This window comes from Cyanistes caeruleus, chromosome 16 (assembly GCF_971803275.1).
Source record: "Cyanistes caeruleus chromosome 16, bCyaCae1.hap1.1, whole genome shotgun sequence".
NCBI classification, from domain to species: Eukaryota; Metazoa; Chordata; class Aves; order Passeriformes; family Paridae; genus Cyanistes; species Cyanistes caeruleus.
This window is the reverse complement of record NC_141716.1, coordinates 15,880,904-15,948,380: the sequence shown is the minus strand read 5'-3', so window position 1 is coordinate 15,948,380 and position 67,477 is coordinate 15,880,904. Positions and strand designations below refer to the sequence as shown.

General features: G+C 54.1%; 4 protein-coding genes across 7 annotated transcripts; 3 read left to right on the top strand and 1 right to left on the bottom strand.

Annotated features, from left to right (window-relative positions):
* Nucleotides 1-1,851: 1,851 nt before the first annotated feature.
* On the top strand, nt 1,852-7,720 carry SRSF6 (serine and arginine rich splicing factor 6). The gene is made up of 7 exons (XM_086853624.1): nt 1,852-2,242; nt 2,425-3,374; nt 3,591-3,739; nt 5,017-5,144; nt 5,294-5,502; nt 6,026-6,115; nt 6,233-7,720. The coding sequence occupies exons 2-7, from the start codon at nt 3,268-3,270 to the stop codon at nt 6,594-6,596; spliced, it is 1,047 nt and encodes a 348-aa protein (XP_086709750.1). The 5' UTR covers nt 1,852-2,242; nt 2,425-3,267; the 3' UTR covers nt 6,597-7,720.
* Nucleotides 7,721-14,528: 6,808 nt separating this feature from the next.
* On the top strand, nt 14,529-41,324 carry L3MBTL1 (L3MBTL histone methyl-lysine binding protein 1). Of its 2 annotated transcripts, none has more exons than XM_086853621.1 (23): nt 14,529-14,647; nt 20,180-20,369; nt 20,596-20,758; nt 22,837-23,060; nt 23,756-23,900; nt 24,020-24,158; nt 24,790-24,913; nt 25,501-25,588; nt 27,618-27,709; nt 28,301-28,405; nt 29,176-29,311; nt 29,787-29,887; nt 30,903-31,054; nt 31,140-31,216; nt 31,582-31,667; nt 32,216-32,326; nt 32,590-32,704; nt 32,960-33,059; nt 33,939-34,136; nt 34,397-34,443; nt 35,153-35,310; nt 35,937-35,999; nt 36,937-41,324. In XM_086853621.1, exons 3-23 carry the CDS (start codon nt 20,623-20,625, stop codon nt 37,069-37,071), a joined length of 2,532 nt encoding a protein of 843 aa, XP_086709747.1. In that variant the 5' UTR covers nt 14,529-14,647; nt 20,180-20,369; nt 20,596-20,622; the 3' UTR covers nt 37,072-41,324. The 2 variants fall into 2 exon arrangements, with proteins under 2 accessions (XP_086709747.1, XP_086709748.1); XM_086853622.1 differs by having other exon boundaries at nt 14,531-14,647; nt 29,796-29,887.
* A 1,008-nt stretch (nt 41,325-42,332) lies between these two features.
* LOC111938341 (putative killer cell immunoglobulin-like receptor-like protein KIR3DX1) lies at nt 42,333-44,777 on the bottom strand. Of its 2 annotated transcripts, XM_086853623.1 has the most exons (5): nt 44,480-44,777; nt 44,354-44,389; nt 43,895-44,158; nt 43,383-43,664; nt 42,333-42,804 (listed from the first exon to the last, which is right to left on the bottom strand). In XM_086853623.1, exons 1-5 carry the CDS (start codon nt 44,508-44,510, stop codon nt 42,677-42,679), a joined length of 741 nt encoding a protein of 246 aa, XP_086709749.1. In that variant the 5' UTR covers nt 44,511-44,777; the 3' UTR covers nt 42,333-42,676. The 2 variants fall into 2 exon arrangements, with proteins under 2 accessions (XP_086709749.1, XP_023795769.1); XM_023940001.2 differs by having other exon boundaries at nt 44,354-44,597.
* Nucleotides 44,778-49,880: 5,103 nt separating this feature from the next.
* On the top strand, nt 49,881-65,575 carry LOC111938390 (sacsin-like). Of its 2 annotated transcripts, XM_086853520.1 has the most exons (7): nt 49,881-49,952; nt 51,971-52,058; nt 52,245-52,347; nt 52,604-52,750; nt 53,127-54,459; nt 54,691-54,779; nt 55,241-65,575. In XM_086853520.1, the coding sequence occupies exons 1-7, from the start codon at nt 49,930-49,932 to the stop codon at nt 65,332-65,334; spliced, it is 11,877 nt and encodes a 3,958-aa protein (XP_086709646.1). In that variant the 5' UTR covers nt 49,881-49,929; the 3' UTR covers nt 65,335-65,575. The 2 variants fall into 2 exon arrangements, with proteins under 2 accessions (XP_086709646.1, XP_086709647.1); XM_086853521.1 differs by lacking the exons at nt 49,881-49,952; nt 52,245-52,347 and having other exon boundaries at nt 51,986-52,058.
* The last annotated feature ends 1,902 nt before the right edge of the window (nt 65,576-67,477 follow it).

Below are 67,477 nucleotides of genomic sequence, written 5' to 3'. Positions count from 1 at the left end.
CTGTGTTGTAGAGGGGAGCTTTGGGACTAGGCCCTACAACGTGCAGTTATCCCAAAGGAGACACAAATTACTTAAATAATGGGGGTTTTACATTTTAAGTCTTTTGTAGAATTAATCCTTTAATTCTGTGTGTGCCCCACTCAGTGCAATGGTGTTGCTGCCCAGAGGAGAGGCTCAGAGACACTGTGACACTTTATTACTAAACAGTTTTCCCACTTACCAGTTTCTGAGAAAGCTCTGGTGCTTCAGAGCTTGTTCTCCAATAGAAGAGCTAAAGGTGGAAAACCCTGAGTGTGAGCTACACCCCAACATTTCCAGGAGAGCTTTTATTTCAGTAGGCTCAGGGACAAGATACAACATCTCTCGTACTGTTCCTCTCTGTGTAGGGCTATTCAGGACTCTAAAAAACTTTTTGGATTTTCTACACAGAGATGTGTAATGGCTAAATTTATCTACAAGTCAAAATACCTATATATCATAAGGAAAAAAACAATACAGCAACTTATAAATTAGTTGCTGTAGCTGCACACAGAAAACACTCCATCAATTTGTGAAATCATCCGAGCCCTTTCCCCTGTAACAAGTCACTCACTGCCTGTTGCACTATGTGGATCAAGCTTTTATTAAATGACAAAAAACTATGACTTGATTCTCCCAGTTCTGTAACTCAAACTCAGTAGTTGCTTTATTACAGATTCACTCTGGGCAACACCCTGGAAAGGGAAGGCAGTGGTGGTGCCTTGGGCTGTCACAGACAGGGATTTCCCAGCATGGAAGCAGGAGGTAAACATAAGCTGCTTTTAAAGCAACTGGGAAAAATCCTGCAGTAGGACTAAATGTGGCCTTTCTACTATTTAGATTATATTAATAATGACAATATAATATTGGCTTTTGCAAATGTATGTATTAAATTTGCTAATTTATGTATTACCTTTTACTTGTTGGTATTGATCATAAGTATTTGGATATGGTACAATTTGTAACTCTTTTTGGCTGCTTGTTAGTGTAACTAACACTAATACACTATAATACAGCGATGACTGTATTATATTGTAGGCCTTAGCAAACCACAAAATGTTAAAATGCTCCTATGCAACTAAAAGAATGGTGTAAAGCAATCATGCTTGTTTCCCCCACATCTGCTGACTGACCTCTCTAAGTGATAACAGTGACATAAACTAGAGCGCTGGAGAAGAATTTTAGAAGAACTCTTTATCAGGGTGTGGAACAACAGGGTGGAAACAGGAGAAGAAATAAAATATATGGACTTAACCCACAGGATGTCATACAGAAAAGTCGGAGTGTAAAATTAAACAAAAGAGTTCTTGAGACATCAAAAATCTCACAAGAATGCATGAAACACATGAATATGTATGTACCTCAGTAATGTAACAGTATATATATAACACTTACTTAATCTACCAGTGTGTTCTTTGGCCAATAGCCAGAAACACCCCAGCGCTGGACATTGTCCCTTTTAATTCCCTTATTAAACTTTTAAAAATTCTAGAGACTGAACTTTGTTTTCCACAAAGTTTGTTTTTATGTAGTATGCAACATAAAATTTTATCTGCATTAGAATAGAAATGCTTTATAAGTATTTAATGTAATATAATAATTAGATATATAGAAGTTTGTCTCAAATATACAAATCATAGTGTATACTATGAATAACTCAAATGTAAAGCCCAGCAGACTGTAAAACAGTGCATTTATCCACATATGAGAGGATTTTTATCAGCGGATAATGAGAATTTTTCTAATTCAGAACATGGAAGTCGGGGCGCAGTCTTGGTGACTCCAGGCTGGTGTTTGGTGATTCTCCTGCACAGCCGTGCCTGAAGGGACCCCACACACAGAGCCCCAGGGGCAGCCCGGGCTCTCAGGAGGCCGTGACAGGGCTCTGAGGGACCGACCCCGGGGGCTCTGAGGGACCGATCCCGGAGGCTCTGGGGGACCGATCCCGGGGGCTCTGAGGGACCGATCCTGGGGGCTCTGAGGGACCGACCCCGGGGCTCTGCGGGACCGATCCCGGGGGCTCTGAGGGACCGATCCCGGGGACTCTGAGGGACGGATCCCGGGGGCTCTGCGGGACCGATCCCGGGGGCTCTGAGGGACCGACCCTGGGGGCTCTGGGGGACCGATCCCGGGGGCTCTGAGGGACCGATCCCGGGGCTCTGAGGGACCGACCCCGGGGCTCTGAGGGACCGATCCCGGGGGCTCTGGGGGACCGATCCCGGGGGCTCTGAGGGACCGATCCCGGGGGCTCTGAGGGACCGATCCCGGGGGCTCTGAGGGACCGATCCCGGGGGCTCTGAGGGACCGAGCCCGGGGGCTCTGAGGGACCGATCCGGGGACTCTGAGGGACCGACCCCGGGGCTCTGGGGGACCGATCCCGGGGGCTCTGAGGGACCGATCCCGGAGGCTCTGAGGGACCGATCCCGGGGGCTCTGAGGGACCGATCCCGGGGGCTCTGAGGGACCGATCCCGGGGGCTCTGAGGGACCGATCCCGGGGGCTCTGAGGGACCGATCCCGGGGGCTCTGAGGGACCGATCCCGGGGGCTCTGAGGGACCGAGCCCGGGGGCTCTGAGGGACCGATCCGGGGACTCTGAGGGACCGACCCCGGGGCTCTGGGGGACCGATCCCGGGGGCTCTGAGGGACCGATCCCGGAGGCTCTGAGGGACCGATCCCGGGGGCTCTGAGGGACCGATCCCGGGGGCTCTGAGGGACCGATCCCGGGGGCTCTGAGGGACCGAGCCCGGGGGCTCTGAGGGACCGATCCGGGGACTCTGAGGGACCGACCCCGGGGCTCTGCGGGACCGATCCCAGGGTTCTGAGGGACCGAACCCAGGGGCCCTGAAGGACCAACCCCGGGAACTTTGCAGGCTTGAGCGCGGGAGACGCCACGCACTGGCGGCGCATGCGCACAACCGCGCGCAGCTCCCGCCGGACCCCGCCCGCGCCCCCGCGCGCGCGCGCAGCGTTCAACCGCCACCCCCCGAGCGCGCGCGGCTGCGCCGTGACGTTCGCGCGAGCCCCGCCTCCCGCTATAAAAGCGGCGGCGGGTGGCGGGCGCCATTGTGGTGCGCCAGGCCCGGCTGTGCGGAGCGGGCCCGCAGCGCCTCCGCCACTCACGCCGCCAGCGCTTTCGCTCCTTCTCTCTGTCTCTCACTTTCTCTTTCTGTCTCTCTTCCTTCCCCTTCCTCTTCCTCCTCTTCTCCTTTCCTCTCCCTCCCCTCCTTCCCCACTCTCCCCGCCGCGGACATGCCGCGCGTCTACATCGGTCGCCTGAGCTACCACGTCCGGGAGAAGGACATTCAGCGCTTCTTCAGCGGCTACGGCCGCCTGCTCGAGGTCGATCTCAAAAACGGGTGAGCGCCATTCGTCCGTCCGCCCCTCCCGAGAGCCCCGGGCCGGGCCGGGCCCGTCCATGTCGCGGCCGCTGCCGCGTGGCGCCGGCGCAAGATGGCGGCCGGGGGGGGAGCGGAGCGGGGGGGCCGCGGCATCGTCCCGGGGCTGCGACATGGACCGGGGCCGTGACATTGTGCCCCCGCCGCCGCCTTACCGGGCCTTTCTCCTCTGCCCAGCTACGGCTTCGTGGAGTTCGAGGACTCCCGCGACGCCGACGATGCCGTGTACGAGCTGAACGGGAAGGACCTGTGCGGGGAGCGGGTTATCGTGGAGCACGCCCGCGGTCCCCGCCGCGACAGGGATGGCTACAGCTACAGCAGCCGCAGTGAGTCCGGGCCCGTCCCTCCCCGCGGGGCTCGGGGCGGCGGCGGGCAGGGCCGGGGGCGGGCAGGGCTCGGCTGGCACCGAGCCCCGGGGCTGGGCCGGGGGTGGTCGTTAGCGGGGGGTACCCGGTGCACCGCTGGAGCTGAAGCGTTTTCCCCAGCACCAGCGGCGCCCTCGGGTATCCCGGAGCAGTTCTGGCTACCAAATCGTGGCCTTCTAGAAAGGGTATGCTCTGCTTACTAACGGCTCCAGTATTCTTGGGAGCGTTTAGATGTGACAGCAATGTTGCATCAATAATGTTAGTGTATAAATATCGTCGTGTAACTGGGGGAGAATCGCTCAGCTGTGAACTTTGATGTGATTGATTCAGTTGGATATATGGGAGGGGCGGGGGGAGGTTTTCGAGCAGGAATCTGTTGTGCTGAAGGGGGGGCATTGTAAATATTTCTGTGCTCAGCTCGCTCGTGTAGCTTCTTGAGCTGAGCTGTGTAGCGCTTGAACGGCCTAGTACTGTAATTAAAAGTACTAAGGTTGATTTTTCCGTGGTGTTTGGAAACGTGGTGTTGGGGGGGGTGGGTTTCTGTCTTTTTAAAAAAATCAAATGTATGTTGTTTTAAAATTGTTGCATGTTCAATTCAAACTTTTTAACAAGTCCTTGATGTTTCAATTTAAAAGTGACCAGTGGGGCTGAGGCTGTGTCCACTGAGGCTAAGATGACTGCCTTTCCTGGCCATGGCTTTTCCATACATTGTGTGACCCTTGCCCTATGACCCTTTGGCTGACCTTACCGGAAGCCATGACGACAGCAGCCTTTTGCCATTAGACGCAGGGTGATGGTGAGGATTCCAAGGGTTAGACAAAACTGGTTAAACTGAACTAGGTGACTGTTACCTTGCGTGTTTTGTGGCCAAACCACCACCAAAAACCTCATACTGTGATGTAAGTACTTAGTGTAACTAGTAAACGTTTTTGTAAAATGTAGAAATGCATGTAATCAGTTAAGTTTTATATTTTACAATGTTCTGTAAAATAAAACTTAGCAAGGTGAATCTAATAAGGAGCAGTCACTCTCTAACAGATCGTAGGAGCACAGACTTGTAGGATGTTAGTCTGTTTGATTTGCCATTAATATAGATTATGGCAAAATTGCAAATTTTATTGGAGGCTTAGCGAAATAAAGTCCTACTCCAGTAAATATGACTGTTAAACTAACTTTCAGAACATTGAGCTTCCTTCATGCTAGGAGACAACCTAACTTTGTTTCTTTGTACAATCAAGGTGGGGGTGGTGGCGGATATAGCAGTCGGAGACAATCGGGACGAGATAAATATGGACCGCCCGTTCGTACAGAGTTCAGGCTGATTGTTGAGAACCTTTCCAGTCGCTGTAGTTGGCAGGATTTAAAAGTAGGTATTGATGTTCTGTGTGGAGTTTGTTGTGAGTATCAGGAAGCAATAGCTTCCTTTAATAGCAATGTTGATTTTGTTGAAGTAGAATAATTAAAATGTGTGCATTGAGTGCTGCTTGTTCTGTAACTGCCCTCTGCTCCCCGCAGGATTTCATGAGGCAGGCTGGGGAGGTGACCTATGCAGATGCCCACAAAGAGCGTACAAATGAAGGAGTGATTGAGTTCCGGTCGTACTCAGACATGAAACGTGCCCTGGACAAGCTGGATGGCACCGAGATAAACGGCAGGAAGATCCGGCTGGTGGAGGATAAGCCACGCTCCAGCCACAGGCGATCCTACTCTGGCAGCAGGTCCAGGTAAGTCGGGGGGCATGCTGGTCACTGCAGCAAAAATGGTTACAGTCAGCATGGGGATGAGTACCCTACCTGCAGCAGTTACCTTGAGCTGATGGTTTAGGAACAGGAGGAGGCCTCAGTGTAGAAGGAAGTATTTTACATTATGCAGCAAAGCCAGCTTTGAGCAGTTCATTACATGTGAAACCTCAGATGTGATTCACTGACAGTATGTTGAACCCACCCTGCTGGGACCACCCTTACTCTTGAGAAGTTCTGTAAAATCTGTTAGATTGTGCTACTAGATAGCACAATGCATTAGATGGATTCAGGAAGATTCTTCCCTGTGAGGATGGATTTCCCAGAGCAGCTGTGGCTGCCTCATCCCTGAAAGTGTCCAAGGCCAGGCTGGATGGGGCTCGGAGCAACCTGGGGTAGTGGAAGGTGTCCCTGGAACAGGGTGACCTTTAAGATCCCTTCCATCCTATACACGATGGATGGCACAACTAGGCAAAGAGAAAGGGAACGACATTTTAAATATCTGCAGGTCACGATCCAGGAGACGATCTAGAAGCAGAAGTCGGAGGAGTCGGAGCAGCCGCAGCAGATCCCGTAGTGTCTCCAAAAGCCGTTCTCGGTAAGTGCCCCAGAGTTAATGCTGCCAGTGCAGGAAGCTCCTCAGTGACAGGTGTTTACAGCTTGCTGGAAGTACACTGCAGACCATGCAGAATAAATTTGTCTCTCTCTTTGAAAGATCTAAATCCAGGTCACGAAGCAAAGACCGTTCCCGTTCCCGATCCAAAAGCAGGAAGTCCAGATCAAAGAGCAAATCCAAACCCAAGTCTGACAGGGGTTCACGCTCACACAGCAGATCCAAGGAGAAGTCGGAGAAGTCCCGGTCCAGATCCAGGTCCAGGTCTCGGTCTCCCAAAGAAAATGGTAAAGGGGATGCTAAGTCTAAGTCCAGGTCCAGGAGCAGGTCTCGCTCCAACTCTCCTCAGCAGCAGCCGTCTGCCAAGGCTCGCTCCGAGTCACCGCCCAAAAGAGCCGCCTCCAGGTCCCGCTCCAGGTCTCGCTCAAAGTCCCGCTCGCGATCAAGATCCAGTTCAAGAGATTAGGACTAGAACTCTCACCTTGCACACTATTATGGAACATTTTCCTACCTGTCAGGCCATTAGTGTTATGTTAGTACTTCAGAAGTTGGTTTTTTCTCTTGCAGGAGTGAATGGCCTAAGAACTAAGTCATAAGGCCTAAAGGTTTAATTTGTATCCCAAATTTGATAATACCAGGTGGAATGGTGGTACAAAGCAGGAAGAGTCCCCCTTTTGTAGAAATTGAGCTGAAAGTTTGATTTTATAGCATTTCAGCAGGAGTAACTTAACTACTCTTAAATGCAAAGTGGTTTTTATATTAAAAATAAACAATATAAACAGGCTTAAATATGGGCTTTTTGAAAGTATCCTTTTTTTCTTATTTTTTTCATGGCATTAGAGCTATGGGTGTCATTAGTTTAATAGGTTTCAGCCCCCAGCCAAAGGCAGGATTGCCTTGCTGGGCAGGTCACACCGTTTATCTTAATTCTCGAAGCAGGTGGCAAACTGTACAAACCAGTAAACAGTACTGGGAAGATTTTAGACCAGCAATAAACTCAAGTTGGAGGACTTAGGTTGTACCTTGACTTGCCAAAAGAACATTCCCCCCATACTGAGATTGTATTAAAGGTAACAGAAGAACTCTGGAACCTGTATTGCTGAAAACCCTTTCGTTCCAGACTTGAAAGAATAAAAGTTTTCTGACGTTTCTTGCTTGAATCTCAAGTGTCACTGTTGTCAGACACGAAGGTGTCTCTTGGCTGTGGTCCAAGTCTTTAGTATGCTGTTTGGTTTGTCAGCCTCTGAATCCCCACTGGATATGAAACCCAGGTAAAGTAATCTGTCTTCCCTCCCCTTTGACTCACTTATGTTAACGTTTTGCTTCAGACTAGGAAAACTATAATCCTCGTGTGTAGGTCTGAACTTTATTGGAAATGTAATCTCTTGGAGCTAGAGTTCTAGTTTTAACAAAGGCTTTGCTAAACCACAGTTGCCAATTCACTTAAATTGTGGAATAGGACTCATCCCAAAAATTTCCCTTTATAGTTAAATTGATTTTTGTAACATGCAGTAGCAACCATTAGAACTGCCTTGTACTCTTTATACAATGTGTAGTATGACTTGTATAAAATTAAATTGGTGACTCAAACTTTTGTGTTCATTGCAATGAAATGGGATTCTTGCTCTGCATTTTGCTGGGGAAATCACAGCTTACCCTGCTTTTATGGAGAGAATGTCCTTGGTTTAGTGAGACACTTGGTAGCTCTTGACACACTCTTGGTGGTGTGCTTGAGACCAGCACTAGCTCTTTGTGTCCCAGTGTGTCACCTTGTCCTTTCTGCAGGTGTGGCTGGGTGTGACAGCTGCATCTCTGGTCCCAAGTTACACACCTGCCCCGAGGAATTGGGTCAGCATGGGCACATGGGAAATGTGACTTGATGCCAACTTGTCTTTCCTAGAATTTCTTTGCGCTGTAAACAGCTGTTAAAGTCAGTTTCTCACCATTTCCTGACCATCTCTGAAAAGCTGCACTTTGCCTGTTGCAGGTGACTATCCATGCTGGTGGCAGAGGGGGTCCAAGCTCACGTTCCTGGAACTTGAATTGGAGTGGTTCTGTGCCTGGTGTTGCCATAAGATCAGGTTATCAGCCTGCGTGCTGCAGTGTTATCTGCCCCTGACCCTGGTGGTAATTTGTGATAAGGAGTTTTTGGCTTAAATTGGAGCTGTTTGCTGAGGGTTGTGTATTTCGGCATGAGTAGAAAAATGGTGTCACAGTGTTGATTAGTGCAGGATCTCAGATGGGAGAGGAGTGTACTGGGGGCTTCCTACAGAATTCAGACTGGGCAAGAACAGTTAAGTTCAGGTTTACAGCCTAAAATACACTTGAGGACATAGAGTTAAGCTGCTTTGGTTATACTTCTGATCATGGAGTAGGTCAGACTTCAGAGGGAATTGCTTCTCTTTGTGAAACAGAATGCTGGTAAAATACACATCACACTCCTCAAAAGAAGGATTGAGCTTGGAGCTCAGCAGGTTGAAAAGTACCTGTGCATATTCCCAATATCTGTCTGATAAGATGTCCACCATTATTTTTTTGGAGATAACAATCCCTTTCTAAAACTGACCCCAGTACCAGCCTGGGGATGTCCTGGCCACTCCAAGGCTGTGGGTGCCCCAGCCTTGGTCAGCAATGCAGAGGGAAGGCTCTTAACCAGCTACACTCAGCTTGCTGAGCCAAGATTGCTGTGACAGTGGTTATGTTTTGAGTACTCCTTATTCATGAATTACAGGGAGGGGCCAGATGGCATTTAGCCAGTATACCTGAAACTCCTTTAAATATCAAGATTTCTTTGTGTGTTACTGGAGCCACATTGCCTGTCTCCTTTGGCTGCTGCCCTTCACTGTGCAGATGAAGCAGGGATTCCTTGTCACAACTCATCCTTCTGGATGGGTTTCCTCTGGAAAGCCAGGAAGATTTTGGCAGTGCCAGATCCTGAGCCAGGCAATGAAGTGCACAACTTGTGATAATGCTGTAATGAACCAGCAAAAACCCTAACACCCTCAGTGTTCAGCTCTGTCAGCAGCACTTTTTCTGGGAGTGGAACATTGAGGCTGGTGTGTGTTGGTCATCATAAATGTGATGAGATCTCTTCTGGGAGTGCTGGAAAGGGTTGGGATAAATCTCCATACAAGAGTAAAAGGCTACAGGACCTGCATGCTGGCTGCATGTGCTTTGCTTTGCATGCAGTAGCAGCAATAGTTTGATGGGAAAACCACTTGGCATTGTCATAACTCATTTTTAACCTGACCCTGGAAACAACCTTTTAGGAATGTCCTTCATAATTGGGCTACCTGACTTTTTTGTTGTTGTTTTTTTGTTGGGTTTTGAAGATTTTTTTTTTTTGCATTTGGTATAATCAATATAAATCTGTCTTTAAAAAGACAGAAGAGAAACCTGCCTTCTCATCAAATGTGGGGTGCAGGATTGATAAAAATCTAAGTGTCGTAAATTGTGAAAGACAAATCAAAAGTACTGGTAAAAGTGAAACTTGGAATCTGGGACCGTATTTGCAGTCTGGTCCTGGCCTTTTCGTATATTCAAAAAGCATCCCTCCATGTGTTTTGTTTTTTTTACATTGATTCAAGTTTTGTCCTTAAATCATAGAATGACAGACTGGTTTGGGCTGGAGGGTCCTTGAAAACCATCCACTCCCATCCACTGCCCTGGGCAGGGTCACCTGCAACCAGCCCAGCTTCCTCCAAACCTCCTCCAGCCTGGCCTTGGAGACTTCCAGGGATGGGGCAGCCACAAGCTCTGTTTGATTCACTTTCTATTTGATTGTATATGTCAGGAAGAGTTGTGTTGCTGTAAGGAAGGAAGGGCACAACTTCTGTGATGTGCACTAAAATAAGTCTCACCTTGCAATATCAGTGTTTGGAGCAGAGCTGAGAGGCCCAAGTAAGCAATCCTCCTTTTTCCTACTATAACATTTCTACCTCTAAATTCTGTGATTTCAGATTGTTTAAAACTGGGAGATGTCTCTGTCTCAATCCTGATTGTAACCACCTTTAGATGAGCAATGGGGAGCGGCATTTAAAACAATTCTTGGATTTCTTCTTCACACATGGAATATCTTGAACTATTTCCAATTCCAAGTGTAGTTTAGGTTGGCACTGTAACATCCACAGAGCAATTTTATACATCAAAGAGTGAAAACTGTGAAAGCAGGAACTTGGCTGAGGAACCTGGAAATCCCAAGAAATAGTTGAGGTGCTGGGAATGTCTTTGAGAGGTGATGCAAACCCTGGATCATTTGAAAGATGCATCATTTGGATGTGGCTGGTGATAAAGTCCTGCAACACTCTCAGCAGCTCTTTGCTTTGTCCTGGCTCTGTCAGGGCTGTTTAAAGCAAACAGGAACACATTACTTTAAAAGGTGAGAAGCACAGCTAACACAAATATTGCACTGGCAGCAGTTCAATGTGTCTTCAGGATCATAATGGTTGCTTTTACACTGTGATCAACCCTTCCCCCTCCTTTTTTTTGTGGTTAGGTGAAAAGAATGAGAATATGGGCTCAACTCTCACAGCTCCATCACACATTATTACTTTGCTAAATGTGTGTGTAGGTGTCAGAGGGGAAGTTTCAGCTGTTTCATAATCCAGTAAAAATCTGCAATAAACAAACTACTCTGAAGTGGCTCGTAAACTTCCACCCTTTTAGCAATACTGTCTTTACCAGGCTGGGTTGGAAGCACATGGGTGTGTCCCTGAGGGAGAAGGAACGGCAGATCCACACCATGGAAAAAGTGCTGACCACGAAGATGTCAGCAGCTAATGCATGACTCAGGGTGTAGTTCACACCAGCTTGTACTAGGACTCAAGTTTTGGGCATGATTCTGGGTGATTCTCTGACTCAGGGGCAACATCTGCTTGTTCAAGGAAAGTGTCTTGCGGGGTTGTCTGATTTAGAATATCTTAAATACACTTTTTATTCATTCTAGAAGCAGACACTTAAGTCTTGCTCCAGTGTTTTTCCTTTAGGCAAGAACTGAGTACAGTGATTTCGGTCCAAAGTACCAAAAACAGTGCAGGGAAAGCTGTTTTTCCTGTAAAAGCTGTTTTTCCAACCCTGTAACGCCAGGGTTGAAAGTGACAGCCTGTGCTGGCATGTGGATGGAGTGGGGGGGTTGAAGATTTATTACTTGTTTGTGCAGCTCCTGGAACAGGATTATTGTGTAAATGGGAATTGGAAGTTAGTGCTGTTAAGCCAGCAGGTGTTCAATGGATCACAGCTCATGGGCTGCTGTGACCACAGTGACCAGGTGAGCTGCTGGGAGCAGAACAGGGTAAAGTGCAAAAATGCTTTCCCCTGCACAGCTCTTGTGCCCCTTGTTCTGCTCAGCACCAGCACAAGAGGAAAATAGCAGTCTCTTGTGATCAGTGGTGACAGGGATGCTGTACAATTCACCTGGAGGGTGCCACAGCAGCTCCTGTTCTGCTTAGCTCTGGCTCAAGCATGGAGTAAGTGCTGACAGTAATGGGAGACACAAGAAAAGTACTTCTGAAAGAGCCTCTCCAAGTATCTTGTCTGGGTCTATTTTTGCTGACAATTAAAACCAGTTGCTCTGCAACACTGAAGTGTAATCCCCCACTTGCCATAATTCAGGTGTCGGCTGTATGCATGTGGCAGTCCAGACCAGAATTGTTCTGTAGTTCTCTGCACACAACATCCCCCTAGAAAGCATGAAACTGAGACACAGCACTGCAGAGACCTTCCCAGCGGGAATAAAAGCTGTGCATGGCAGGAGCTTCCTGTTGCTTCACATTTTATGAGGTCTCTGCCAGGTTTTTGGGATATGTCTGTGGGTAGACAGGAGTGACAGGCACTACCACGTGTGCATGCTGTCACCCTGGGAATAGCAGGATGCTATGGGGATAAATCCCAGCCAAACAAGTCCTAGAGCAGCACAGCCCTGCACACGTTGGGTCTTGCAGGACTAATGGCATGGCAGAGTTGAAAAATCCATGACAGAATAAATTAAATCACAAAAATATTACGAAGAGCTAAGTTTAAGTAAACAAAAGTTCATAGAATTCCAGAATAGGTCAAGCTGGAGGGGATCCATGAGGATCATTGAGTCCAAAACCCTGCTCCTGGCACCACCATGTCAAATGAAACCACAGGGACTGAGTGCTGTCCAGACACTCCCTGACCTTGGTGCTGTGACCCCTTCCCTGGGAAGCCTCTTCCAGGCACTGAGCAGCCTCTGGGTGAGGAACCTTTTCCTAACCTGAACTGCCCCTGAGGTAGCTTTGTCCCATCTCCTGGGGTCCCATTGCTGCTCCCAGAAGGGGAGATCAGCACCTGCCCCCCGGGAGGAAGGTGCAGACAGCAATGGGGTCACCCCTCAGCCTTCTCTCCTCCCTGCTGAATGGGCCAAGTGGCCTCAGCTGCTCCTGCCACGTCCTGGCCTCGGGGCCCTTCAGCATCCTGGTCCCCTCCTCTGGATACAGCTCCAGCCCTCAGATGTCCTGTGTGTGCTGAGGGGCCCAAACTGTGCCCAGGACTGGAGGTGAGGCTGCTCCAGAGCAGAGCAGGACAGTCACATCCCTGATGTCCCCCAGGACAGGACTGGCCCTTGGGGCTTCCAAGGCACTGCTGGCTCGTGTTCCACTTGCCCTCAGCCCAAAGCCCTTGAGCCCCTTCCCCAGGACAGCTCCCCAACCCCTGAGGTGTAAGTTCAGATCCTTCCCAAGAGAGGTCACAGAAATTGAAGTTAGGGATCAGAGAAGGAAATGATCTGGTGTTACATCAGCCAGAGGGCTCCCTGGGAAGTCAGGGCTGTTTCCACTTTTACCTAATGTAGCTGTTCCCCAGAAATTCATCATTCTGAATTCCTGATTGTTTTTTTTACAGCAAGCTCAGCCAGGAACAGGGAACTGATGGGTTGCTTTTCAAGTGACTGAGTTTCACTCTGCTCCTCATTCAAGTCTGTTTGACCTTGCCTCTGCCACATAAAAGGATTGATATGGGAATTTTTTTTTCTACACTGTGCCACTGGAGTTTTATTTGAAAATGTGGAAGAAGGCAGTAGTAGCAAAGGAGTACTTCCCTCCTGATTTTCAGGACTTGTTGCTTCATGAGTCTGACTTAATATTTTTAATGTGGTAAAAATTTTGGAATACAAAACTCAAGGTGGCAAGGAACTTGCAGATGCACTAAAACTGTGAGGTTGTTCCTACAGTTTCCAGAGTGAGCAGGAACACTCCATGCCCTGGGTTTGGAGCAGCCAGAGCTGGCTGTCAGTGTGAGCAGGCACTCACCTCTCCCCAGCCCATCCAAAACACATTGAGAGATTTTCTCAGAAGCTTTTTGTACATTTGACCCTTATGCTTCCAGCCTTGGTTCTTTCCCCTCCCACTTTCTGCAGGTAAGTGGGACAGACCTTGCGTAAGTGTCTGAAGACACTTCTTTGTGTGGCCACGGAATACTGAAGGGTGGGCAGGTGAGCAGCCCGGCTTCAACCAGAGTCATTTTGGAAGTGCTTCTGCAGTGTGTCCATCCTGCATTTCCACTACAGGACCACTCCAAGTGATCCTTTCACTTCCCGGGGATCTTGGGGGTGTCACATTAACACCTTCTGCTCCCTCTTTGGGCCTGTGGTTGGAGTGCCAAGGAGAGAAGTCTGCCCTGATACTGAAACCAGACAAGGCCTGGGGAGCTGATACGGTCTCCAGGGCCCTTGGCTGCTGTGCAGGGTACGTCCCCATTGGCGTTGTCTGATTTCTCTCAGAGGGGTGTTTGTTTAATCACACAGTCTTAGAATGGTTTGGACTGCAAGAGACCTTAAAGGCTCATCCCATTCCACGCCTTGCCATGGGCAGGGACACCTTCCACCATCCCAGGCTGCTCTAAGCCCTGTCCAACCTGGCCTTGGGCACTTCCAGGGATCCAGGGGCAGCCACAGCTGGAGTGCCAGGGCCTCCCCACGCTCACATAGAAGAATTCCCTCCCCATATTCCATCCATCCCTGCCCTCTGGCAGTAGAAAGCCATTCCCCGTGTCCTGTCCCTCCATCCTTTGTCCCCAGTCCCTCTCCAGCTCTCCTGGAGCCCTTTCAGGCCCTGGAAGGGGCTCTGAGCTCTCCCTGGATCCTTCTTCTCTCCAGGTGAGCACCCCCAGCTCTCCCAGCCTGGCTCAGAGCAGAGGGGCTCCAGCCCATCCACAGCGCCCCGTGCCTCAGCGCAGCAGCACCCTGTGACTCTGTGCTCCCCGTCCCGTCTAAGTCTGGCCCGGGGCTGCCCGGCCGCTCGGGGGGGCTCCCGGCGTTGCCATGACGCCGCCCCCCTTTCCCCGCATCCCCCCGAAAAGCTGCGGCGGGGCTGAGCGCGGCCCTGCGGATGCGGCCCCGCGCGTTTCCAGGGCGACGGCGCGGCTGAGCCGCCCCCTCCCCGCGCTCCCCGCGCACACTCGGACCGGCCCCGCGCCCCTCCCGCTCCGCGCCCCCCGCACCGGCCCGGCCCGGGCCGCCCAGCGCCGCCGGGGCTCGGAGCAGCGCCCGCCCGGCTGCAGGTAAGGAGCGCGGCCGGGCAGCCCCGGCCCCGGCTCGCCGCGTCCCCGCTCGGCATCGCCGCAGCCCGGTGCCCGCACGGGCGAGGCCCCGGCCGGGCGAGCGGGGCTGGGCCCGGCGCTGGGGGAGGAAAAAGCGGCGATATCCCCGTGGCCGCGGCGGGGCTGCCCCGGGCGGCGGGAGCGGCTCGCCGGCCCCGAGCAGCGCTGATGGCCCGGCCGGGCCCGCACACACCGGGCTGCCCCACGGAGCCTCTCCGGGACGCGCCGGGGCTGCGGGCGCCCTGCAGGGGGGACGCTTGGCCGTGTTTCTTCAGGTGTTCCTCAAAGAGCGGCTGAGCAGGTGCTGTCCCGGAGCTTGCAGTGACACCACTGCAGCCCTGGACAGGGCCCTGCAGCCTGGAGGGCTTTGGTCCAGCAGTGCACAAACAGCCCAGGCTGTGGACGGGCTGCTCCACATGGTCAAGGACTAATTTCTTTATTAATTATGAAAGAAAATAAAACACTGGGCAGTTAGAAATAATTGGAGGTCAGGTACCCATCCTGTTTAGGTGTTTCCATCTGCTTAGAAGTGTGGGAAAATACCCGAACTGTGCCGGTGTGGGTGGTGAGCGGGGCTGGTGCTCTCGGGGGCAGTGGGAGGGGGCTGTGGCTGTCCCTGCTGTGCCCCTCAGAAGTGCCTGGGCTTCAGCTGCCTGCTGGCCTTGGCGTTCAGCTTGGATGGTGTCACCTTCACCCCTCTGGGGTGGCACATGGGATCTCTGGCAGCTGCTCATCCTCCCCACCTGTGGGTGTGAGCACATCCACAGACCCAAAAGCTGGTCCTGGTGACAGTGAAACTCCTGGGGACAGCAGGTGACGCCCAGCCTGAGTGTCTCTGCCTTGTCGTCTGTGTCTGAACATAAAGCTCAAGGCAGCTTGCTGCTTTATCGCCCTTCTCCCTCTGATCTCCGTTTCCACAGACTCTATTTGCTCTTTTGAAATGTGTAACATGAACAGCCTCTTACTGCACAGAAGGACATTTCATCTGGTTTTGAGGTGTTGATAAATACCGTGGCCCACTCCAAACCTCACCCTGCTGCACAATAACCCAGGAGCAGAACTTTGTGGCCCCTAGTTTGTTCCAGAGGAGGCATTTACTCTTGAGCAGCAGTCAGATTTGGAAGGGAAGAAGTGTGTGATTGTCTTTCTCCACTGGGCCAGCTGCCTGTGCCAAGGGTGTTCCTGAGTGCTCCTGTGTGTATACAAAGCAAGGATTTCCTGCAGTGCCATTAGTCTCCTAAACACCTGCCCTGGGCAATGCCAGAAGACAGGGGAAGATCCAAGGGAGCAGCTCTCAGCCTCGAAAGTCTCTGTAGTGCTCTGGTGTGCCACTTGCAGTTTTAGCATGATCCCAGCTGGTGGTCCTTCTTAAAGACTCAATTTTATCACTGGAGGGAATTAAAAATCTATACCTCAGCTGATGGCAAGGATGGGGAAGTTCTCCGTTATGGGTGAGGAGATTACTGAAAATAATAATTTATAGAATCTCAGTCTGGGTGAGGTTGGAGGCACTTCTGGAGGTCACTTTGCATAGCCCCTGCCCCATCAGGACCACCCAGAGCCAGCTGCCCAGGATGCTGTTCTGCACTGCTGCAGGAGCACATTGCTGGCCCATGGGCATCCTGTGTCCAGCAGGACCTTTCCTCCCAGCTGGGCAGCCCCCAGCACACACCAGTGCAGATTTTAGAAATGTTTGAAAATCTGAGAAGCCACAAAGTGAATATCCATTAATATTGTTTGAATTAGACTACTTTAAGCCAGTTTTGTGATGAACAGAAGCAGCTCTTTTGAGCAGATCGTGCTTTATAAAGCACTGTTGGGGCTGTGCAGTGGCTCCATACTGGGAGCTGCTTTTCTCCATGCTCCTCTGTTGCATGCAGCATGTTCCTCCTCTTCCCAAGGAGCAGATCATTCCCTGGCTCTGGTTTGGTGTGAGGGTGAGTGTGAGGGTGAGGCAGAGCTGGAGGCTCTTGTGTATGGCAGCCCTAGAGATGCTCTGCAAGCCCCAGGTCACTGGTCCAGAACGTGGCTGTGCCAACACCCAGCGACCTCTGTTGGATGAGCTAAACCTCTGTGAGCAACAGAGCCAGTGATCCTTGTTGCCCCAAAGTGTGTGTTTTGTGGCCAGTGCCCTTGGCTCGTGTGGCTGTGTGCACGGGCTGGTGTCCCCAGCTCTCTCAGGTGCTCAGGCTGGTCAGACTGTGCTCTGGGCTGATGCCCTTCCCTGCTGGGTGAGGGGCTGTGCAGGGACCCCTCTCTGAATTGGTGCTTTGTCTCCTGAACCTGGAGGTTTGTCTTTGATAGAGACCACTGTTCAGAGACACTGATCCTGCTGTCAGAACTGGTTGGAATAGGCTGGTGCAGACAGTTTCCATGTGCACAGCCCTACCCTTACACAGGGCACAGGAATCCAGGAGCAAAGCAGGAGAGAGCAAAGTCCTCCCAAATGAGAATCCTGAAAAATTCCACCTTCCAGCCAGCACATTGTGGTGTTCTCTGGAGGGACCATGTGTGTGTATGTGTGTGTGGCCAAGGTTTCTTGGGCTGGCTTTCCTCCTTCCTGGCTTTTCCTGCCAGAGATCCGTGGGTGTCCTCAGCAGAAGGCAGAAGTGAGGAGTGGATGTGAGGAGTCATGGAATGGGTGGGCAGCTGGCTGAGGGATGGGGCTCACCTGCAGCCTTGGTAAGATGTGGGGTTACACCCAATACCAAAAAAAATTGAGAAGTCAGGGCCTCACTCTTAAGGCCAAAACAACTGCAGCTCCACTGTTGCTCTTTTAAAAGCTACCTGGGGGGAGGGGATGGGTTTTGAAGGACGCTGAGCAGCCTGATTCTGGTTTGTCTGGGTGAGCAGAGCTTTATCATATGTCACTGGGACATGTGTAGGCCAAAAGCTTTTTAAACAACAGCTTAGATAAACAAACAAGCAAACAAATAAATAAAGCTTGTGTTCAATATCTAGGGCAATCAGCAGAACAAATCATAGAATATCCTGAGCACAAGGATCCTGTTCCAACTCCTGACCCTGCACAGCCACCCCAGCAATCCCACTCCATGCCTGAGAGCATTGTCCAAATGCTTCTGGAGCTCTCACTGTCCTGGGGAGCCTGTTCAATGCCCGACCACCTTCTGGGGTTAAAAACCTTTCCTAACATCCAAGAAAAAGTGTGAGTTTGGTTTGCCAATTTCTGTGCTAATTTGCAGGTTTGCACCCTGGTAGGCTGGATAAAGATGTGGCTGGGTAAAACCCTGAGCAGCCTGGTGTGATCCCAACCTGTTGGGAACAGAAGGTTGAATAACAGACTTCCCAAGGTTCCTGAATTATCCTGTGAAAATATGGGTCACTCCAGGGCTTGTAGGAGACCCCCTGAAGGGACCTCTGGGGCAATGGTACCTGTCTGGGCTCTGGCTCCAGGAGCTGAGGCTACCAGAATTGTCTGAGCTGTGGGCATCCCCTCCATGACATCTTTTCTGCTCCCAGGGACCAGGGTTATCCAAAGTGCCTTTCTCCTGCTCTGTCAGGGGTGCTTGGGCAGGTAACAGCTGTGGCTGAGTCCCTTTTCCTCATTTAGCACTCCTGACCTGAGATACTTCACAGCAGGTTAGGCTCCAGGGGGTTTCATATTGGGATTTTAAAAACTGTGAGCTCCAAACAACATCTCCAATCCTGATTCTCAGTCCTCCAGGTGAGGATGGAGCTCTGCAGCCCAGTGTCATGCCCACACCTGTGGGGCCATGGTCCAGGGGCTGAGGGGACCAGGGTCCAGGGGCTGAGTTAAAAGTTTAACAGTGTGTGCTGTGGTTGGTGTAAGCAGTGTTGTGGTAAATTGTTGTCTGGCACCATGGAAGCCCCTGACAAGAGCTGGGAGAACCCTGGGAGCTGCTGAGTTTCAGCTGTGGCAGGAGTGTGCTTACAAGTTCACACCAACAGTGTTGTTGCTGCCCATGTGTGGCCTTGGAATGGTTTTGGGCTTGGAATAGAATTTGTGCTCCATGTGTGCTCAAAGGGTGGGAGTTGGGACAAGGAGTTAGGGAAAGGTTTCCACCAGCAAGATAGAAGTTGCTCCAGCCAAAGCACTCACACTGCTGCTGAGGCACAGTCTTTGGTAGAATGATGGCATTGTTGAGGTTGTAGAGGACATGTAAGATCACCGAGTCCAACAGCAGGGCAGGGATGGGCTCCTCTGCCTCTTGAAGGGCTCCCAACGTTCTGAGCTGGGCTGTCCCAACGCTGGGACATGCCCTTGGCTGCAGTGAGGCCTTTCCCAGGAGGCTGCTGAAGCCTCCTCGGAAGTCTGGAGGTTAATGTCAGTTGTTCAGCTTTTCCAGTTTAAAGACCAGCACCACAATCTGTAATCCAAATTCATTCTGTTCACCCTGAACTCACAGGAGAACCAGAATCCACAGCATCAGCCTAGCCCCAAAAAGATTTGGAGAGTGATCCACAATCACACAATATCTCAAACTGGAAGGGACACATAAGGACCATCAAGTCCAACTCCCTGTTCCTGGAACCCAAAATTAAACCATAATGTTGACTACTGCTTGGCATTTCCTGTGCAAATATTTGCTTTTGTGTTCACACCAGAGACTGTGAGAAACCTGGGTGGAGCATCATGAACCTGAGCACTGGATCTAGTTATTTCTCTTCCTTTCTAGGCATTTTCCAGGCCCAAGTTTTGTTTGATTTTAAAAAAAGGCAAAAATTCCCACAAAATGAGGAGCTATCCTTGAAATATTTGACCCAATGATGAATTAAGGATTGACTGGATTTAAGTGCCAAAAAAAGCAGATAGATTCCTATGGGGTATTAGGAAGCACTGAAACAGGTTGGCTACTAAATTTATTTTGGCTTTCACTTGGAGTCTGGTGTCCAGATTAGTTTCTCAGTTCCTTCCGTTATCCTGACACTTAACAGTGCTTTTCTGCACCTGGAGAGCCTGAAAGGTCTGTGCTGTTTACCAATTGACATCAACTGTGTTGATATTTCTGGTCACAAACCTGACAGAACTGGGAGAACTGGATCTTCTCCTCAATGTGATCACACCATCCCACTCTGTGCCCTCTGATTATAACACCTTTATCTGAATGCCTCTGGTTTTAAAATTTCAGACTTTGTCCTTTGTAGCCCGAGTCTTAGCTGACCCTGCTTCACCAAAATGAGTACCCTGTTTTCCACATGGATGTCTTCCCTTCCAAATTCAAACTGCATCAGAAGGGGCCAAGACATGACGGTGGTCCTCTTTGTAGCCCTGCCTCCATCCTGGCAGCAGGTGCTTTGGAGAGGATGCTGCTGCAATGTGGAGCCCCTGGGCCCATGGGTGGGGGGCTGGTGACAGCCAGTGAGGGCCAGTTGTGCCCTCGAGGCCCTGGCACTTTGCTTCTTCCTTGAGATTTATGGCTAGACAGGCTGAGCATCACCAGTGCCATGAGAAACTCAGGTGGGGTTCAGGGGGCAGAACTCCTGTCACTGGTGAAATTCTCTCTCTTGCAGCCAGTTAGAAGATCAAGGGTGACCCTCCAACAAGAGAACTGGAAGGGGACCTTCAGGGAGCTCTGCCTGCTCCAGGGTGGGATTTGGCAGCTCTCAGTCACAGTCTGTCAGAGCACTGTAGGCCCCCGTGGGAGCCAGGAGCAGCTTGTGGTGGACCTGTTGTGCTTGTACCATCTTATGGTGGTGCCAGGTGAGAAAAAACTCTCAGCATTTGCAGGCTCTGAGCTGGGACCTCACAACAGGGGCATTCATGGGTCACGTTGATGTCAGCTGTGACCTTCATGTGGGTTTAATGGACCCTTAGTACATCCTGTAGGGGTTTCTTCTGGGAAAGACCATGCTGTGCAGTCACTGTCTCGCTCCATGGTTGTGTTCATACTGGTACCCAACTTGGTTTCTTCCCTGCTGCCCTACAGGGCCTCGCTGTGTGTCCAGGCAAGGTGATGGACAGCAGGGGGGAGATGGAGGTGGTGAGGAGCACCAAGGGCAGTGCTGCTGGGGAGGTCAGTGTCCACGTGGTCACCACCGAGAGCACTGTGCAGAGCACCCACCTGCCCACCACTGCCTTCATCATACCAGGTATGTGGAGCAGCCCCCTGCATCTGCTGCCTCCCCAGCCTCCATAGCCCACACTCCTTGTGTGTCTGTGCTCCTCCCAAACCTTGGGAGGAAAAGACAAGCTGCTGTTGCCGTCTTGGAGGTTCTCTGTGGATATCCCACATCACTTGGATAAATCAAATGGTCAATCAAATCTTCCTGAGCTTTAAACTGAAGCCTGGAGAGGGACCCTGAGCCAGGGCAGCACAGTGTGCTGGATGCCTGCTCTGCAGGGCTGTGGGCTCCTGGGCTGCTGCATTAGCCTGGAATTCCAGAATAGGTCAAGCTGGAGGGGATCCATGAGGATCATTGAGTCCAAAACCCTGCTCCTGGCACCACCATGTCAAATGAAACCACAGGGACTGAGTGCTGTCCAGACACTCCCTGACCTTGGTGCTGTGACCCCTTCCCTGGGAAGCCTCTTCCAGGCACCGAGCAGCCTCTGGGTGAGGAACCTTTTCCTAACCTGAACTGCCCCTGAGGTAGCTTTGTCCCATCTCCTGGGGTCCCATTGCTGCTCCCAGAAGGGGAGATCAGCACCTGCCCCCCGGGAGGAAGGTGCAGACAGCAATGGGGTCACCCCTCAGCCTTCTCTCCTCCCTGCTGAATGGGCCAAGTGGCCTCAGCTGCTCCTGCCACGTCCTGGCCTCGGGGCCCTTCAGCATCCTGGTCCCCTCCTCTGGATACAGCTCCAGCCCTCAGATGTCCTGTGTGTGCTGAGGGGCCCAAACTGTGCCCAGGACTGGAGGTGAGGCTGCTCCAGAGCAGAGCAGGACAGTCACATCCCTGATGTCCCCCAAGACAGGACTGGCCCTTGGGGCTTCCAAGGCACTGCTGGCTCGTGTTCCACTTGCCCTCAGCCCAAAGCCCTTGAGCCCCTTCCCCAGGACAGCTCTCCAGTCTTGTTCCCCAAGTCATACAATTTTTCAGGATTATCCCAGGTGCAGAATCCAAGTCTTACTCTTGTTTCATTCACATGGTGATTGGATTGCCAGCTCTCTGGTCTATCCAGATCTCTGTGTAGCGTCTCTCTACCTTCAAGGGTGTCCACAGCTCCTCCTAATTTATTGTCATTGATAAACTTACCTAATTGATATTCAATTCCTACATCCAGATCATTTATAGAAAATTTAGGAGCACTGGCCCTAAAACCTGGGCAACCCCACTGGTGATGGCCACCAGCTTGATGTGCACCCAGTTCCTGTAAGGCTTTGAGACCAACTGTAGGATCCCCATCATCCATTTGTTCACCTGATGGACAATGGACTGGATGAGCTCTGTACTGGACACTTTGTCCAGAAGGATGCTGTGAGAGACAGTATCAAGGCTTTGCTAAAATCCTAAAACCCCACATCTATTGGCTTTGCTTGGTCAGCTTAGTGGTGTGACCTTTCCATAAAGGGAAATTGAGTTGGTTAACCAGGACTGCCCCTGTGTTGGCTGTGACCAACAATTGCATTGTCTCTCCAGTGTTCTCTGGGAACTCCCAGAGTAATCTCCATAATTTTACCAAGCACTGTAGTGAGACTTACAGGCCTGTAATTATCAGGGTCGTCCTTCTTACCCTTCTTGAAAATTGGGACAATTTTGAGTGCAGCTGACCAGTGCTTTTAGGAGATGTTTGAGCAAAGCATGGCTGTGTGTTAGGTGAGGTCAGGGGTGTTCTCTAGATCTCCCAGTTTTTCCTGATGCCTCAGTTCTCACTACAGGGAGGCCCTAGGTTGCACAGTGTGTTCCTTTGGAACATAACTAAACTGGAAGTTGCAGTCCAGGAGCAAATTCCTGTCACATCAGGACACCCTGGGCACAGAAACAGTCTGAGATCAGGCTGAAGTAGAAACCCTTGAATGTGGTTAGTGTTGGTGCCACCCCCCCAGCATGAGCCATTACTGGCTGCAGATTTTTTGCATTGCCCTGCTTGCTTTGTACTTTGGCCCACAGCAGAGCCCTCATCTGGGAGACTGTCCTCTGGGATTTTGAGCTGCCTTTGAGCCTTATTTGCATCAGTGAATTGTTCTGTGTTTGCCTCTGGTTGTTTGTCTCCTTTCTTCCCTTCTCAGCAAACGCCACTGCCATCAACCTGCCCACGAGCACCTTAGAAATCCAGCGATTCCCCCGGGAGCCCCAGAGAAGCACAGGGGCTGAGAGGCCAGAGAGGGGAGCAGGGAATGAGCCCATCACAGCTGCTGTCATTCCCCAGATCAGTGGGGTGCAGACCTGCAGCACAGTCCGTGTGCTGGAGTGGAAAGATGGGGTGGCAACTTTGCCTGGGAGTAACCTGCGGGTAAGTGTGGCCCTGGGCCACTGGGTTTGACCCCTCTGCCTCTCCCCACAGCTGCTTGTGCTTGTAAATCCGCCAACCTGTGCCAGGCAGGGAGCCCCAGGGTGTGCTGTGGCCCCCCTGCACCCCAGCTGGAGGATCCTTCAGTTGCTCCAGCTCTTCTGCTCCATCCCTGTTGTCTTGCCATCCAGGGAGCTTAGTACAGAGCTCACAGGGGTGTCTGCGGGGTGCAGCAGCTCTGCCCTGCACAAGGAGGCACAGTGGTGCTACAGATGTGCTGTGCAGGACATCTTTCCTTCCAAACTGTGCTGTGGACTTGGCTCTGCCTAAGCTCCTGCCCTCAGCCTGGGAGCAGCGGCCTTGTGCTCATCTGGGCACCTCAGGGGCACCCTCAGTGCATGACAGCTTGTAGAAAATGCACCCATTTCTCATCTGCTGCTCAGCCTCAGGACACCTCATCCTCCAGCCCCGCACCTGGCAGCTCCAGCTGGTGCTGGTGAGTCCAGCACAGGCTGCAGGCAGAGCACCTTCACGGGGCCTAGGGTGCTGTGCTCATCTCTGTCCTCAGAAGAGTTGTCCTCTGTCAGACACACTGATGACCAAACCATGTCCCTCATTTTCAGACCCAGTTGTAACCACACAGTTAAATGTCTGTCCTCCTTAACTCCTTTCACCCTGCTTCTTGTTCAATGACACAGTTCCGGATAAATGAGTATGGGACGCTGAAGGTGGTGAGTGCTGATAAGATGCCTCCTGTGGAAGCTGTGAAGGAGGGTCACACAGAGAAAGATGGGGACTCTGAGGTGTCACCCCCCAGCAGAGACAATCCTACTGTGGCTCAGGGTAAGGGCACCGTGGTGGCACTTGTGGGGTGGGTAGCACCATGCAGCAGATGCTGTCTGGTGTCTCTGTGGGCGAGGCAAATGCCTCCTTGTGCCTCACTGCTCTCCTCTGTGTCCCAGAGGTGCCAGAGCAGCCCACGCTGCCGGCGGCAGAAGGCCTGTGCCACTGCGATACCTGCGGCCGCCGACACGTGTGGGACGGGGCCCGGGAGGGCAGGGGCTTCTGCAGCGAGCACTGCCACCAGCAGTTCAAAGAGAGGTAAAGGAAGGGGGGTCTGTGCCCTGCAGAGCCAGTTCCATCCCTCTGCCCTTCCTCCCTGCCCTGATCCACATGCTCCAGCATAGGATGTGAGCACATCTGCCTCTGGCAGGTGCTGGGGGTCCCACACGTTCCTCTTGTTCCTGGAGGCAGGCTGAGAGAAGGAAAACTTCCCAAGGGAACAGCAAGAAGCACAGGAACCAGATTTTCTCCTGTCCAATTAGTGGCCTTGGAAACGTATCTGCTGGAGCAGGAGGCTGCAGCAGTGCAAGCCACAGAGGAATGCCACAGGTCACAGGGGCAGTTCCAGCCCTACTTCTGACCAGTGTATGACTTTCAGGACTTATTTTCCAGCATCTCTGATGCAGATTAGAGCCCTGCTTCTAAACTAGATCCCTTTTGATTCATCCCTGGGTTCAGGTTTCTGACATCCAAGTGTGTGAGGGTGACTGGCCTGTCCTTGGCTCTTACTCTTGGCAGCCTGTGTGTGTACATCCATCAGGAGGGGTGGGGGCATGTGTAAGAAATGGGGGGATGGTGATTGTCCAGCAGCCCCTCCCTTACTGACACCCCTGGCAGTGTCACCGTGCTGCACTGGCTTCAGTGTTTGGCCCTCCCTCCCTGTGTGCAGGTCTGTCATCGTGGAAAACTCTGCCAGCAGCACCAGTGCCACTGAAATCCTCAAGCCTGTGAAGAAACGAAAGAGGAAGGACTATCAGAGCCCTTCAGAGGAAGAATATGAATCTGAGCAAATGGTAGGACAGGCAGTGAGGGGTGTGTGCAGCCAGTGTCCTGGGGGCTGGGGGCCAGCCCTGTGTGCACAGATCTCATCGTGCTGCTCAGGGCTCTGTCAGCTGCAGGTCAAAAGGGAAATGGCTTGGCCAAAATGCCAAAAAGATTTGAATGTGTGGAGATGAGGCTGGGATGGTGGCACTGGGCTGGTTGTTTGGCACATGGAGCACTGAGGCCTGGGCAGTGGCAGGCTGTCTCTTGAGGTCAGTCTCTCTTGAGTCTGGGCCACCAAAGTAGGGGTTGAAGCAGGGGGGTGTCTGTCTGTTTGCTGGGTGTCTTGGGGAAGGAGAGGCTTTGACAAGGCAAGGAAACTCTGCTTGCCAGCCCTGACTGTAGCAGGTCCAGTCCAGGTGTGATTGCTACCAGTCAGCACCGATGTCCCTGCAAGCTCCCATCATCAGATTCTCTGTCAGCCCATTTCTGGGCCAGGCACTGGTCAAACCATAGACCTGGTGGAGGTGCACTGTGGCCCTGGGCACCAGTGTGAGGGTACGACACAGCCCAAAACCTTTGTGGACCTGAGTTCTGTTTTGTCTGCTCTCATGTCTAGGAGGAAAAGCAGGAAGAGAGGAAAAGCTCTGTGGAAGACTCTGCCATGAGCAATCTGGAGGCTGAGGCGTGGAACGGGAGCCAGCACGGTGAGAAGGGTGGGGTGGGCGGTGGGGTGAGCACTCCTGGTGGGGCTGGGGGATCCCAGTACAGGTTTGGACACTTTTGGTGCTCCTGCAGGGTCAAACACCCACTGCCATGTGCTAGCCTGTGGTCCTGAAGGCTTGTAAGCTCCTCTGCTTGCTTGATCCTGCTCTCTCTGTCTCTTTCCGTTTCTCTCCTTTCCTCTCTTTCTCTCCATGGGAAAGGGGCTCCCCTATGGACACAGCACTGGCCCATGCTGGACAGAGCTTCCTGCCCCTCCCCTTGGGAACTCAGTTTCTTACTGGCTCGTGGACACTGTGTTTGGTCCCAGGGACACTGTCCTGAGCCAGAACAGGACTGCCCTCCCTTGGGATGGGCTCATGGGGAACTTCCTTCGTGGCATCAGGAGCTCACAAGTTTGGGAGCTGCTCGTGTAGATGTGGTGCCAATGAAACCATGTGATTTGGGGTTGTCTCATCCTGTGGGGTCTGTTTGGGACTGTGTCAGAGATCTCAGAAGCAGGGCTGTTGACATGGAGGGAAAGGAGACAAGCTGAGGGATGCAGTGTTTGCTTGGTTGGTTTTTTTCTCTGCATTGTCAAGGAAAACTTTGGGAAACACTGAAAATAAACATTTATGGGAAACCTTTTGTCTTTGAGTACTGAAGGTCATACTCAAAATAATTTTAAAATTAAACTGTTCCAACTTCATACTGCTCTCCATAGCCAAGTGCAGGGATAGTGTCAGGGGCCAGGTGTCATTAACCCCTGATGTTACACTGAGTTAACCACCCTTAAAAAGGAATCTCAGATCTTATATCAGCTTCTCACTCTGAGCCCTGAGCATGTAACCTTCCCTGCTGCATACAAGTAAGCAGTGATGAGCTTTGTTAACTTCAGCATTTTATTTTCTCTTAATTTAGAAGTACTTCAGCAAACAAAATACACACCTGGATGCCTCAGTGCAACATTCAGTGTATGCTCTGACTCTTGGTGTATTTGTCATTCCCTAGGAGTGCAGAGCTTGTACTCACAGATTCCCCAGCCATGCCTGGCACTTTTTCTATGTCCTAATGAATAGTAAAAGTGTTTTTCACTCTGAAGTGTCAGCAAAGCAAGGTTAGTCACCTTGCTCACTGAAGTTCAGCTTTAATTTCTTCCCTAAGTTTCTGGTTTTTCCCCACCTCCTCTTCCCCTAAGAAGGAGGAAGGAGTTTGTCTGGTTTTCCCCTGCATTTGTGGCCTGCCTTACCCAAGGCTGTCTGCCATGGCTGACTTGTAGCTGGGAATTCCTCAGCACCAGAACAGGCATAAGCACCCCTGGAGTCCCTTCAGCTCCCTAATGGGAGAGCAAGAGACTTGGATTGTGTGTCATGGTTCTTGGGCAAGGCCTTTGTGGCCTTCTCAAAGGCATGAAGAGTCACCTCCCTGCCTGTGAAAAGTCAATGCTGTCTTTGTCATATGGGCAGATACATCATAGGGCACCAGAGTGGCCTTGCTGTGCCATGGGGGATCAGGTGGCTCAGAGCAGAGAATGGCAGAGCTGGGATGTGAACCTGCTGCTGGTTTGACTCTCTAGGAGCCCCTTGCAGCTGGCAATGATTCCCAGACCTTTGCATGGATCCTGCTGGCTGCCCCAAATCCATCCTGTGTGGACATAGCAGATATTGTGGCTGGAGGAGGGTCTGGTTGCACAGGTGTCCTGATGGTTCATCCCTCACACTCCCTGGAATCCCAAACTTGTTGGAAAGGACCTTAAAGCCCATCTGGTTCCACCCCCTGTCATGGGCAGGGACACCTTCCACTAGCCCAGGTGCCTTACTAGGACATGGTTCAGGACATTTAGGTCACGGGGGCTTCTGGCTCTGCCTCTCGTTGTGCAACTGGCCAGGTTTTCTGGAAAAGGGGCTCTGGTAGGATGCTGCTGAGCTTTGCAGGGATGCAGGACCCTGTGTGAGAGCGGGATGGCCCCGAGGCAGCGGGGCAGGGCTGGAGTGGCCCCTCAGCAGCGTTTGTGTGCGTTTGTGCTGCGCTCAGGTGCCAGTGAGGAGAAGAAAGAAGGCTGGTCTTGGGCGTCCTACTTGGAGGAGCAGAAAGCTGTTGCTGCCCCTTTAGATCTCTTCCAGGATGTGAGTTGGGATTTTCCTGTCTTTTTCCCTCTTTCATCTTCTCTTTTCTTTCCCTTTTTTTTCCCATCCCTCCTTCTCCTCCTCTCTTCCTTGCTTCCCTGTTTTGCGGGACTCTAAGCAATAGCCAAGCTCCCGTTGTCAGCTGGAAGGGAGTGGGCAGCCTCCAGTTTTGATTTGCCCAGAGTCCCACTCCCCAGCAGGGTGCTGGCCCCCATCCCAAACACCCCACCTTTGCCTAGGACACTGCTCTGACTCTGGCAGGGTGGTGGAGCCTTTCCAGCCCTTCTTGGAAGCCAGGTGGGCTCTCCTGAGGCTGTGCAAACAAGTCAGGCCTGTGCCCCTCTCCCTTGGCTGCAGCTTTTACCCCAGGGACACCTTGCCCTGCCAATAGCAAGAGATGTAAATCCATAAGGAGGTGAAACACTGTTTTTTTTCTATGGGAAAAAAATTAAAATTTGGATGACAACATAACCTGTGGCCCACAGTCTCTTGGTCCCAGCAGCTCCCATTGCCTGGTGATTGCTTCCCTGGTGGGCTCCAGACCCAACTCCTTGTGTTGGTTTTACATTGTAGTTTAATTTTTGTTTCCAGTACCAAGTAGCTTCCCAGCACAAGAATGGCTTTAAAGTGGGGATGAAGCTGGAGGGGATTGACCCGCAGCACCCATCTATGTACTTCATCCTGACAGTGGCTGAGGTAAGGAGCCTCCAGTGCCCGTATTCCTTGGCTCCTCCTGGCTTCCATTCACCCAGAGGCTCTGGGGCAGGGGAGGTGCTGCCAGCTGGCCCCTGGAGGAGACAGGGCCTGTTGCTGCAGGAGATGAGCTGCTGCTCCAGCACCACAGGCAAACAAGCAGGGAGTTCCCTGCCAGCTTGGAGGTTCAGGACACTGCACTGTGCAGCTGTGTTGGTCTCTCTGTCAACCTGACACAGCATGGAGGGGGGGATTGTGGTGATGGCAACAGCTTATGTCCCTGAGACAGGTGTGAGCCCTTGAGATGGAGGGTGTGGAGGCATCCCACTGCCCTTCCTTGTGTGGACCATACAGGTCTACTTGGCACTCAGCCATGTGGCAGCCAAGCTAGCCTTGCCTCACAGAGCTCCCCAGGCAGCCAGTGTGGCATTTAGCCAAAATCCCTGCACCAGCAGCTTCCTGGGCTGCAGAAAAGGGAGTCTTTGCACTTTCTGGATCCAGCAAGGTGATCCACCATGACATTTAATGCACCAGCCTGAACATCCCTTCTTTGGGCTGGCTTGTGGTGGCTTCGCACTGACCTTGTTCCATGCTGGACACCCTTTGGAACTGGTTTGTGCCTCCCAGTTTGGGCACTGGCCTGTGATTGGCTTTTAGCTTCCCCAAGTGACCCATGCTGAGCTGGTGTGTGGGAGAGGAGAGGGTGTGATGCTCAGCCAGGGACAGCAGCAGGTCTCCATGGCCCTTTTCTTCTCCTGCCTCCCTGCTGGCAGGTGTGTGGTTACCGGATGCGTCTCCACTTCGATGGCTACTCAGAGTGCCACGACTTCTGGCTGAACGCTGACTCCCCTGACATCCACCCTGCTGGCTGGTTTGAGGAGACAGGGCACAAACTCCAGCCCCCCAAAGGTAAGGAGTTAATTCATCTCAGGTGCTGGGTCCTGCTGAAGGAGGGGGATGAAGAGTGGGCCAAATGTAGAGCTTGAGGTGGGGACAGGGTGGCTCCATGGGGCCAGGGAGGGATGCTGCCATACTGGGGGAGTTCCACAGGACAACATTTCAGGCACCCATCTCTGCTTGCTCAAATTCTGAGGCAAAGCACTGTTGCTCTGGACCTCCCAGTGCCACCATCTGTGCCCCAGGGCATGCAGGACAGGAGGAGCAGCTGTGCTCTGGATTTCCTCTCCCCTGCTCATGTTTCCTAACACCCCTTCGAAACCACCCATCAGCCCTCAATCATGGGCTTTGGGCATCCCAGGGCTGCTGTAGATCCTGTGTGCCCATAGCAGGATATGCTGGCAGGGTGACAGTGGGTCATGGATGGCCAGGCTCAGCCTCACATCCTCCTAGCTGTGAACTCACTGCTCTCATTTCTCTTCCTGAGGGGTTGTAGGTTATAAGGAAGAAGAATTCAGCTGGACAAACTACTTGAAGTTAACAAAGGCTCAGGCAGCTCCTAAGCACCTCTTCATGGTCCGAAACACTGTGAGTAGCAGCATCTCCTTCCTGCCAGAGCCTACAGGTTCAGCTGTGACTCTTCCCCTCCAGCTGAGCAAAATGCTTCCACTAGCTCTGGGCTTTGCTTTGTCCATCCCACACTCCTCAAGCCCACAGTGCTCAAGAGCCAGGAACGTGTGGCACACTTTGCTGCTCAGGATCTGTAGCTTGGGCACTCATTTGATCTGCCCAGAACTGGTGCTGCTCTGATTCTGTTTCATCCAGGTTGATCTCATGTACAATTTAATCTGTTACAGAAGTACTGGTGAGGAGAAGTTACTACTACTCTCAACAATTATTTGGCTAAAAATGTATCACTTTATGTTTCATAAGTATAATTCCTTTGTCTCTGTTTTGTGTCTTTGTTGTTTCTGTGTCTGCCTATTTTTTTTACATGGAAGCTTGGGTAAGGAAAGTGGGAATATAGGAGAATGAAAATGCTGATCGTTCCTTTGTCAGCTGCAGAGGAAACTCACCCTACTGGCGAATCAGCCTCTCCAAGTTATTTATTGTGTCTAAACCCTGCTATTCATTGCTGCAACATCCCCACCAGTGTGTGTGTTTTGCACAGAATCTGGATCCAAGAAATAAAGGCAGGAAGGGAAAAGGGCCCCATACCAGATTCTCCTGCCATGCCTGAGGCTTTGGTTGCTGCTGACTGTGACCACAAACAACTGTTTTGGGACAAAATCAGAACTAGCATCAGTTGGAGGTTTTTTTCTCTCTTGGAATTTACTGCTTATAGAAGATCCTGAGGGTCTGAAGATCACTTTTCCTCTTTCTTTGTGTGGCCCAGCTGAGTTTCTTACCCCCTTCCTCTTTCCTTGCACAGCAGCACACTGCCCATGTGGGAGCCTGAGTGGTCCCAGGCCTGTCTGGAGGCCAGAGAGGGTCTGGTTTGCAGAGGGTTTGGGCAGGTGTCTCCTTGCAGCAGACATAGGAAGTGGTGAGGAAGGAGCTGGGGCTGCAGCTGTGAAAAAGCCCTGCCCCTCTCTCCTGCCAGCACGAGGCTTCCCCAGGCTTCAAGGTGGGCATGAAGCTTGAAGCCGTGGACCGCATGAACCCTTCCCTGATCTGTGTTGCCACAGTGACTGACGTGGTGGACAATCGCTTTCTGGTGCACTTTGACAACTGGGATGATACTTATGACTACTGGTAAGTGCACAGAGGCTCTTGGGGGGACAATGGTGGGGAGACATGCACAGAGGGCCCTGTGTAAGAGCTTGGGTATGTTTTCTAGGTGTGATCCCAGCAGTCCATACATTCACCCCGTTGGATGGTGTCATGAGCACGGCAAACCCCTCACACCTCCTCAGGGTGAGTCAGTGATCAGTCAGGGGCAGCCTGGGAGGAACCGGCTTCCCAGGGTGGTGTGGGGGACACAAACCTCATGTCAGGGCTCCTGTACACATGTTCAGGTGCAGCATAGTGCTTGTGTTGGGCCAAGCCTCCACTCAGAGATAGGAGGAGGACCCCAGCTGTCTGTGTACACACAGTTGTTTCTCCTTCCTTGTACTGTGGGTTTCGTGGTCCATGAGAAAATAGCAGCACTTCTTGGGTGTCTCTCAGGTTCCCATGCACCTGGCAGAGACTTGGTTAGCCCTCAAAGGCAGTGGGGCATCCTGGGGTACTTTCTGATTTCCTGCAGACATGGCTCACCTTCTGCATCTTCCTCCTTCCAGATTACCCTGATCCCGACAACTTCACCTGGGAAAAGTACTTGAAAGAAACTGGAGCATCTGCTGTCCCAGCTTGGGCCTTTAAAGTGGTGAGTGTCACATCATCTGCTCCAGCCCACCTGCGCAGGAATTTGGGTTTTCTTCCTTGTCAGGTCTCTGCTTTTGTGACAAGTCCAGAGATGCTCTGTTTTCTCCTGCCACAGGCCTAGGCTTTGGATCTACATTCAGGGTTCAGGGCTATCCTGGGCAAATAGTTCAAAACTGGGAAAAATGAGGAGTATGACTGGACCCTCAGCTAAACAGGAGCTGAGTGATGGGAAATAATTTAAGTTTGTTTGATTAGTTTTTGTCTCAAACTGCACCACCAGCAGCTGTGTCCAGCCAAGCATGGTTGCAATATAGATCCCCAAAATGTGTCTCTTAGAGACCTTCTTCCCTGGGGTACATCTTGTTAAAGACAGCTCAAATGCGGGGAGCCTGTTCCTGCTTTCTCCTGTTGCCACTGCGAGCTGGGATGGCTCTTCCCTGGCCAGGGCAGGGGTGGTAGCTGGCTCAAGGAGGACACAGTGCTGGGAAAGCTGCTGAGGGGACAAGAGCCTGAAACAGGGCTCTGCTCCCCCTGACTGGGCTCTTCCAGCGCCCGCCCCACGGCTTCCTGGTCAACATGAAGCTGGAGGCAGTGGACAGGAGGACTCCTTCCTTCATCCGAGTGGCCAGTGTGGAGGATGTGGAAGATCACAGGATAAAGGTGAGTGCTAGAGCATCAGTGCTGAGCCTGTGTCCAGGCACTGTGCTGGCTCACTCCTGCCCTTCCCAGCTCACTGGGAGTGCTGTGTGGAAGCACAGTGTGCACAGGTGGGTCCCAGTGCCTGGCTCCAGGAGTGGAGAGCCTTGTTCTCTCAGCAGAACTGCACTTCTACCCTGCTGCTTGCTCTCAACTCGGAGGGCTCCAGAGCTCCTCAGAGAGGTGTGCTGGCATTTGAAGGGTGACCTCTCTACTTGCTTCCCCAGGTCCATTTTGATGGTTGGAGCCACGTGTATGATTTCTGGATTGATGCCGATCATCCAGACATCCATCCTATGGGCTGGTGCTCGAAAACAGGACATCCACTGCAGCCTCCTCTCAGTAAGTGCTGCAGCTGTGTCAGTCCCTCCCCACAGGGCACGAGCACGCCAGATACCACTGTCACTGCACCTGCCCGTGCACAGAAATGGGAGGACAGGTTCTGGCTGAGAATGGGCAGGGAGGAGAGGCCACTCCGTGGATTTGTCAGTTGGAAAAGCCCTCCCTGTTTGGTGCAGGCAGGGAGCCCAGAGCCCAGGCTCTGCCTGGGCTTGCAGCCGTGACAACCTTTCTCCTGTTCCTCTCCCCCGGCTGCAGGGCCAAAGGAACCGGCCTCCTCTGCCCATGGGGGCTGCCCAAGCCTGGGCTGCAAGAGCATCCCTCACTCCAAGAGCTCCAAGTACAGCTTTCACCACAGGTGAGCTCCCTGGCATGGCCTGGGGAGGCACAGCTTCTTCCCTGCCAGGCCAGCTCTTCCTCTGCTCCTCCTCACCTGCCACCCCCACCTGCAGCATCCAGCCCTTCTCTGCACTGACCCCACACCTGGCCCTGCCCCCTGCTCCCCCAGGGCAGCACCCCCCAGCTGGAGTAACCCCTGTGAGCCCCTCCTGTGCCTGTCCTGTGGCCCCAGAGCCCCTGAAGATGTCCCGGGCACCTGTGGATTATGGAGAGGACAGTGAGTGTGCTGTTCACTGACACCAGCTGGGAGGATGCTGTTCCCCCCACCCCTCTTTGATGCCTTTCCCTGTTCGGCTTTGAGCTGGGAAGTTCTAAGAAGGAGCAGTGCATGGTTCCAGCTCAGGCAGTCGCTCGAGGGACCTTTTCCAGGGGAAACCAGGCTGGGTCTAGTGCTAACCCCAGCACTAAGCTGGTGTCAGGAGGAGCCTGTATGGTGGAGTATCCATGAGGATGGGGAGGGTAGGTCTGCTTCCCGAAGGTTTTTCTGCTGGCCGTGCTCCTGGCACAAGTTTACTGCTCGCTCTGAGGCTGGTCTGGATGCCTGTGGGGGCAAACGAAGATGGGGACTCTGGGAGCCCCAAAGAGCTGCTCGATCAGCACGCTGGTGCCTTGCCCAGGGATGGCAGAGGGCCAGGGTTTGTACCTGGAGGGACTGGCTGTGCCCTGCCCCTGCCCCCAACAGCCTGGCCTCAGCAATTTGCTCGGAACATCTTTCCTCTGCTTTCCATGGCCAGAGCAATGGCTGCCTGTGCTTGAGGGCAGAAGGGTGGCCCTGCTGGCTCATCCCCTGGTGCTGCTCCAAGCTGGGCCCAACGCTTGTGTCCCCTCTGTTCTCCAGGAAGTGCCCCACGCCGGGCTGCGATGGGTCAGGCCACGTGACGGGGAGGTTCACAGCCCATTACTGCCTCTCAGGGTGCCCGCTGGCAGAGAAGAACCAGGGCAGGCTGAAGGCCGACCTGTCTGACACCGAGGCCTCAACTCGCAAGAGGAGCCCCATGGGTTTCCCTCAGCGAAAGAAATCTCGGCACCACGGGAGGTAGGGGCACGGGAGGGAGGGCCCCTGGGCCACACTGCCACCCTGGCAGGGGTCACCAGGCCGCAGAGGCTCCTTGGCCTCAGTCCTGCCAGCTCTGCTGGGCACCTCTCGCTTTTTCTTCCCATGGTTTCTGGCTTTGACTGCCAAGCCTTTGGGTCAGGGTCCAAGGGGTCCCTCTTCTCACTGTCTCTGGGTGCTGGGGAGGAGGGCCCTGGGGCCAGTCCCAGCCCAGCCAGACATCAGGCTTCCTGTCTCTTTAGAGGGAGACCTCCAAAGTACCGGAAGATCCAGCAGGAAGACTACCAGAGTAAGTGCCATCCTCTGCCATGGTGTCATTACAGGGCAAGGCTGGAGGAGCTGGGGTGGGTGGGGGTGCTGGGGGCAGATCTGCCTTGGCTCACACAGATCTGCCCCAGTGAGGGGCTTGTGGCTAGCTGCAGGAGCTGACCATCGACAAGAGACATGTGGGCCTTGTGCCAGGGCTCACAAGCTCCCCTGGTTTGGCTCTGGGGTTATGGCTGGGAATCTTTGAGTGCTTCATGGCATGGAATTAGGATCCCCTCTATGGCCGTGTATTTTCTGTGGTGCTTCGTCCTCTTATGGGTAGTGGGAAGTTGTGGGGAAGTTGTGCCCCAAAATTTGAGTGTGGTTGTGAAATGCCAAATTACTTCTGTGACACAGAAACTGATGCTGGACAGTTGACTTGGCATTTAGTTCTGATGCCTGACAGGGGCAGATGCCTGATGTGTATTCCATCCAGCATCCCTTTCAGCATGGGCTGTCCTGCCACCTACCCCACCACTGGGAGTGAGTGGAAAATAAATGATTAAAGGTCATGAGAACAAGGCCAAGCCAAGCTTGTCTCAGCTTCTTTCCCCAGTATCCCTAATCCCACCCAACTAATCATTTGGATACACTGACACCCTGTTGACTCAAAAGACAGCCACTAGCTCTTGATACCTGCATGGGATGATCCCATCCTTTACCTCGTATCACATGCTGTGCTTTATCCCCAGCTATTTCTTCAGACAACATGCACCAGTCGCTCTTCATGTCTGCCCTGTCCGCCCACCCCGACCGCTCCCTGTCCCTGTGCTGGGAGCAGCACTGCAAGCTGCTGCCAGGGGTGGCTGGCATCACAGCAGCCACGGTGGCCAAGTGGACCACTGATGAGGTGAGGTGTTTGGACAGCTCTGTGCTGGCCCCTGATGTGCTGGGAGTGCCCTGCCTGGCTGTGCAGCACCATGGCACATGCACCAGGCACTTCAGTGGCCACGTCCCTGGGCTAGCAAAGAGGGGTCTGCCAGACATGTTGTCAGCTTTTCTCACTTTCTTGGGCAGCCATGGTGACCCCTGTTAAGGCCTGAGTAGGTGGAGGAGCTCTGGCACCAGCCCCAGTAGCTCCTGCCTGCTCTCAGGCACTGGCACAGGCTGCCCTGGGCAGTGGTGGAATCACCATCCCTGGAAATGTTCAAAAGGTTTGTGGATGTGGCACCTGGGGACATGGGCTAGTGGTGGCCTTGGCAGTGCTGGTCAGTGGTTGGCCTCAATGATCTCAGAGGGCTCTGCCAACCTAAACAATCCCTTGATGTTCCCATTCCCCTCCCTGTGCCCCTCTCAGGCCAGTGCCTGTGCCCAGGGCCAGGGGTGGGCCCTGACATGGGAGAGCAAAGCAACTGCAGCCTCTGCCCCAAGAGCCCCATGGCACCTTGCAGGGCTCAAAACAGGAGGATGTGGGCTCAGGGGGGCCTCCAGCCAGAAACATTGCTCTGTCTTGACATTTCTCTCATTTATTCCAAGGTTTTTAGCTTTGTGCAGACTCTGACGGGCTGTGAGGACCAAGCCAAGCTCTTCAAGGATGAGGTGAGAAGGGCTGGCAGATGAGAGCAGGTGGTCAAGGACAGCTGTTTGCCACCAGGGCCAGGAGGAATTGGCCAGTGGCCTTCCTGTAGTGGCTTGTTGCTGGATGCTGAGGCCACATCCAGCACCTGGCAGTGGTCCTGCCCTGCAGTCCCACTGCATGGGAGTGTGCAGCCATCTGGCTGTGCCCATATGGGGCAGGAGGGGAGCTGCTGACCCCCAGGGAGCTGTGCTGCTCTGTTCTCCCAGCATGGGAGAACAGGGCCCCCCTGAGGGGATGCAGATGTGGGGCAGGAGGAGGATGGTTCTGCCTTGTGAGAGCACCATTGCCTCCTGAGGGGAGCTGCTCCTCCTCACTCTCTCTTCCTTCCCCCTCTGCCCCTCTGACCAGCACAGCAGTTGGGTGGCACTGCTGCCTGTCAGGGTCGGTGTTTTTTGGACCCTCTGTGAGCAGACATGTGGGGTGGCTCAGACACCTGGGGCTGATCCTGGGTGCTCTGGGTACAACCACTGTACAATTCCCTATCTGGGAATGGCCCCTGTGCTTTAAGGGTGCTCAGGCAGGCAAAGCTGAGCCGGGGCAGTCCCTGAACACGGGTGCTGGTCCCTGGAGCGGGGAATGGATGGCTGCCTGCCCAGAGCAGGTTGTGATGGCTCTGTGCTGTGCCCATGGGGCTCTCCAGCACAGAATCCCAATCTGGCTACAGTGTGAGCTCCTGGCATGGCCCCTGGAAGGGCTTCTCCCCCTCTGCCCTGTTCCTGGGCACATGAGCTGCCAGCTGGGGTTTCCCCTGGGCAGTGTGGGAGTGCTGTAGGTGGCCCCTGCCCTGCTCCCTGGGGTCATGTGTGGCTTCTGCCCAGGTCATGCTGGTGCTGGCTGTCCCCAGGAATGCCAGCCCATGTTTGCAGTGAGTGCCTTTGTCCCTGCTCTCCTCCCCAGATGATCGATGGCGAGGCGTTCCTCTTGCTGACGCAGGCTGACATCGTCAAGATTATGAGTGTCAAGCTGGGCCCAGCACTCAAGATCTACAATGCCATCCTCATGTTCAAGAATGCTGATGACACCTTGAAGTGACTTCTCTTGGCCCAACGGGGACAGTCCCTCATCACTGGTGCTGCCAAACTGTCTGGTCAGGACAGAGATTCCCCCAGCCGACCGCAGCTTGTCACGTCCTGCTCGTGTCCTCCCACGATGCCACATCTCCACTCTCCCACCAATCCATCTCCCATCCTCTTCCTTCCATGCTGCCCTTCTGCAGCGCTGGGCCCAGGCTGGCCCCAGGCCTCGGGGGCGGTTGCAGGGAAGGAGCGTGGACGTGGCCCTGCCCCATCTTAGCGCCACAGTTCCCCCCACGTCCTGCTGTGCCTGCCCTGTGTAGGGCATGCTGAGGCCAGGGGAGCACTGTGCAGGGTGTCACCGTGAGGGGCTGGCACCTACTCCAGTCACCCAGGCAGGGGAAGGGACTGACTGCCTGCATACATGCTCATACCTGCTTAAAGGCTGCTCTTGCCTTTGCTCAGCAGCTGAGGGAGATTTGGGGTTTTTCCCTCTCTGTGATCCTCTGGGGGTACTTGTGCTAACACCGTTTCCAAGGGACGTTCAAGGGACGTTCTTGAGGAGTTTCTGCTCATTTTGCCTTTTTCTCTGAATTCTTTTGACTTTCCCTTTATAAGGCTGGTTGATGACTGCTTTGCCCCTGCACTGCATTGCAAACCAGTGGCCACCTCTTGTCCCTTCACTGAGCAGCTGTCCTGGCTGCTGCTCTGCCCATGACCAGCGCCTGTGCTTTATTCCTTTTTCCTGGAATGCAGCAGCCCCAGAGCCCTGCCAGGGCTGGCTGGCTGGGTGCAGAAAAGGCTCCATTTCTTCTTGAGTTTCAGACTCTTTTGTCCAGCACTTCTCTGGGAGAAAGGATGCTTGGATTGCATCTATTCAAGAGTCATCTACAAAGGAAGTTGGGCCCTCTTTGGTCCTTGTATTAGGAGCAAGGCCTTCTTTAGAGTGGAGACAGCTGCCAAGGACAAGAAGCATCCATTGCTCCAGCAGGCTGATCCACAGTTGCTTCTGATGGCATTCCTGAGTTGGCTGAGTCGATTCTGCCAAGCTGCCTTCTCCCCCCTCTTTGCCCTCACAAGGCATCCAGGTTTTGCTGTCTGAAGAGCAGGATCTTCTGCTGTCCCTGGATCCCTTACCTGCAGAGCTAAAAGAAATCTAGCACTTAGTTGCTTTGTTTCTGTCCTTTTCAGAAGATAGCACCTTTCCAACAGGACCACAGGCAGTTTGGGAATGCTCTTGTAACGTTGTCCCTTTTAATGGAGGAGGGACCAAAGAGCTGCAGAGCCAGAAAAACCAACATTCCTGGGGGTCCTGGCAGAGTCCCAGCAGTTTCTGATAAGCCCCTGTGCCTCCTGGCAGTCCCCACACTGCTCTCCATGGTCCATCACCCTGCATGCCTGATGTGGGATCTGTTGCAGCAGGGGGTGGCCGTGCAGTGCTGGAGGACAGCCACCTGCCCTGGGACCCAGTCCCAGGTCCACTTCCTTTGCCATTCCCAACAATGACATTCCAGTAATAAAACAATTTCCTCCTTTTCCCACTGCCCAAACACAGGGGTGCAGAGATGTGAGCAAGTGCACCAGCAATGTGTCCTGGAGTAGCGCTGCCTTGGGAGCCACTGTCACATCTGGGTCAACTTGTTTGAGGCTTCCCATGGAAATGTAGCATTTTGAATCTATTATTGAATATTTGGGGTCATGTCTGACCTGCTCTTGAAACATCTGCTGCTTGCTCTTCACGCAGGACTTGCAACTTGTCCATGTCTTTGTTTTGTCATTGCTTGGGTTTGATTTAGGCAGCTTTCCCCCTCCTTTCCTTTTTTATGTCCTTGTATCTCTTCAAGCACTGCAGCTTGGCCAGCTGTGGAGACTGGGAGCTGTGTCCCTGGGTCCCAGAGTCACTGCCTGAGCCACCCTTCATCTGCAGGAAGTGGTGTGGAAGTTGGTCTCTTCAGCTGATGGAGAGTCTCTTTCTGGGCCACTGTATGCTGGGGGAGGAGCCCTGGGACTTTCAGCCCAGGCTGTGAATGGTGTTGAGACTTTTCCAGGTGTGATCTGGAATGAAAAGGCTCCCTCACACTGGACACAGCCTTTGAGCTGGCAAGGACCCATCTTAGGAAAGCATCCTGTTCTCATCTGCTGTATTCCCATGTGTGAAGTCGTTCCTCCTGCTGGGGAAGGGACTGAGCACTGTCCCAGGGTGCTGGGAGAGGAGCTGCTGCCCAGGCATCAGATCTGAAACTACTGTGAAGGAGGGAGAGCCTTGTGTCTCACAGGGCTGCCTGGGAGAGCAGAGGTGGCGAGGAGCTCAGAAGATCCTGCTGAAGGGGAAGAGGAGCCATGAGCCAAGCCCTGGCTGTCCCCCAGGGCTGGGTACAACCAGCACCACTGGCCCTTGCTCTGCTGTTGGGTGCAGCCGAGCCGTGCTCTGCCTGGACACCAGCCACACAGGCAGAGGTGCATCCCCACACTGCCAGCCAGGCAGCGCCCGCCCTGCGCTCTCCTCACCTCCCTCTTAAAAACAGACGTGACCTAGAGCGGACTGCCAGGGTGCTGCCCCCTCGGCTGGCTGCAGAGCTGGAGCCCAGCTCCCCACTGGGTCTGAGCTCTGTGCTGGGAACAGCAGTGCCAGGAAGGGTGATGGGAGGCTGTGTCACACACCTGCTGAATTGAGCATCACTTCCTCAGCCTCTCAGGCTGATGTACCTGTTGGGGTACAAAGCTGCTGGACTTGTCTGGGTGAGGGAGTTACAGGGTTTGTAGGTGGTCAAGGGCTATTTACTGTTAAAACTTACAACCTTCTGTGTCCTTTAAAAACAAACCCAAAGCGTTGTGTACGTGTGGATGGGTGATTGTGGGAGTACCCTGACACCATTCCCCTGCTGTTGGTGTGTTGCTGTTTTAGGGTGGGGGTCTCTGAGGCTGTGGAGTCAGCAGACACCCATCCCAGGGTCTCATGTGATGTGTCCTCTGTGAGCAGTTGTCCCTGGTCCCAGCAGGGAGGGCAAGAGAAGGAAGGTTTGCTGCACCCCTGGCCTTGGTAGGTCCTTCATCCCCACAGAGCACTGAGTGGGAGTCCTCCCTCAGGGACTGTCAAAGACAGCTGTGACCAAGGCAGAAGCACCAAAGTTTTCTGTCCTTCCCCTGTTGCCTGACCATATTCCTCACAGGGACATTCAGTGCCGTGTCACTAAGAGCCAGAGAGGACAGTGGGCTGGGTCTGGCCCACAGGTTCCCCTCTGGGGCCTTTCTGAGAGATGCGACTGCAGCCAGCATTTCTAAGTCAATGAAGAATTCTTCAAGTCGAATGTTTTTCTGAGTGGAGGTCCCCAGGTCTCTGTTTCTGCCATTCCTGCCCCTGCAGCTGGTGTTGGCAGGGCTTAGCTGGAACCATGGGAGAAGTCCCACTACATGCTCCAGCCTCAGCTATGGGGTGTCTTCTGGGGAGGCTGGTCTGTGCCTGACTCTGGGTGCGTGGGAGCAGTTGGAGCCTCTTGGGAAACCATGTCCTCCTCCTCGTGGAAATGGGCAGCACTGGGACAGTGCAAGCCAAGGTCTCCATTTTCAGGAGAGCAGCCAGCCTGGAGCTCAGCAGGGAGTGCGGCTGTGCCTGCCCACCAGAGCACAGCCGCCTGCCCTCGCCTTCCTCCGCTGCTTTCCATGGCGATCACAAGCACTTTCAGAAGAGAAAAGCACCCTCCAAATGGTGTAGGAGGGCTGGGGGCTTAGGGCAGCTGCTGCCTGCAGGGGCACATCTGGGCCTGTGGTGCAATGAGGGCGTTGGAGGAGGGAGCCAGGAGAGGGGTGTGACTTTGCCACTGGCGTTCTTCACTCCTCATCCTCCAGGAGAGCTCCTCAGTGTAGAGAGGGAAAGACAGGAGGGCTGCAGTTTGGCTTCCTTCTTCCAGCCCAGCCTTTCCCTCTGGGGCCTGAGGCTCACTTGTCCTTGGAGGAAGAAATAGGGACCATATTATGGAGGGAGTGTGATTATGATAACAAAAGCTTTTTTGCACTTTCATTCATTTTGCACTCTTTCTTAATTTCTTTTTTTCTGTGTTTTTGATATCGGCGCCTCCTCTCTGTGTTTTCATAATGAAAATCCTTCTGTTGTAGCCAGTGCAGCTATTCTGGAACTGTGTGTCCTGAATGTACAGAGATATAAAGGCTCTATATATATAAATTTATAGTGTTACAAAAGTAAATTTATATATATAGATGATGGTGTGATGTGTTTTGTCAGTGTTTTAAAATAATAAACGAATGTGAGCAACAGAGGCCTGTGAAGCAGGAGTGGTCACTGTGCTGTGGGACCGGTCACTGCAGGGCTGGAGCTGTCACTGTGCCACAGGGCAGTGGGAGCAAACGCTGTGCAGTGGGGTAGCAGGAGCCATCACTACATGGTGGGAGAGGTCAGTGCAGTGGTCACTGCTTGGGAGCAGTCGCTGCGTGGCCAGCATGGTCAGTGTGCAGCAGGTGAGGGCAGTGGAGTGGTCAGTGCAGAGATCAGTGCAGTGGTCAGTGCAGTGGTCAGTGCAATGGTCAGTGCAATGGTCAGTGCAGAGGTCAGTGCAGTGGTCAGTGCAGAGATCAGTGCAGTGGTCAGTGCAGAGGTCAGTGCAGAGGTCAGTGCAATGGTCAGTGCAATGGTCAGTGCAGAGGTCAGTGCAGAGATCAGTGCAGAGGTCAGTGCAGAGGTCAGTGCAATGGTCAGTGCAGAGGTCAGTGCAGTGGTCAGTGCAATGGTCAGTGCAATGGTCAGTGCAGAGGTCAGTGCAGTAGTCAGTGCAATGGTCAGTGCAGAGGTCAGTGCAGAGGTCAGTGCAATGGTCAGTGCAATGGTCAGTGCAATGGTCAGTGCAATGGTCAGTGCAGAGGTCAGTGCAGAGGTCAGTGCAATGGTCAGTGCAGAGGTCAGTGCAGAGGTCAGTGCAATGGTCAGTGCAGAGGTCAGTGCAGAGGTCAGTGCAGAGGTCAGTGCAATGGTCAGTGCAGAGGTCAGTGCAATGGTCAGTGCAATGGTCAGTGCAGAGGTCAGTGCAATGGTCAGTGCAGAGGTCAGTGCAATGGTCAGTGCAATGGTCAGTGCAGAGGTCAGTGCAGAGGTCAGTGCAATGGTCAGTGCAATGGTCAGTGCAGAGGTCAGTGCAGAGGTCAGTGCAGTGGTCAGTGTCCGGCCCGCCCCTCTGCGTGTTTCTGGTTGTTCCACCGCCCGCCCGCCCTGTGAGACTCCCGAGGCAGCCGGGACCGGGACAGGAACCAGGACAGGAACCAGGACGGGGATGGTGCCAGGGCCGCTTTATTTATCGCAGCTGGAGCTGCTGGCAGGGCCTGCCCGGGGCGGTGCCCGGCGGGGCAGCGCTGCCTGCGGGGAGCGGGCGGTTCCTCCAGCTGTGGCTCCTCCAGCTGTGGTTCCTCCAGCTGTGGCTCCTCCAGCTGTGGTTCCTCCAGCTGTGGCTCCTCCAGCTGTGGCTCCTCCAGCTGTGGTTCTTTCAGCAGCGGCTCCTCCAGCTGTGGCTCCTCCAGCTGTGGCTCCTCCAGCTGTGGTTCCTCCAGCTGTGGCTCCTCCAGCTGTGGCTCCTCCAGCTGTGGTTCTTTCAGCAGCGGCTCCTCCAGCTGTGGTTCTTTCAGCAGCGGCTCCTCCAGCAGTGGCTCCGTGCCGCCCCCACCGTGAGCGGCCCCAGCAGCATCAGCAGCATCAGGAGCAGGAGCGCGGCCGCCAGCGCCAGGCGCACGGCGTTGCACAGCGTGTAATCTGCAGGGACACAGGGCACCGTCACTGGGGAGCCACCCACCGGGAGATCCCAGCCCTCCCGTGGGGACAGCAGGGGATCCAAGGGGACACACAGGGCAAGGGGACACCCCAGGGAGATCCTGGGCTAAAGAGACGCGAAGGGAAGTTCATAGGGAGCAAAGGGAGCCCCGAGGGGACCCCCAGCTGCACAATCCATATCCCTGTCCTCTGGAGCACCCCCTACTCAGCCGCTCACCTGTGACCCCACCCTTTGGTGGTACCAAAGGTGGGAAGGAGGGAAGAAACATGGAGCTGGCCCTCAGATGCCACTGCCAGTGAAATTGTGACACTGAGCTGTGACAAGATATATGATTGTCCCTGGGGCTGGGAGGTGCAGGGAGAGGTGTCCTTTGACTCTTGGACCTGTCAGCCCAGCAACTCTGTATCTGTAGGGTCTCTGAGGAGCTGGCCAGGCTCAAACACAGCTGAAGGAAGCTGTAATCCTCTGCTTGGACCCCTCTTAGAGCTGCTTTCCTGTCCTAAATCTTCTTTTCTAGTTCCCCCAGAACGTAGAGTAGGATTGAGGCTGGATGTCTCACCTCTCACCACCAAGTCCAGGGTGTTGCTGACAGCAGACCATTCTCTGGAAGCATTGATGGTGTAGCACTGGCAGCTGTAGCGGCCGCTGTCACCGTTCTGCACGTGGGAGAGGTTGTAGTCACCTCGTTCCCTTGACAGTAGCTGGGCTCGGATCTGCCCCTCCAGGTACAGGTAACAGCTGGTGCTGGGGTGTGTGGAGCTGCAGCGGAACATCACATCAGCTCCTGCAATCACCTCGTGGCCAGGCAGGACAGAGAGGTGGGGTCTGGGGAGATGGAGCTCTGTGGGGACAGGAGAGGGAATGAGAAGGTGCAGAGAGCTTTGATGTGGTGCCAGGAGCTCCAGCATCTCTGTGAAGCCACCAGCTGGCTCAGGCAGAAGTGAAGATGGTCCCCACCTCTCCAAGCCAGGGAAGAGGAGGAAGAACCCTGCCCATCATGGAAATGGCTATGGGCATCTTGGTGTGCTCTGGGGCATGTGACCCCATAAGAGGGGGAAACATCTCTCTCACCTTCCACAAAGACCTCCAGTTCATCACTTCGAGCCAGCACAGTGCTTCCCTGCAGGTAATGGCAGTTGTAGGTACCACTGTCCTGGGAGGTGGCGTTAGAGATGGAGAACTCAGCCCTGCTGCCACTCTGGGTATGGAGCCGGTGGCTGCCCTTGTACAGCACGAAGCTCCCAGAGCTGTGCTGGCAAATGCAGCAGATGGTGGTGGAGCCTCCTAGTGGGATCACCCCAGGTGGCTTCAGGAAGATGGAGATTGTGGGGGCACCTGCACAGGGAGAGAGGTGCTGCCAGACAGGCAGGGAGCCCCCAGCAGCTGCCCTGCCGTGAGCCCAGGGCTGCCATCAGGCCCTGTCTCCACATAAGGGTGAGTTTTGTTCCAGAGGGCTGTGGAAAAGCCCTGAGAGATAGGTGGGCCCAGAAATGTGTCCAAACTCCCCATCTATCTCCTCAAGATACTCACTCAGTGTAGCCTCGCTCTGTGCCACCAGCCAAGCGCCTGCAAGAGAAGCAGCTGTGTAACATCTCTGTGGAGTGTCTGGACACCTCCTGTCGCCCTCTAGGAACTCCCACAGCCTCTGGCACTCACCGAAGGCCAGCACATGAGTCACAGGCAGCATCACGTCCCTCTTGGCTCCCTCTGTATTCGGCTCAAGCAGGGCTTCTTCAGAGGAAGGCTTTGGCCAGAGGCACTGAGCAGTTGGGTGGCTTCTTGTGGCTCCTGATGCGACCTCGTTACCACCTGCTGTCCACCACAGCCACCTTCTGTCCCAGGGCTTGGGTTTCTGCAGCACGACTGCAGGGCTGCAATGGTTGAACTGGAACTACAATGTCCCTGTCACATGCCCAGGGCTGGGCCCCTGTGATGACTTAGGATCCTGCAGGCCTTGGGGGAAAGGCTATCAGGCCTTTTCTTTCTCTTTCTTAGATCCGGTCACTTGATGGGGAAATGGCTTCTTCTCTGCCTTATGAAATAGAGGGTTGTTTTGCAACCACAAACCCACAAGTTTGCTGGCTCGACAGAAAGAAATAGGAGGTAATGAACTTGACTTCCTTTTTCACCTTTTCAGGGGCAGTTGTATCTTCCTGGCCTACAGTGTCTTTCATTGCAGAAGGAACAGCAAACCTGCAGGTTTGGGTGCACCCCACAGGATTGGTCCCACTCCTCATCCATCCACATCCCCCAGTCCCACACTGCAGCAGCCAATGGTCCTTACTCCAGACAGCTGCTCCCTTCCACCCCACACCTGGAGCCAGGTGCACCTCAACTGCATCTTCTCTGGGTGATGTAGACAGAGCTCCCTTTGGCAATAATGAGGGGTGAATGAAACCGGGCAAGTGCGTGTGGGAGAAGGGAACAAATGGATTCTGGCACTGGGGCTGTGCGGGACCTGGGGTAGCTTGTCCAGGGTCCTTCTCTGAAGGTGGCAGTGTTTGTAGCTCCGTGCCCTCCTGTGAGCTGCAGGCAGCACATCCTGTCCCCTTTGTGTCTGCAACCTCTGCCACAACTGGGCCTTGCAGGAAAAACAGGGAAGGCTCAGGGCTGGGTAGCGGTGGGGGTTGTATGGGTGTAAATCAGGGGAAAAAGGCAAAGCTGGACTTCTTCCAGACCCTTTCTACCCTTTTCTTTCTTCCCCCTTTTGACCTTTATGGTCTCCCTTGGATATTCCATGGGAAAGAAGTTTTGGCAGCAGGGTGCCCTAAGGCCTTTTCCTGTTCTGGGCACCTCCTCTGGCCCTCTCTCCTGTCTAACCTCCCCCAGCCTCAGCTGATTTTGGCACTGATGCCTTAGTATTTTAGCTTTTATATTTTTCATATATTTGTAAGCCTACACTTGTTTAGTGTATAACCCTAAACTCCATATAGATTGCTAGCTACTGCTTTCCTATTTTAGTCAGATAAAACAATTCCTCTCCAGACCTGGGAATCAAGGACACCTCACTATCTCAGACCCCAAGAAAAGTAAACAAAAGTGAATTGTTGGGGGGGGGGGGGGGGGAGGGTGACAACAAATTTGGGGTTAATTACTTCATTAGCTGAAGCTGTAATTGGAAGATTAACCCCCAATATGCAAATGGACCAAACTTATAAAAGTTACAAAAGTCTGAAAACCCATGAAAGTCCATTTTGGGTGTAGCTCCTGGGGCACTTCATCTGCCTGAAATGTACCTGAATCTGCCTGTATCTGTACCTGAAATGTCCTTCAATAAATATAACTGTTTATTATTCCCTTTATTTTGTCTGGCCTCTCTTTTTAGGTAGCCCCAAGAAGGCATCAGCAGCTCCTTGGAGAGCCTCCTTTCAGGCCCATTTGTCTCCACAGCCCCCACTGGCCACACCAAACTGCTCTGGGCTCACCTGTGCTCAGTGGAGAACAAGCCCTGGCCATTCTGTGGCTCTGGCCTTGCTCACACTGTCCTGGATGATGTTGGTGGCATCTCTGTGGGCCCATCCATGGGCACATTGGAATCCTTGCTCCCTTCTACGAGAGCCTTTTCTCACATCCCTCAGCCAAAGACCAACCTCTGGGTGCACATCCAGAGCACGGGACCATGGAAAGAGCTTTCCCCCTCCATCACCACTGTTAGGAGCAGCCTGGGAGAGAGAGGAGGCTGCCACAGCTCCAAGGAGTTTTGGAGCTCACAGAGGGCAGGTGGGGTCACACACAGACACAGACAGTCCCACAGGTCTGGACAGGCACACAGGGCCTCCCACATGTGCCCCTTGTTGTACCCCTGAAAGCACATTTGAGCTTAAAGATCAAAAGCTTTAATGAACAATGCACTATCAGAGTCCTACCACCGTAAACATTTCTACAAGGGGTATGGAAAGATGTGTCTGGAGACAATTCCTTATATCCATTTAAGCAGTTCCAAAGAACTCCCCTGTGATGTGGGTTTCACCCTCAGCTACAGCTACACCTCTCTATTGCCCAAAGGTGCCTCCTCAGCAACTGCATTGCCTACAAGACAAGGCTGCTGCACATCTTCACTCATCAGCAAGAGAAATATCACCCTCTGACAGGAATCAATATTCCCAGGAATTAATATCTACCACTGGGCATTCTCACCTTAGAATCACAGAATATGCTGACTTGGAAGGGACCCATCAGGATCATGGAGGCAAACTCCTGGCTACAGTGCAAATAAGTGAAACAGTAGCTTATTCTTTTTTTGGCCCTGAAGGAAACTATCATTACATAATATTTCCATTTCAGTCATCTACCTTCCCCAGTTTAATTCTGCAGCCTCAGGTCGCTCACTAGACCAGAAGTATGTCCATACTAGGAAAAAAAAAAAAAAAAAAGGGAAGAATAAAAAAAATACAAGCTGTTTCCAAGCCATGCAAATATCACAAGAAACCAGCCCTGCTGCCAAAATCTAGCAACTGTTGCAGTGCTCCGAGTCAGTCCAGCAATGATCTTTGACCTGCTCATTGGTGGGACCATCATGTTCACAACACCTGAGTCCATGTCTCCCTATAGCCCTGCAGGCCTTGGCTGTCATTTCCTGCCTGGATTCTCCCTGGCTCTCAGTGGAGGTCTTAATCACAAAGTAAACACGTGCAGAAGCATCTTCAGTCAAGCTAAGCGTGAAACAAACCTGTCTGTTCACACACCACCACATGAGCATGCAGCTGTGTCCTCCAGTGGCGAGGCCAGAGAGCAGCAAGAACCAGTCTGAAGCAGGATTCCCAGGAAAGGTGGCATTAAAAATGTCAGAGCAGACTTCACATCATTCTACACCTGCCTCTGCTGGAGAGAAGCAGCAAATTCAGGTGCTCAGGGCAAACAGCATCAACCACTGAGGTACACCCAAAATTTGACATGGTGCAACGTTCACTATAATTTGTGCCACAGACATTTTTAGATTTTAACCATTAAACTAAGCTACAAATGGTTTCTTACCTGTCACACAAATTTTAGAATTTTGGTAAAAAGCCAAAACCTTGGAAAATAATGCTATTCAAGAAGACAAATGAGAAGAATTAAAAAAATTAAATTTAAAAAATATTTTATGTAAATTATGTTTTTATCTTCTTTTTTTGGTTACTTTTTCACACTTTCTGCATTAATTCAAATACTGTGATAAAGCATTGTCTTGAATTTAAAATACTAAAATATTCTTCTTGAAAATACCAACAGGAAAACATGTTTTCCACCTGAGTTGTTTCAGATTAGTCCAGAATAATAAGAACTGATTCTTTCTTAAAAGAAGGTTTTATTGGTTTTTCAGTGAACCTACATTTTCCAGAAGAGAGAGAAAAAAAAAAAAAAGTCATACTTGTTTTGGGTTCTACTTCCTTTTTTTATGATCTGCCTATTTTTGCCTTTCATTTTCAGTTTCAATTTTTCAAATTTTGCCTTAATTCTGAGAGCCGAGATGCTGGAGGATAAACTTCTAGTTAGATCCCTCCCTGTCCCTTGTCTCTGAACACCGGTGTTTGTTCTGGCTGTGCTACATCCCGAGAGAACTACAATGAAGACTTTGCTCCAGACATGCAAAACTGTTCCAAGTGGCCCAGGAGGTGCCTCACCTTGCCCTGTCCACCCCTCAGCCCAGCACACAGAAAAAGCAGGGAAGAGAAGGGTCAGTTTTATTGCACCTATCAAGGGAAGGACTCATTTTATGTTCCTTCTGTCAGACAACAACTGAGCCCTACACATGATCCTGGTGGGACGGTGGAGTGAATCAAATGGTCAAAGAGAAAAAAACCAAACCCCTTCTGGTTTGAGATAACGTTGCTTTATGAGGGAAGCAAAAGCTGCACGTGCAAGCGAAGCAAACCAAGGGATGAATTCCCCATTTCCCACTGGCAGGTTCAGCCATCCCCTGGCTGGCTCCATCACAGCAACAGTGGCTTGAGAAGACAAACGCCACCACCCGAACATCCCCCTTCTCTTTTCCCAGCCCTCCCTGTGAGCACAATGCCATCCTCTGGCACAGCAGCAGCTGTGTGCCACTGTCCCCCGGCTGGCACCACCGCAGGACCCATCCCCATCCCTGCAGTCCCGTGCAGGGATGAGGGTCTCGGAGGGGTGGGAATCTGCCTGGAGAGGGGTTGAAGCCGTGGAGCACTGGCCTGCACACCATTGCACTCAGGAGCAAGGTGAAGGAAGAAAGAGGTGAGGAGGCTCACCTGCAGAGGCATCTCACTGCATCCCCTGAAATTTGTCCTACATTTGCCCCAAGTCACTGTGTCCTACAGGTTCCTTCTTCACACATTCCAAGCGGTCTCATGTCTTTGTGGCCTTTTTGCCTGCAATCTGCAGTCCAAGCAGCCTCAATGTGGTGTCCTTGTGATGTCGTGTGGTCCCCACATGGTTTGTAACAGTCCATGAGGCTGAAATTTGCCTTATGTGATCTATACGGTGCAAATGATCTCCATATGGTCCCGTGATCCATTTGATATGCCCCCTTCATCCTGGACAGTTCAGGTGTTTCTGCAGGCCAGTCTCAGGCAGGAGACCGGGCCCTGGTGGCCCTGGACCCATAGCAGTGTCCCCATGTATTCCATAGCACATCCCTGTAGGTATATCCTTACATATTTCCATATCATATCCCTGTAGCCATCTCCCCATGTATTCCCATACCCCACCCATGTATCCACATTCCCATATCCCTGCCCCATCGCCAGATTCCCGCTCCGGGCCCCCCCGCCGCCTTTCCTGTCTCTTTGCTCCTCCCCCGCCGCTACTTTTGGTACGAAGAGAGCACAATTTCCCCGTTTCTGTGTGTGCAGCGGGGAATCGAAACTCTTGGTCCGGGAGGCGGGACCAGAGCGGCGGAGCAGGGGGCGGCACCGGCACCGGGCGGCACCGGCACCGGGCGGCACCGGGCACCGGGCGGCACCGGCACCGGGCGGCACCGGCACCAGCTCCGGGCGGCACCGGCACCGGGCGGCACCGGCACCAGCTCCGGGCGGCACCGGCACCGGGCGGCACCGGCACCGGGCGGACCCGCACCGGGCGGCACCGGCACCAGCTCCGGGCAGCAGCAGCTCCGAGCAGCGGGCAGGTGTCTCCCCGCTGTGCCCATCATGGCCTTCAAGCAGCCAAAGCAGTGAGTGGGTCTGGGGGGTGTCACTGGGGTCACTGGGGGTTTGTGGGGGGGACACAGGGCATGGCTGGAGCGTTTTGGGGTCACGGGGGGCTGTTGGTGGGGCAGGGGGCTCAAGGGGTGGTGGGGAGAACTGAAGGGTGACTGAGGAAGGTGGGGACTGCAGCAGCCAGAGCTCACAGGGAGGGGGTTTTGGGGGCTGCTGAGTGTCTTGGCTTTGACTGGGAGAGAGAATTTTCTCCCCAGGAGCTGCTCCAGCACTGTTTGGGATTCAGAGTGGGAACAATGTTGGTAACACACCGAGTTGGAGCCCCATCGAGCTCACTCCAGGTCAGACTTCTCAGTGTCCCATGCACGGCCAGCAAGAGGGAGCTGGCCAGGAGACCTGACCCCAACTGGCCAGAGGGATATTCCGGACCACAGAACTTCTTGCCCAGTGTAGAAACTGGGAGAGGTTGGCCCAGGAGCCACCGATTGCCCCCGGGGGATGGGTGGGGCATTGGTCAGTGGGTGATGAGCGACAATTGAGCATTGCTGGTTTCTCTTGCATTTAATTCCGTTCTCTCTCCTTTTCACTGGTCAATGTAGAAGTAGTAGCAACAATATAAATATATTTAGTTGTGTTTCAATTATTAACTGTTCTTGTGTCAGCCTGTGGGCTTTACCTTTCCCTAATTCTCCCCCATCCCACCAGAGCAGCGAGCTGCTGCGTGGGACTGAGGGCTGGGGTTAAACCAGGACGGTCCCTACTGGTGCTCAGCTGGGGCACAAGGAGTTGAGATAACAACACATCTGAGCAGGGTGTGTTAAAACAATGTTGTTGTAAGCATCTTTTGTATTTATTTCATAGCTGTGGGTCACAGTTTGCTCTTGGAGTTCCTGCCCATGCGCTCACAGGTGCATTTTATAAACCCCTTCCTGGTGTGTGCGTTCCCGTGGGAATGTTAATCCGCCCTGGCTCTGGGCTAAGGTTACCATTCTGTCGGGGTTGGTAACACCGGGCTGTGGTACGAGAGAACGGCTGGAGCTGAATCCAATCTGCCGGCTGTGCTCAGCATTGCCGTCCCCGCTGGATTCCGGGAGCCATCCAGTGGGATCTGTAAAGAATTACAGCTTTAGGCTTTTCTGCGAGAGCCAAGCCATGAGACAAACCTTCCAGCGTGGTCTTGCCTTGCCTTTCTTTCTCCTTTCTCCTTTCTCCTTTCTCCTTTCTCCTTTCTCCTTTCTCCTTTCTCCTCTCTCCTCTCTCCTCTCTCCTCTCTCCTTTCTCCTTTCTCCCTTCCTTTCTCCTCCCTTCCCTCTGTGGTTACCCAAATCCTCAGGACAGTTTAACCCCTGCCTGCAGCTCATCCCACAAAGCCACTCACTGTTCCCAGTGGGGAAGAATAAAAAAGAAAAGGTAAAACCTCTGGACTGACACAAGAACAGTTTAATAATTGAAACAAAGCTAAATATATTGATATTACTGCTGCTGCCAACAGTGATGAAAAGGAGAGAGAACAGAATAAAACCCAAGTGAAATCAGCAATGTCTAGTTGTTGCTCATAACCCACCTTCAGCACTGATCAGTGGCTCCTGGCCAACCCCCTTCCAGTTTCTGTACTGGGCAGGAGGTCCAGAATATCCCCCTGGCCAGTTGGGGTCAGGTCTCCTGGTCCTGCTCCCCCCTCGCTGACAGAGCACAGGACACTGAAAAGTCCTTGACTGGGCTCCAACTCAAACATCAGTGTGCAACCAACACTGCTCTCTTGCTAAATCCTGAACACAGCTCTGGACATGCTTCTGGGAAGAAAATTAACTCTATCCTAGCCAAAACCAGGGCACTGGAGCATCCAAGGAAGAGATGGGGGTTTGGGAAAGTGTGGTTGTTGTCCTTGGAGATCGCTGTTTCAGTGGGTCCTGGAAGGAGATGGGGTCCTTGACCCTTTCCAAGGAGAGGCACATCCTGTGGGATCCAAGGAGGACATGGTCCTGGTTACAGAGCCTCCCCTACACCTTCTCTCCCTTTCTGTGCTTTACAGGGACACCTTCTGCCAGCGGGCACCCATCTTCCTTGACTACCTGCACAGCATCCTGCAGAAGTACCCGGATGGAGGGCAGATCCTCAAGGTCAGACCCCCAAGGAACCCAGCTGTCCAGGATCTCCTGCCCAGTGGGGCAGAGTTACCGCAGGCAGTGGTGCTGGTCCCTGTCCAGCACCAGCCCCAGGACCTCGGTGCCCCACTGGGAGAGAAGGTCAATGCTCTTCTCAGGGCCTGGGGGCCCAGGTGACCAGGCACTGGTCCCTAATTCCAGGAGCTGGTGCAGAATGCAGATGATGCCGGTGCTCATGAGGTTGTGTTTGTATCTGACGAGCGAGAATTTGACATCACCGGAGGGGGACTGGAGGGCACCCAGGGTGAGAGGCACTGCAGGCGCAGTGAGAAACCAGATGAAGCGCTGGGGTGGCACTGGCTGGTGCTGGGAGGGATTGGGGGAACTGGAACTGGTGAGGGGTTCTGGGATGTGCTGGAGGCACTGAGGGTACTGGGAGGGTGAGGGGTACACTGAGGGGTGTTTTGTGGGACTGGAGCTTGTGGGAACACTGAGTGTAAATGACAATTCCCTCTCCATGTCCCAATTTCCCCCAACCCATGGATGGTGCTGACCACCAGGCCCAGCTCTCCTGGCCTACAACGATGCTGTGATGTCACCCCGGGACTGGACAGGGATTCAGCGCCCAGGGGTGTCACACAAGCGGGAGGATCCCCGCACCGTGGGGCGCTTCGGCTTGGGCTTCACCTCTGTCTACCACCTCACGGGTGAGTGGCACTGGGAGCCTCAGCTGGGACTGAACTGGGGATGTGGGTTTTACTGGAGGCACTGAACTGCAGGTGCTGGGGAGAACTGGGGTGGGGGGCATTGGGGGAGTGTAAAATGGAGGGCTGTGTCCAAAGTGAAGAAGCCTGAAGCATCAGGAGGCTGGGGGGGAGGCTGGCTGGCAATGGAGGGCAGGGCTAGGGGGACAAACTGAGGGAGGACTGGTGAATTGGGATTAAGCTTTAGATCATGGGAGGCACTGTGGGGATAAACTTGAGGCCATTGGGTGGGCATTTGGGGCACTGATGGATTGGGATGATCCAGGAAGGCAGTGGTGTCCATGTCATATCTGTGGCCTCATGGTTCCCATGTCTCCAGACCTGCCAGGTGTGTTGAGCCCCCCATACTTGGGGGTGCTGGACCCCGAATTCAAGGTGCTACCTGGTGGTGGCAAGCGCTGGGACATCACTGAAGCCCAGGACCTTCCTGGCCTTTTCAAGCCCTTCTGGGCTGGGCTGGAAGCTGTGGGACAACACCGTACCTCAGCCCAAGGCACCCTCTTCCGCTTCCCCCTTCGCCGGCAACCCTCGGAAATTGCTGCAGGGGTCTCCGATCCTGAGCGCATCTGCAACCTCATGCAGACCTTCCTCACAGAGGCCCCTCTTGCCCTCCTCTTCCTCCGCCATGTCCGCCGTGTGGTCCTGCACCGTGTGGATCCTGATGGGGTCCAGACACTCATGGGAACACTCGAGGCATCCCCTCAGCCTCTGCCTGTCCCGGTGCCATCTGGGGATGAGGGGCTGAGTCTGGTGTGGTGCCTGGTGGCCTTTCACAGGGATGGGGTAGGTGCTGGGAGCGAGTGGCTGGTGGCCACAGGCAGGGCCACTGAGGGGCCAGCCGTGGCTCTGGGCACAGGGCTGGGGTGCTGCCCTGAGCTGAGCCTGGCACACCCCCTCCATGGGGCCTGCCAAGGGCGGCTCTGCTGCTTCCTGCCACTGCCAGCCACCGATGAGACGGCCACAGGGCTGCCCGTCCACGCCAGCGCTCCCTTCTCCCTCTCTGATGATCGCCGCCACCTGCGCTGGCCCCAGGAGGGCGAGAAGGGTGAGGAAGATGCCCGCTGGAATGCTCTTCTGCTGCTCGATCTCCTGCCCCGGGTCTACAGCCACTTGGCCACTGTGGCCGTGACTCTGCCCGGTGCAGATGTCCACAGCCTGTGGCCAGACCCTGAGCATTTGCCGAGCTCCGGCCGGATCCACAGCCTGGTGAGCCGGGTGTGCCAGGAGCTGGCGGCTGCCCTGGTGCTGGTGCCGGCCGCGGAGGGGGCAGCGGGGCGGCTGCGGGCCCCCGAGGCTGTGCTGCTGCCGGAGGCCGCGGGGGATGCGGCCACACGGAGGGCGGTGCGGGACTTGCTGGTGGCAGCCAGGGAGCCGGTGGCTGAGGTCCCACCCCACGTGTGGAGGGCGCTGACTTTGGGGATGCCAAAGGGTCTGCGGGAGGCCACGGCGGGACACGTGCGGGAGGTGCTGCGGCAGCACGAGGCCGCAGAGCTCCCAGCTGCCAGCCGCCTGCTCCTGCTGCACTACGTGGCTGGGGATGGGCGCCATGCTGAGCTCCGGGGCCTCCCCCTCCTGCCTCGTGCCGACGGAACCTTCGTGGCCTTTGGAAATGCATCAGCCATTGTCTACGTGGACACATCCGACTGCCCCAGGTGAGCCCGGGGCCCCTGGCAGCTCTGCAGAGTGGGCAGGACAGCCAGTTGCCCACAGTCGCAGCCCTTGTTCTTGAATTGGAAAGGGGAGCCATGGCCAAACCTGGACATATGGGCTTCTCACTGCTCTCCCTCTCTCACCTGGTGTCACCAAGTGGGAGTTGAGGCAGGAGCCCAGAAAGCTGCTCCCCGTTATCCCTATAGTCCCCCAGCACCTCTCTGTCCCCACAGGGAGCTCCTGCCTGGTTTAGCTGGGTCCTTCCTGCCCTCAGACCTGGAACCGGGCTTGGACAGCCTCGTGCGAGGCATTGCCAAGGAGGGTAAGAGACAGGGGTCCCTCGACCACCTTTAGGTCCCCTGGATGCCCCCCTTAACCTCAACATCCCCAGGCAGGCTTGTACACCTTGGGGTTCCTGTGCAGCCCCAGTAGCTCCCTGTACCTCCCTGTCTCTCTGGCAATCCTTGTCCTTGCTGTTCTTCCCACCTTCCCCTTTCCCCTCAGATCCCGGTCTCCCTGTGTTCCTCATCTGAAGACCTCTGTGCTCCCCAATACTGGTCCCGCTAACACCTTTTACCTCCCACATCTCTTTCTTATATCCCATATATAAGTTCTCTGTGCTCCTATTAAGGGCATCCATTGTCCCTCCAGAGCCCAGGCTCCTCCCATATCCTATATGGGGGCCACCCATCCCATACAGGTTCTTTCTCCCCCATCCTGGGTCCCCCTCCCATGTCCCAGGTCCCACATGTTTCTAGTCCAGCCTCTGCCTCTTGTACACAGGTCTCTTCCCCAACCTGGTTCTGCTGGATCCAGCTGTGACTGTACAGACCCTGCGCTTGGCTCTGCCCCACACCTGGACATCCCAGTCTTCAACCCCCGTGACCTGGTGCCCAGCCCAAGGTCCCCCCCAGCCCCCAGCCTCCTGGTTTCCAGCCCTGTGGCAATTCCTGGCCCACCACATGGAAGACCTGGGCCCTCTGGAGGGGCTCCCTCTCATATCCCTGTCCTCACTGGATGCCCCCAGTGTCCGTCTGGCTCCACTGATACCTGAGTCCAGTCTTATCTTCCAGGCATGGGAGGACCAGCTCTTGCCACTTGCTGTGGCCTCTGTGCTGGAGATCCTGGGTTGCCCTGTGGTGCCACCAGGCATGTGGCACCGCTCCCTGTCCCGCTACATCCTGCCTCCATCCCCCCTCAATGTCCTACGGGCCCTGGGCAGGCAGGAGGCTGCAGTACTGGCCTCCCGCATGGCCTCGCTGCCTGATGCAGATGTGGCCACCCTCCGGCTCTACCTGGCAGATGTCCCATCCCTGACAAAGCAGGACATGGCCACTCTGGCTGCTCTGCCCCTCTTCCTGCCACTGCCCTGCTTGGCCACCCCCCAGCCCATGGAGTTGGTGCCAGCCGGTGCCACCCCGGCCTTGGAGCCAGAGCTGAAGCTGCCCCAGGATGTGGTGCTGCCAGAGGCTATGTTGCGGTGCCGGGATGAAGTTGACCGGCAGCTATTTGGGAGGCTCCAGAAGCCACTCATCAGTGCAGCCCATGTGATGCTGAAGGCCATTAGAGCCGTAGCCCAAGGCACATACGCAGGACGAGCGGCTGAGACGCAGGCTCTGCTGCTCTGGGTTCTGCAGCACGGAGATATTGTCTTTGCACAGAGCCCCCCACTCCAGCAGGCCTGCAGCAAGCTGGCCTTCCTGGAGACCCCCAAAGGCCCCGCATGCCCACGAGACCTCTACGACCCCTGTGACAGCACCTTGCAGGCACTGCTGGGACCGGAGCGCTTTCCTCCTGTTGCCTTCCGCAATCCGTCTGTCCTCCGTGCCTTGAGGGCCCTGGGCCTGCGGCACGGTGAGGGGTGCCTGCTGCCCTCAGACATCCTGGCAGCTGCAGCAAAGGTCAGTCAGGGCGGCACGGCAGCTCTGGACAGGGCTGAGACACTGATCACAGTCTGCAACCAGCCCAAGGCACTGGATGGCTTCAGCGCTGCAGAGCTTGGGCTGCTCCAGGCCCTGCCGTGGGTGCCTCGCTCCAAGTGCACAGGAGAGCCTGGGCAGCCCTTCCTGCCCCCCAATGAGCTGCGATCCACCCAGTACCAATCCCTGGTGGGGCTCTCCATGCCCCTGACTGATGCCTTTGTGCCAGAGGCAGAGAAGAAGCTGGGGCTGAGCCAAGTCCCACCACCAGAGAGAGTGTGGGAGCAGCTGAGAAAGCTGGCAGGGCATGGGGACATGGATGAGGTGGGTCCTGCTCTCCGGAACATCTACTGGCACATGCAGGAAAACCTGAAGGCCTTTGGGACATCCCCAAATGGTGCTGTTGTGTGGACTGGGTCTGGGTTTGTCCTGCCACGTGATGCTGTGCTGGGCTATCCTGAGAAGCTGGAGCTGGGAATGCTGGTGCCCCGGGTGCCCGCTGACTTCCTGCCCTACAGCTGCCTCTTCAGGGCTTGGGGGGTGGCAGAGGGGGTGAGTGAGGAGAGGGCAGTGTCAGCCCTGCACTGCCTGGGGCAGGACATAGACAGGCGCAGCTCCAGATCGGGCACTGCTGCAGAGCTGCAGGTGGTTGTAGCTGTCCTGGAGTGGCTGGAGAGTCGGGGCCACCAGGGCGAGGGCACTGTGCCAGTTCCTGTGAGGGTCCCGCAGGGCTCAGGCTTTGCCCTCCGTCCAGCTGCCTCTGCCGTGTACCTGGACATGGAGCTGGAGAAAGAGGAGGATATTCAGGAGGTGGTGCACGAGGCAGTGCCTTCCAGCACAGCCACGTTTCTGGGTGCAGAGCTGCTCAGTACGCGGGTGCTGGGCCCGGAGCCATTCACAGCCTGTGGCCCCTCGGAGCCCGTCACCCTACGCCTCCGTAATATCCTCCGGGAATACAGCGAGGAGGGTGACCTCTTCACAGAGATGGTCCAGAACGCAGAAGATGCCGGCGCTACCGTGTGCCACTTCCTCCTGGACCTGCGGTGCCGCAGAAAGGCCACCTCTGGGCTGCTTGACCCAGGCATGGCTGCCTGCCACGGCCCAGCCCTCTGGGCTTACAACAATGCCCTGTTCACAGAGGATGACCTCCAGAACATCACCCGGATTGGGGCTGCCACAAAGGAGGGCCAGGCAGGCCGGATTGGGCGCTTTGGGCTGGGCTTCAGCTCTGTCTACCGTGTCACGGATGTGCCAGCAGTGCTGAGTGGGCAGACGCTGCTCATCTTTGATCCCAATGGCACCCATCTGGGCAAGCACATCTCCAGGGCCGGCTCCCCTGGCATCCGCCTGGACTTCTCCAGCCGACCACGTATCCTCCGTGTCTTTGCTGAACAGTTCCAGCCCTACCATGGTATCTTTGGGTGCTGCCTGCCTGAACCAGTACCCTTTCCAGGGAGCCTTTTCCGCTTGCCTTTTCGCACTGAAGAGGAAGCTGTGACATCGCAGATTTGCTCTGAGGCCTTTGGTACAGAGCGCATCCAGTCCCTTGGGACTACTTTCCTTGCTTCTAACCGGCTCCTGCTGCTCTTCCTGAAGAAGGTGAGGGAGCTGTCCCTGGAGATGCTGCCAGACATGGCCTCCTCTGCAGAGGATACCATGTCTCTGGCCACGCTGCAGCGAAAGGAGATCCGAGACCTGGGGGCCCCTGGGGATCCCCCAAGTTGGGCAGCCATTGAGCAGCTCTCAGCCTGTGAGAAGGAATCCAGGACCATATGGCACTACCTGGTTTTGGTGTGTCAGGGTGATGGGGAGTTGCTGGAACTGTTTCACCAGAACACACAGGCAGGACTCCATCCTCCACTTCCCATGGCTGGTGTGGCCCTTCCCCTTGACCCTACTGAAGATGGCAAGTGGATGCCACGTCTGGATGCTGAGAAGGGGCAAGTTTTCTGCCACCTTCCCATGCCAGTCATCTCAGGGCTGCCAATCCACCTGCATGGGGCCTTCAGCATCCTCTCAAATCGCAAGGGGCTGTGGGACACAGCAGAGCGGGGCAGGTGGAATCAGGTGCTGCTCCACAATGCCGTGCCGATGGCCTGGCTCCGGGCACTGGACCATCTCCGTGCCATGCATGAGGCAGGTGAGTTGAAGAACTATGAGTACCATCTCTTCTGGCCAGACATTAGTACTGCCCGTTATCCCTTCACAGAGGCTGTGACTGGTTTCTACCAGGCTGTGGTAGCCAGGAGTGGTCCCAGGCTCTTTTCCGATGGCCACTCCTGGTGCTCAATGCAGGATGCCCGCTTCCTGCACCAGGCTGTGGAGAGACATCCTAAGCTGGGTACTGTGGCACAGCGAGTCTTTGCCACCACTCTGCCCCATCCCCTGTTGGCTGTGGCCTTGCCTGGGAAGGTGCAGGAGGGCCTCGGGAAGGCCCTGGATGCTGGAACCTATGATTGGAATCGCTTTCTCTGTGAGCTTGTGCTTCCCAACTTGAAAAAACTCCCTGCTGCTGACCGGAACCCGCTGCTTCTCCATGCGCTGGATATGTCTCATGAGGATGTGGACAAAGTACTGCAGACAGTGCCCTGCATCCCTGTCACCCCTCATGGCCACCTGCAGCTCATCAATCACCTGGTGCATCCCAAAGGCCGTGCTGCCCCTTTATACAACCCCGAGGATGGGCGCTTCCCCACTGGGAATGCCTTCCTTTCCCTGGAGAGACTAAGCCACCTGGAGAGGCTAGGCATGGTGAAGAACACCATGGCCCTGCCAGAGCTGCTGGGGAGGGCAAAGACCGTTCAGCATGTCTGGACCAAGGATCGTGCCCAGGGCTGCCAGAGGGCTGCCTGCATCCTTGAGTTACTTCAGGATGCAGTGAAGAAGAGAGAAGATAACACCCTGCAGGCTGATTTCCAGACAGTGCCCTTCCTCCCTGCTGCGCTGCCCACTGGTGACCATGTGCTGCTGCCAGCTGCCCAGCTCTACTATCACCTCCATGCCCCACTAGTGGGACTCATCTATCCTATCTTGGCTCCTGAAGTGCTGGGGAAAAACTTCAGCCTCTCCAAGGAGGTAGTATCCTTCTTGGGGCTGGACCGGCAGATACCATCAGCTCCCGTCCTAAAGCAGTTACAGGCGCTCAGCCGTAGCCCCAACACTCTCTCTTTGGAGACCCTGCAGGACAGCACCAACTGCTGCTACAAGCACCTGAACATGCTGCTCCGGGAAGATCACTCCAGCTGGGATGAGGTGGCTTCTGCAGTGGCCCAAGGGGAGCCCTTCATCTTGGTGGGCTCCCGTTTTGTGCCAGTCACAGCTGTGGCTGAGACACTGTCATTTGAGGCTGTCCCATACCTTCATCAGCTCCAAGAGCAGTACAAGCCCTACAGAGAGCTCTGGGAGTGTGTGGGGCTGCGCCACACGTTCACCTGGGATGATTATGCCCAAGTGCTCTGTATTCTGGCAGAGAGACACGCTGGAGAGCCGCTGCCTGCCCTGGAGCTGGATCTGGCCCTGCGGCTGGTGACTTGTGGCTTGATGGAAGATGGCAACCAGCCAGATGCCTGCCAGACCCAGCAACTCTTTCTGCCTGATGAGGAGGGCATTTTGCGCCCACGGGACAAGCTCCACTTCAATGATGCGCCATGGATGCCGTTGGACAGAGATGTCCTGCTGTGCCATAAACAGCTGTCCCGAGATGCAGCCCTGCGCTGTGGGGTGGCCACCACACGCCACCGAGCACTGGAGAGGAGTGAACTCATCACTGATCACCTGAGCCTGTGGGCACAGCCATTTGGTGCCCATGAAGATCTGCCAACACGACTGAAGAACATCTTGAAGGAGTACTCGGCATCTGCTCCTGATATGGTGAAGGAGGTGCTCCAGAATGCGGACGATGCTGGTGCGGGGCTTGTGCACTTTGTGTGGGACCGCCGGCAGCACCCAGTGAAGGCCATTTTTAGTGAGAAGTGGAACATCCTGCAGGGCCCTGCCCTCTGCATCTACAATGACCGCCCCTTCCAGCAGCAGGACATTGAAGGCATTCAGCGTCTGGGGGTGGGTGGCAAGCAAGACCGGCAGGATGTCACAGGCAAATATGGCCTTGGCTTCAACACTGTCTACCACTTTACTGACTGCCCAGCCTTCCTGACTGGAGACAGTACCCTGTGTGTCTCTGATCCCCATCTCTACTACATGCCCACAGCCACAATTGAGAAGCCTGGTAGCATGTTTGCTGTCAACACTGAATTCAAGAAGAACTTTCCAGACATTTATAACACCTTCCTACCATCTTTCTTCAACCTGAAACAGGGCGTCCTCTTCCGGCTGCCGCTCCGCACAGAAGCTGAGGCTCTGAAGTCCAGGGTGTCTGACATGTTCGTGCGAGACCAAGACCTCAAGAGCATGGAAGAAATGCTGGCTGAGGAAGGTGAAAACTTGATGCTCTTCCTCCGGCACGTCCACACTGTGGTCTTCTCCGAGATCCCCCCAGGTGGGAAAGAGTTGGTGGAGAAGCTGCGGGTGAGCACAGAGCTCACAGGTGATGATGCAGAGCTGAGACAGAATTTTCAAGCAAGGTTAAGCCAAGCCATGGATGGGAACAGCCCCACCCTTCTCTCTTATACCATGAAAGTCAAAAATAGCAGGGCCAAGACCACAAGTGTGTGGAGGGTGATCTCCCAAACTGGGGTGCAGGGTGGGGCTGAAGAGTCTCTGGTGCGTAAATGGTTGCCCTATGGGGCTGTGGCTGCTCGCCTGGAGCCTCTAAACCGAGTCACAGGCAGAGCCTTCTGCACCCTCCCACTGCCTGTGATCACCGGGCTGCCTGTGCACATCAATGCCAACTTCTCTGTGGATGCAGCCAGGTGCAATCTCTGCTGGGACAGAGGCTGCACAGAGGCAACCTGGAATGACTTCTTGCTCCAGCGCTTGGTGGTTCCACTATACTGTGACTTTCTCACCAGGCAGTGGAAAGCCCTGGGGCCAGAAGAGCTCCAGTATGGGTCCCTGAAACTCTGCCAGGAGCACCTGTACCCCCACTTCCTTCAGTTTTTCCCTAGTATGAAATGGGTGCTACCTATGTTTCAGGACATGGTGAGAGAGGTCTACAAGCACCTCAGTCATGCACGCCTGCCCCTGGTGCCTGTGTACCATGAGAAGTCACCTGGCAGCATGGTGACAATAACCTGGGCATCTCCAGGTGGAGGGGACGTGCTAACAGAGCCGTACTTCCTTGAGGAGATGCCTGACCCAGAAATCCAGAAAGTGCTGCAGCAACTGAACATGAAACTGGTTCCAGCATTCATCCCCCTGCAGCAGATCCATGAGGGGTTCATTGAAGCCCACGTAAATGCTCTTGTCTTAAGCCCAGCCTCTCTCCGGTGCTTCCTCAAGGCCCTGGCTCTGCCTGTGCCCTGCAAGCTGGCTGAGACACCCCTGAGGACCCCAGAGAGCTGCGTCTGCCTGCTGCAATACTTAAAAAGATGTACTCCCAGGCACTCCCAAGGTACTCCCAAGGATAGGGACAAGGCAGAACTGGAAGGCCTGCCCTTGCTGGCCACAGAAGATGGTTTTCTGAATGCTTTCAGCAGCCACCACCCCATCTTCAAGAACTCCTTTGCCCACCTCTTCCCCAAGCACAGCCACCGTTTTGCCCAAAAGTGTATTCCTGCATGGATCTCACCTTGCTTTGTGAAGGAGCTTGGCCTCCCAGAGGCCACACCACTCATCCAGGAGGCATTAGGTCAGTTGGAGTGGACCAGAGAGGGGCAAAAGTGGCTCAAGGAGCTGTGGACCTTCTTCGCCAAAATGGTCCATCAGGACCAAAAGGTCACCACCAGGAACTCAGATGTTAACAAAGAACCATTAATAGATCATCTTCAGGATATGGCAGTGCTGCCTGTTCAGGAGAGTAAAACAGAGTCAAAGCACCTACTGCCACTATCCTTCCTCTCCAGGGTTCTTTTTGAGTGCAACTCCAAAGTGGAAAAGGTGCTGCACAAACTGGGCATCCCTGTGATCCAGCAGTTCCTGCTGGCCTCTGTTTTTGCCTACCATTACCTGAAGCCAAGGGCACTGCAGGTCACAGATGCCAGCGCTGTAGTGGCCCATCTGGCAGGCACAAGAGCTGATCTCTGCTGGGGGGATTTAGGGGAGCAGGATGTGACAGCCCTGCTGAACTTTGTCCAGCAGGGAAAGATGGATTCACGTGCACTGGAGCAGCTCCGGCACCTGCCTCTCTTCCAGAAGTTTAAGGGGGGCTACACAGCTGTGGCTCCCTACCGCAAGGTGCTGTTGCTCCGCAGACAGTTCCTGGAAGTGCCCTTGAATGCCCAAGCCCTTTATGACCTGGACAGAGACTTGCTGCTTCTCACACCAAGCTGGATCCATGAACAGCTGGCCAAGGATTTGAAGTGGGAGTTCACAGATGACCAAAAGCTCTTCATGACTGTGGTGCTTCCTCGGCTGTCCCAGCTCACACAGCAAAACCGCATGGAAGCTGTACGCTTGTTCTTTATCCTGCAACCTGTCTGTGACCCTCAGAACGAGGATGCCATTGTGGCAGCTTTTCAGAAGGTGGCCTTTATACAAGATGTCCACAGAACACTGCGCTTGGCCTCCTACTTCTACCTTGACATGCCCTCCTTACGCACCCTGCAGCTCCAACACCGCTTTGTGCCTGCATATTTCTTTAAGGAGCTGCATCCGAAGTGTAAAGCTGTGGATTTCCTCCTTAAGGCAGGTGTCCGCACCAGCCTCTCTGTAGAGGATTTTGTGGCATTGGCTGAGGAGATAGAGTATGAAGCCACTTGGGCTACCTGCCATGCTGCAGAACTGCTGGAGCGACAGCAAGAGATGATCAACCAGCTTGCAATCCTGTTGGAAAATCTTGAGTCAGAGGATTTCCTGAGGAAAATTGCCTCAATCAAATTCCTGCCTCCACTGGATATTCCCCAAGACTTGATGAAGCTCCATTCTCCTTTTGCAGATTGCGTTAAGGCCGTGGCTCTGAAAGGCAGTGTTTCCTACTTCAAAAATGTGGCTGAGCTCCTGTGGACATCAGCCACCATCCTGCCTGAATCCCTTGAACTTGAGAAGAGGTCTCTGAAGGCCATGGGAGTACTTGTAGAGATACCCACTGCCCTGGTGGTGGCCAACCTGGAGCATGTGTGCAGGGCAGCCTGCTCAACACGGCAGCAGGTAAGCACACGGGCCAGGGTGGTCCATAGGATGTACAGCTTCCTGCAGACTCATCTGAAAGAGGTGGATGCAGAGCACCTCGCTGAGCTGCCCGTGGTGCTGGCCAAGTCAGGGGACATGGCCAGGCCACAGCAGGTGGTGACATCACTCCCGGACGAGGCTGACTTTTCCCCCTACCTTGTCACACCTCACCCTGATGTGGCTGCCTTTGGAAATCTCCTGCAACACCTTGGCGTCGTGCTGGTCCCCACACTGACTCACTACAGTCATGTCCTGGCCCAAATCTACCAGGAGAGCCATGGCAGTGGGACTCTAACCAATAGCCAGAAGAAGACAGTCCTGCTGACCACACGGCATTTCTTCCAACTGCTGCAGGAAGAACCGGAGTCCCCCGATTTCTCCACTGTGGCTGAGCTGTACCTGCTGAGCACTGCTGACTGCCTGGAACTGTCCCACAGACTGTGCTTCAATGACTGTGTGCCCTCAGAGACTGCTCGGGCCCTGGAGAAGACCTTTGTATTCATGGCTGCGCTGCCAGTGTCTGGGTGTAATGCCAGGTGGCTGCTTCAAAGGCTGCCACCACACCTGCGGCCACGGATGCTCTCAGAGGTGACAGAGCAGCAGCTGGAGGAGGGTGGTCCACAGCCATGTCACTTAGGCTCTCAGTGTGCTGTGCAGAGCCGTCTGCAGACCCTGCTGGTATCCCCGTGGTTTAGGCTGGGGCTGGAGTCTCTGCTGCAGTGGCAGAGCCATGAGGCTATGACAGGAATAGAGTGGGATGGAGGTATGGCAGTGGAGCAGCTGAAAGTGCAGTGCTGCAAAGAAATCCACACTGTGCTGGTGCATGGTGGGGCAAAGGTGGAGGGGAGCTCCCAGTCACAGGTTATCCATGTGTGCTCATCTGGTGGTGCCCAGCGGCTCCTCTACATCCGTCATGCAGATATGGTGCTGAACCGGCACCAGATGAGGGTTGTGGAGACACTGGCACAGGTGATCAATAACATCCTGGGTGGGCAGCTGGAGGCACGCGCTTTGTCCGTCCTGCGTGAAATGCTGGTCTGCCAGGAGCCACAGGACGTGGCCTTGGTTCTGGAGGAGAACAACGTGGCACTAGTGGGTGCTGCACCAGAGCCAGAGAAGAGGCTGCAGGAAGAGGCTGTGGCAGAAGAGGGGCCATGGAAGGATCCCAGCCTGGCAACCTTGAGGCCTCTGTGTGGTGTCAGGTGGCCAAAGGTTTGCCCACAGCTCCGGGACCAATACAAACCTGCAAGTGCTGCCAAGCACCACAGACAGGGAGGTTGTGGGTCCTGGCTGAGCAGTGAGGAGCTCATGGCCCTGACTCCATCTGTCCCCGAGGCCCTGCGTTGGCTGTGTCAGGCCACAAGTGACCTGCAGGCAGCCCATAATGATGTCCGGCACTGCTGCCCCAACTGGGTGCTCTTCAAAGTGCACCAGGCCCTGGAGAAGGCGCTGGTGGCGGCTGTACTTTGCCGTGGTGAAGCCTTTGAGGGCCATGGGGGGCTGATGGGTATGGCCCAAAGGCTGGAGGTGGAGGAGCCAGAGCTGAGGGGCCTTGTCCTGGACTTGCAGTGGTTGTGTGACTGTGGCATGGACAGCAAGGCCACACAGTACCCAAGTTACCATCCCTTCCCCATGACCCCCAGTGAAGCCTTCCCCAGCTTGGATGAGGAGGAGGTCCTGAAGCATGCACAAAAGGTGCTGGTGACACTGAAGAACCATGTGGGCAGAAAGTGAGGAAGTCCTTACCAAAGGGCACAGCACCTGGGCCAAGAGACCACCAGGTGCCAGTCAGAGACCATGGACCATGGACCTGTTGTGGACTCACTGTGGACTTGCCACAGACCTGCCGCAGGCAATCCCAGACTGTCCAATTCTGCTAGGGGAGTTTTGGCATCAGACGAGGGCCCAGACCACTGAACATCACAGGGTAACCTGGGCATGTCTTGACTGTGCAGTAAATAAAGTGCAAAATAAATGTTGCAGTGCTGGTAGACCCTTCACTGACAGTGGAGTCAGGGACATGGAGAGGTCATGGACAATGGGTGTGGAAGGTGGAGGTGGTGACGAAGGAGTTTGGAGAACTGTGGGGGGTCAGTTTTGGCTAGCCAGGTGCCTGCTGAGCCCTCTCCATCACTTACCCTTTGATCAAAAGGGGAGAAAATGTGATAAAAATCCCATGCGTCAGGGAGGTCACTCACCAATTACTGTCACAGTCAAAATAGACTCACCTTGGGGAAATTAATTTATTTTATAACCAATTAAACAGAGTAGGAAAATGAGAAATAAGAACAAAACTGAAAACCTCTGAAAACCTCTCCCTACCCTCCCTTCTTCCCAGACTCAGCTTCACTCCCAACTCTTTTACATCCTCCCCCTGAGCAGTGCACGAGATGGGGAATGTGGATTGCTGTCAGCTCGTAACACTTGTCTCTGCTGCTCCTTTCTCCTCACGGTTTCCCCTCTCCATGTGTGAGAGACTGACATTTAAGATAAAAAGCGAAACATCTAAGGAAGATCAGGCTGCTGGAGGCTGATGGGAGTTTTTCTCCTGGCCAATAACTGGCCATTTCTGACAGCTGACAGTAGTTTTCACCATTGAAAAGTGAGATCAACCTGTGAACACCACCCTTTAAAACTTAAGCCTGGGAATTTCTCTTTTTCTTTGGTTTCTGGCTTTTGAAGAGGTAACAGGGCTCCAGTTCAGCCGCCGCTGCTCCAGGCTAGACAAGGCCGCAGGGGGAGCAGGGCCGGAGTTCTGCGGTTCCTGGTGGTGGATGGAGACTGTGAAGGGACAGGAGCCCCTTCCCAGAGGGGCTGAAGCCCTGGCAGGGCTCGCTGCGCCTTGTGCAGTGGGGCTGCCGGGCCAGGCCGCTTCCTGGCTTCCTGGCTTGGCCGCAGTTTGTGCCGCTGCTGGCTTTCAGCAGAGACTGCCGAGGAAGGGGAGGGAAAGCTCTTGAGCTGCGGCGTGCTGACACAGTGGCCACACTCCTCCAGAGCAGCTACCAAAAATCTTCCCTGGCAAAGAGCTGCAGCCGCTGCCCCAGCAGAGATCATGGCACCATCCCCAAGGCCTAGGCAAGAGTTTAACCCTTTCACTAGCCAGATGAGATTTTGTTGGGGGTTAGGTGTCCTTTTTTTTATTGTTGTTCTGGCTTGCCCGTGGAATTTTTACCCATTAGTCGCGGGGACAACCTAACTGTGGATATTTAGTGTGTGCTCGATAAAGGACAAAGAGTGGCCGGGCCCGGGGGGGGAAGGGGGCAGGAAAGGAGGGTGGGGACAGTTTGGGTGAGCTTTCTTTGGCTTCGGGGAAAGACATTCTTTTTTTTTGGGGTGCGGAGCTGCTGCGGTAGAGAGAAGGGAATTTCGCCGTCACCCAGATGGAGCTGCTGCTTCTTCTCCTTCTTCCCTCTTTGTTGGTGGCCTCACACCCCCTGTCCTGCCGGGACGTGTGGCAGTGCCAGGCACTGCCACAGAGCTGCTGATCCACCTCAGCCACCAGCCCAGGATCTCAGTTCATCCCTGCTGTTCCAGCTGAGTGTTCCTCAGAGCCCTGCAGGAGCACCGGGACTGCCCGCCCGAGGGGGTTTGTGAAGCAAAGCCTCTCCTCCATCCCGTCTCAGCCGAGAAAGCTGTCAAGGCGTCCCTGGTTCTGTTTTCTTGCTAATGCTGTAGTTACTGTTGTTTGTTTGCCTGGTTATACTAGTAAAGAACTGTTATTCCTATCCCCAGATCTCTGCCTGAGAGCCCCTTGATTTCAAAATTATAATAATTCGGAGGGAGGGGGGTCTACATTCTTTCATCCCAAGGGAGGCTCCTGCCCTCCCTAGCAGACACCTGTCTTCTAGAACCCAGACAGATTTGTACATTAATCCTT

Bases quoted from the DNA above. Each gene is read 5' to 3' on its own strand.
- SRSF6 (XM_086853624.1), top strand. From the start codon at position 3,268: ATGCCGCGCGTCTACATCGGTCGCCTGAGCTACCACGTCCGGGAGAAG. The intron at 5,503-6,025 runs GTAAGTCGGGGG...AAATATCTGCAG, and splicing joins TACTCTGGCAGCAGGTCCAG to GTCACGATCCAGGAGACGAT. The intron at 6,116-6,232 runs GTAAGTGCCCCA...TCTCTTTGAAAG, and splicing joins GTCTCCAAAAGCCGTTCTCG to ATCTAAATCCAGGTCACGAA.
- L3MBTL1 (XM_086853621.1), top strand. From the start codon at position 20,623: ATGGACAGCAGGGGGGAGATGGAGGTGGTGAGGAGCACCAAGGGCAGT. The intron at 32,705-32,959 runs GTAAGTGCTGCA...CCCCGGCTGCAG, and splicing joins TCCACTGCAGCCTCCTCTCA to GGCCAAAGGAACCGGCCTCC. The intron at 35,311-35,936 runs GTGAGGTGTTTG...ATTTATTCCAAG, and splicing joins CCAAGTGGACCACTGATGAG to GTTTTTAGCTTTGTGCAGAC.
- LOC111938341 (XM_023940001.2), bottom strand. From the start codon at position 44,510: ATGCTGCCTGTGACTCATGTGCTGGCCTTCGGTGAGTGCCAGAGGCTG. The intron at 44,159-44,353 runs GTGAGTATCTTG...CTCCCTGTGCAG, and splicing joins ACAGAGCGAGGCTACACTGA to GTGCCCCCACAATCTCCATC. The intron at 42,805-43,382 runs GTGAGACATCCA...GTGTCCCTGCAG, and splicing joins CCTGGACTTGGTGGTGAGAG to ATTACACGCTGTGCAACGCC.
- LOC111938390 (XM_086853520.1), top strand. From the start codon at position 49,930: ATGGCCTTCAAGCAGCCAAAGCA. The intron at 52,059-52,244 runs GTCAGACCCCCA...CCCTAATTCCAG, and splicing joins ATGGAGGGCAGATCCTCAAG to GAGCTGGTGCAGAATGCAGA. The intron at 54,780-55,240 runs GTAAGAGACAGG...TCTTGTACACAG, and splicing joins GCGAGGCATTGCCAAGGAGG to GTCTCTTCCCCAACCTGGTT.